General features: G+C 44.7%; 1 long non-coding RNA gene and 1 pseudogene across 31 annotated transcripts; both read right to left on the bottom strand.

Annotated features, from left to right (window-relative positions):
* Window positions 1-32,849: 32,849 nt before the first annotated feature.
* Window positions 32,850-40,167, bottom strand: LOC123158243 (immune-associated nucleotide-binding protein 9-like; annotated as a pseudogene).
* A 2,496-nt stretch (window positions 40,168-42,663) lies between these two features.
* Window positions 42,664-63,025, bottom strand: LOC123157876 (uncharacterized). Of its 31 annotated transcripts, none has more exons than XR_006479122.1 (13): window positions 62,700-63,025; window positions 60,001-60,266; window positions 59,682-59,893; window positions 59,277-59,543; window positions 57,903-58,334; window positions 55,536-57,778; window positions 53,398-54,163; window positions 50,395-50,655; window positions 47,291-47,441; window positions 47,009-47,203; window positions 43,535-43,575; window positions 43,097-43,142; window positions 42,664-43,015 (listed from the first exon to the last, which is right to left on the bottom strand). It is a non-coding gene; the product is annotated as an uncharacterized lncRNA (long non-coding RNA). The 31 variants fall into 31 exon arrangements; XR_006479125.1 differs by having other exon boundaries at window positions 43,105-43,142; XR_006479103.1 differs by lacking the exons at window positions 47,009-47,203; window positions 47,291-47,441 and having other exon boundaries at window positions 42,664-43,142; window positions 55,536-55,623; window positions 56,217-56,330; ... (1 more) ...; window positions 59,277-59,381; window positions 59,452-59,543.
* Window positions 63,026-72,089: the final 9,064 nt, after the last annotated feature.

The following is a 72,089-nucleotide window of genomic DNA, read 5'->3' as shown; positions in this document are numbered from 1 at the left end:
TACCGCCGAAACCGCTGGAGGCACTATCAGGGGATCTCAGGAGACTGCACGACCATGTGCTGTCGACTGAGAAAATCCTACTAGCCTCAAAGGATCCAGGATATCCGACATACGCGGCTCGTGTGCCTGAGGGGAAGTGCTACGTCGACACACGGCCCGTGGAGGTGTTCTTCCTGCGGTTTGACCATATCTTTGAGATGTTTCTAACAAGGCGACTTGATTTTACTATCGTCCACCTTTTTGCGCTACATATGAGCTCCGTCATGAAGAGTGAAGAAGTCTCGCAAATCTGTGTGGCGGATCCGTACTACATGCACGCGTCTTTCTTGAGTCTCGGCGACTTTGAGCGTGAAACTGCTAGGGAGTACCTCCAAAACTTCATGGTACAGAATAAGGACCGGGAAATTGTCCTCGTGCCTTATCATCCAAAGTAAGTCAGTTCCGGACAACCCTTTCGTACATTTCAATCATTCCTTCTCTCTCATATGGGGAATAATTTGAGGTGTCTTTTCCCTGCAGCAACGGGCGCGCCGTCCTTATCGTTCTTTACCCGCAAGTCTCCCACGCCGTGTATTTTGAACCTTCCAGAGACTACGAGAAAAAAGACTACACCCACATAATGAATATTCTAGATGATGCTCTCCAAGGCTTCAACTTTAGAGGTGGCCATGTGCAGATCAAGAAACAAAGGAACAAGAAGATGGGTTTCGCGCATAAAACTAACTTCTCCTGCATCCATGTCCCAAAACCAAGCAAGAAGGATGGATTCTACATCGTCCATCTCATGATTAAGTTCAACACGGATCACCAAAAGCTTCGCATTAACAGCAGAAATGATGATCATATCCACAAGTGGCTAGAATCTCATGAAGAAGTGGATTATAAACTTAGAGATGACTTCTTTTGCATCCAAAGCGACATTGCGGCGATCATCATGAAAGAAGTCGTCGATGAGAAGGGGATGTTCCACCACGGCCCTATATCGCGAGCTGACGTCCGAACTCGCATAGGCATGCAACGTCTAAACCTCACGCCGTTCAAGAAGCTAGGGTTCATCCTCGATGATATGGAAGGATGGAAATTCTAGTGATTTATGATGCCGATGATGATGATATGTGTCGGTTGAACTTGTATACTTTTTGTAGCGATGAAACTTTGTGATGTCCACGGTCCCTGCCGAACTTGCGTAACGCTACTTTGTTAGTTTGCGTACGATGACCTCCGTACCTCTAGTTAATGAATTTGTGTACTGTATGTTGCATCTAGTTGCTAACCCTTTCTTTTTCGGTGTTGCTCTAGTATATTTTGTTGCATATATATGATTGTACATCCTCTTCATGAACATGCATCTCTAACAGGTACCTAGTTTCTTGATGGCGAGATGGAATTGCTATGTCGTGTACAAAGGGAAGGTTCCGGGGGTGTAGAACGAGTGGCATGAGTGTCAGGCGCAAGTGAATGGGTTCACGGGCGCCAGCCAGCCATAAAGGCTTCAAAAGCAGACAAGAAGGAGAAGCTAGTTACTTGAGGTTCACGCTAGTGCGAGAGAGGACTCATAACCGCCACCTCATGTACTGCATAGTTTCGCTCTCACTCATAGTGATAGCACTTCTTGCGTATACCTTTGTTTAGATGGATGACGTTGTTGTAGTTGCAAGTATTCGAGACTTGCATGTATCGCTATTTTCGAGATGATGACAAGATATCACTTTGTGTTGGATGATGATTATGATGAGACTATTTGTATGTACATGCTATGATTACATTTGTGGTCTCGCAGGCATTTGTATGTGTATCATGATGACATTTCTATGTGCTAAAGATTCTTCTATAAAGCCTGTTCAAATACAAAACAAATATGCCAAAAAAAACTACTTTAATTAGCAGTAGCGAATGTATAAAAGTTAGCAGTAGCGCCGCGATAGCAGTAACGCGTCCAGGCAAAGTGCGCTAGAGCTACTAGCAGTAGCGAGCTTCCGCTAACAGCGCTGCTGCTACACTTGTGTAGCAGTAGCGCCGGTGAGCACACGCTACTGCTATGTGTTAGCTGTAGCGCCTTATTAGTAGCGCCTATCCCCGCGCTACTAATACATCTAAAACCCGCGCTGCTGCTAGCCTTTTCCCTAGTAGTGACAATTTCCTGCCCGGGGCCACCACGCGCCGCCTGGCACTGCAACCGACCGACGGGGAGCAGCTACGAGTTATAGTGGCCAATGGTGACCGTGTACACTGCCAGGGTATTGCTCGGCATGTCCCCATCATCATCAGCGACAAGCACTTCACCGTCACCTGCGTAGGCATTGACCTGGGTTGCTTCGACTTCATCCCGTCGTTGACTTTTTACGGACCCTGGGTCCCATCCTATGGGACTTCGACGCCATGACGATGATTTTCCGGCGCCTGAGTCACCGCGTCCGGTGGGAGGGCGTGAGTGGCGCCTCCCGGATGGTGCCTCAGCCCCAGCTGACGGCGGCCGTCGTCGACCCCGAGCATCCCTTGTTGGCTAGCCTGTTGCAGCAGCACAATGACCTCTTCGACGAGCCACAGGGCCTTCCGCCAGTACATCCCTACAACCACCACATCCACCTGCTGCCGGACATAGCTCCCGTTACCGTGCGGCCGTACCGCTATTCCCAGCTATAGAAGGACGAGCTGGAGCGGCAGTGTGCGATCATGCTCGCACAGGGCATCATCCGGATCTCAACATCACCGTTCTCCGCGCGGGTGCTCCTCGTGCGCAAGGCCGATGGTTCGTGGCGTTTATGCATCAACTACCATGCTCTCAATGCCAAGACGTCCAAGGACAAATTTCCTATCCCCGTCGTGGATGAACTCCTGGATGAGATACACGGGGCATGCTTCTTCAACAAGCTCGACCTCCGTTTGGGATATCACCAAGTGCGGATGCACCCGGACGATGTCGCGAAGAAGGCCTTTCGCACTCATCACGACCACTTTGAATTCCTGGTGATGCCCTTTGGCCTCTCCAAATGCCCCGGCGACATTTCAGGCCTTGATGAATGACGTCCTCCGCCCCTACTTGCGCCGATTTGTGCTCATTTTCTTTGATGACATTCCTATCTATAGCTCATCGTGGACAGAGCACCTGCAACATGTGGCCATAGTCTTCAATGAGCTTCGATTGCACCATCTGCTGTTGGAAATATGCCCTAGAGGCAATAATAAATTAGTTATTATTATATTTCCTTGTTCATGATAATCGTTTATTATCCATGCTATAATTGTATTGATAGGAAACTCAGATACATGTGTGGGTACATAGACAAGACCATGTCCCTAGTAAGCCTCTAGTTGACTAGCTCGTTGATCAATAGATGGTTACGGTTTCCTGACCATGGACATTGGATGCCATTGATAACGGGATCGCATCATTAGGAGAATGATGTGATGGACAAGACCCAATCCTAAGCCTAGCATAGAGATCGTGTAGTTCGTATGCTAAAGCTTTTCTAATGTTAAGTATCTTTTCCTTAGACCATGAGATTGTGCAACTCCCGGATACCGTAGGAATGCTTTGGGTGTACCAAACGTCACAACGTAACTGGGTGGCTATAAAAGTGCACTACAGGTATATCCGAAAGTGTCTGTTGGGTTGGCACGAATCGAGACTGGGATTTGTCACTCCGTGTAAACGGAGAGGTATCTCTGGGCCCACTCGGTAGGACATCATCATAATGTGCACAATGTGACCAAGGGGTTGATCACGGGATGATGTGTTACGAAACGAGTAAAGAGACTTGCCGGTAACGAGATTGAACAAGGTACCGGTATACCGACGATCGAATCTCGGGCAAGTACAATACCATTAGACAAAGGGAATTGTATACGGGATCGATTGAGTCCTTGACATCGTGGTTCATCCGATGAGATCATCGTGGAACATGTGGGAGCCAACATGGGTATCCAGATCCCGCTGTTGGTTATTGATCGGAGAACGTCTCGGTCATGTCTACATGTCTCCCGAACCCGTAGGGTCTACATACTTAAGGTTCGATGACGCTAGGGTTATAAAGGAAGTTTGTATGTGGTTACCGAATGTTGTTCGGAGTCCCGGATGAGATCCCGGACGTCACGAGGAGTTTCGGAATGGTCCGGAGGTAAAGATTTATATATGGGAAGTCCTGTTTTGGTCACCGGAAAAGTTTTGGGTTTTTCCGGTAACGTACCGGGACCACCGGGAGGGTCCCGGGGGTCCACCAAGTGGGGCCACCAACCCCGGAGGGCTGCATGGGCCATGTGTGGGAGGGAACCAGCCCCAGGTGGGCTGGTGCGCCCCGCACAAGGGGCCCAAGGCGCAGGGGAGAGTGGGAGGGGGCAAACCCTAGGGCAGATGGGCCCTAAGGCCCACCCCAGGCGCGCCTCCCCTCTCTCCCCCTCTGGCCGCCACCCAGATGGGATCTGGGGGCTGCCGCCACCCCTGGGGAGGGAACCCTAGAGGGGGCGCAGCCCCCTCCCCTCCCCCTATAAATACTTGAGGTCTGAGGGCTGCCCAACACATGAGAACTTCTCCTCTTGGCACAGCCCTACCGCTCTCCCTTTCTCCTCATATCTCGCGGTGCTTGGCGAAGCCCTGCTGGACTACCACGCTCCTCCATCACCACCACGCCATTGTGCTGCTGCTGGATGGAGTCTTCCTCAACCTCTCCCTCTCTCCTTGCTGGATCAAGGCGTGGGAGACGTCACCGGGCTGTACGTGTGTTGAACGCGGAGGTGCCGTCCGTTCGGCACTAGGATCTCCGGTGATTTGGATCACAACAAGTACGACTCCTTCAACCCCGTTCTCTTGAACGCTTCCGCTTAGCGATCTAAAAGGGTATGTAGATGCACTCTCCTTCCCCTCGTTGCTGGTTTCTCCATAGATAGATCTTGGTGACACGTAGGAAAATTTTGAATTTCTGCTACGTTCCCCAACAGTGGCATCATGAGCTAGGTCTATTGCGTAGATTCTTTGCACGAGTAGAACACAAAGTAGTTGTGGGCGTTGATTTTGTTCAATATGCTTACCGTTACTAGTCCAATCTTGTTTCGACGGTATTGTGGGATGAAGCGGCCCGGACCGACCTTACACGTACTCTTACGTGAGACAGGTTCCACCGATTGACATGCACTTGGTGCATAAGGTGGCTAGCGGGTGCCAGTCTCTCCCACTTTAGTCGGAACGGATTCGATGAAAAGGGTCCTTATGAAGGGTAAATAGCAATTGACATATCACGTTGTGGTTTTGCGTAGGTAAGAAACGTTCTTGCTAGAAACCCATAGCAGCCACGTAAAACATGCAAACAACAATTAGAGGACGTCTAACTTGTTTTTGCAGGGTATGCTATGTGATGTGATATGGCCAAGAAGAATGTGATGAATGATATGTGATGTATGAGATTGATCATGTTCTTGTAATAGGAATCACGACTTGCATGTCGATGAGTATGACAACCGGCAGGAGCCATAGGAGTTGTCTTAATTTATTGTATGACCTGCGTGTCATTGAACAACGCCATGTAATTACTTTACTTTATTGCTAACCGGTAGCCATAGTAGTAGAAGTAATAGTTGGCGAGACAACTTCATGAAGACACGATGATGGAGATCATGATGATGGAGATCATGGTGTCATGCCGGTGACGATGATGATCATGGAGCCCCGAAGATGGAGATCAAAAGGAGCAAAATGATATTGGCCATATCATGTCACTATTTGATTGCATGTGATGTTTATCATGTTTATGCATCTTGTTTACTTAGAACGACGGTAGTAAATAAGATGATCCCTTACAACAATTTCAAGAAGTGTTCTCCCCTAACTATGTACCGTTGCTAAAGTTCGTCGCTTCTAAGCACCACGTGATGATCGGGTGTGATGGATTCTTACGGTTCACATACAACGGGTGTAAGACAGATTTACACACGCGAAACACTTAGGGTTAACTTGACGAGCCTAGCATGTACAGACATGGCCTCGGAACACAGAGACCGAAAGGTCGAGCATGAGTCGTATAGTAGATACGATCAACATGAAGATGTTCACCGATGATGACTAGTCCGTCTCACGTGATGATCGGACACGGCCTAGTTGACTCGGATCATGTAATCACTTAGATGACTAGAGGGATGTCTATCTGAGTGGGAGTTCATAAGATGAACTTAATTATCCTGAACATAGTCAAAAGATCTTTGCAAATTATGTCGTAAGCTCGCGCTTTAGTTCCACTATTTAGATATGTTCCTAGAGAAAATATAGTTGAAAGTTGACAGTAGTGATTATGCAGACAGTAGAAAGCTTATGTCCTTAATGCACCGCTCAGTGTGCTGAACCCCAAACGTCGTTTGTGGATGTTGCGAACATCAGACATACACGTTTTGATAACTACATGATATTCAGTTAAACGGTTTAGAGTTGAGGCACCAAAGACGTTTTCGAAACATCGCGGAACATATGAGATGTTTCGAGGGCTGAAATTGAGATTTCAGGCTCGTGCCCACGTCAAGAGGTATGAGACCTTCGACGATTTTCTTAGCCTGCAAACTAAGGGAGAAAAGCTCAATCGTTGAGCTTGTGCTCAGATTGTCTGAGTGCAACAATCACTTGAATTGAGTGGGATTTGATCTTCCAGATGAGATAGTGATGTTTCTCCAAAGTCATTGCCACCAAGCTGCTAGAGCTTCGTGATGAGCTATAACATATCAGGGATAGATATGATGATCCTTGAGGTATTCGCGATGTTTGACACCGCGAAAGTAGAAATCAAGAAGGAGTATCAATTTTGATGGTTGGTGAAACCACTAGTTTCAAGAAGGGCAAGGGCAAGAAGGGATACTTCATGAAACGGCAAATCAGCTGCCGCTCTAGTGAAGAAACCCAAGGTTGAACCCAAACCCGAGACTAAGTGCTTCTGTAATAAGGGGAACAATCACTAGAGCGGAATTACCCTAGATACTTGATAGATGAGAAGGCTGGCAAGGTCGATAGAAGTATATTGGATATACATTATGTTAATGTGTACCTTACTAGTACTCCTAGTAGCACCAGGGTATTAGATACTGGTTCAGTTGCTAAGTGTTAGTAACTCGAAATATAAGCTACGGAATAAACGGAGACTAGCTAAAAGTGAGCTGACGATATGTGTTGGAATGGTTTCCAAGTTTGATGTGATCAAACATCGCACGCTCCCTCTACCATCAAGATTAGTATTAAACCTGAATAATTGTCATTTAGTGTTTGCGTTGAGCATAGACATGATTAGATTATGTCTATCGCAATACGGTTATTCATTTAAAGAGAATAATGGTTACTCTATTTATTTGAATAACACCTTCAATGGTCTTGCACCTAAAGGGATGGTTTATTGAATCTCGATCGTAGTGATACACATTTTCATGCCAAAAGGTATAAGATAGTAATGATAGTACCACTTACTTGTGGCACTGCCATGTAGCTAGGTCATATTGGTATAAAACGCATGAAGAAGCTCCATGTTGATGGATCTTTGGACTCACTCGTTTTTGAAAAGTTTGAGACATGCGAACCATGTCTATTGGTGTATACGCATGAAGAAACTCCATGCAGATGGATCGTTTGGACTCACTTGATTTTGAATCACTTGAGATATGCAAATTATACCACATGGGCAAGATGACTGAAAAGCCTCGGTTTCAGTAAGATGGAACAAGATAGCAACTTGTTGGAAGTAACACATTTTGATGTGTGCAGTCCAATGAGTGCTGAGGCATGCAGTGAATATTGTTATGTTCTTACTTCACAGATGATTCGAGTAGATGTTGAGTATATTTACTTGATGAAACAAAAGTCTGAATTATTGAATGGTTCAAGTAATTTCAGAGTGAAGTTGAAGATCATCGTGACAAGAGGATAAAATGTCTTTGATATGATCATAAAGATGAGTATCTGAGTTACGAGCTTTGGCACGCAATTAAGACATTGTGGAAATTGTTTCACAATTAATACCGCCTGGAACACCATAGTTTGATGGTGTGTCCGAACATCATAGTTGCACCCTATTGGATATGGTGCGTACCATGATGTTTCTTATCTAATTACCACTATCATTTATGGGTTAGGCATTAGAGACAACCAAATTCACTTTAAATAGGGCACCACGTAATTCCGTTGAGATGACACCGTATGAACTATGGTTTTGAGAAACCTAAGTTGTCATTTCTTAAAGGTTTGGGGCTGTGACGCTTATGTGAAAAAGTTTCAGGTTGATAAGCTCGAACCCAAAGCGGATAAAATGTATCTTCATAGGACACCCAAAACAGTTGGGTATACCTCCTAATTCAGATCCGAAAGCAATAGGGATTGTTTCTTGAATCGGGTCCTTTCTCGAGGAAAAGTTTGTCTCGAAAAGTTGAGTGGGAGGATGGTGGAGACTTGATATGGTTATTGAACCGTCACTACAACTAGTGTGTAGCAGGGCACAGGAAGTTGTTCCTGTGGCACCTACACCAATTGAAGTAGAAGCTTATGATAGTGATCATGAAACTTCAGATCAAGTCACTACCGTACCTCGTAGGGTGACAAGGATGCGTACTGCTTCAGAGTGGTACAGTAATCCTGTCTTGAAGGTCATGTTGCTAGACAACAATGAACCTACGAGCTATGGAGAAGCAATGGTGGGCCCAAATTCTGACAAATGGTTAGAAGCCATGAAATCCGAGATAGGATCCATGTATCAGAACAAAGCATGGACTTTGGTGGACTTGCCCAATGATCGGCAAGCCATTGAGATAAATGGATCTTTAAGAAGAAGACGGACATGGATGGTAATGTCACCATCTATGAAGCTCGACTTGTGGCGAAGAGTTTTTCACAAGTTCAAGGAGTTGACTACGATGAGATTTTCTCATCCGTAGCGATGCTTAAAATCCGTCGGAATCATGTTAGCATTAGCTGCATTTATGAAATCTGGCAGATGGATGTCAAAACGAGTTTCCTTACCAGTTTTCGTAAGGAAAGGTTGTATGTGATACAATTAGAAAGGTTTTGTCGATCCTAAGGATGCTAAAAGGTATGCTAGCTCCAGCGATCCTTCCATGGACTGGAGTAAGCATCTCGGAGTTGGAATGTGCACTTTGATAAGATGATCAAAGATTTTAGGTTTATACAAAGTTTATGAGAAACTTGTATTTCCAAAGAAGTGAGTGGGAGCACTATAGAATTTCTGATGAGTATATGTTGTTGACATATTGTTGATCAGAAATGATGTAGAATTTCTGGAAAGCATATAGGGTTATTTGAAAAGTGTCTTTCAATAGAAAACCTTGATTAAGCTACTTGAACATTGAGCGTCAAGATCTATGAGGATGGATCAAAAACCGCTCAATAGTACTTTCAAATGAGCACATACCTTGACATGATCTTGAAGGTGTTCAAGATGGACCAGTCAAAGAAGGAGTTCTTGCCTGAGTAGTAAGGTATGAAGTTAAGACTTAAAGCTCGACCACGGCAGAATAGAGAAAAAGGACGAAGGTTGTCCCCTATGCTTCAGACATAGGCTCTATAGTATGCTATGCTGTGTACCGTACCAGAAGTGTGCCTTGCCATGAGTCAGTCAAGGGGTACAAGAATGATCCAGGAATGGATCATTGGACAGCGGTCAAAAATTGTCCTTGGAGTAAATAAGGACATGTTTCTCGATTATGGAGGTGATAAAGAGTTCGGCATAAAGGGTTACGTCGATGCAAGCTTTAAACACCTATCCGAGTGACTCTGAGTAGCAAAACGGATACGTATAGTGGAGCGACCATTTGCAATAGCTCCAAGTGGAGCGTGGAAGCAGCATTTACAATATGACCTAGAGATTTGCGAAGTACATATGGATCTGAATGTTGCAGACCCGTTGACTAAAACCTCTCTTGCAAGCAAAACATGATCAAACCCCAGAACTCATTGAGTCTTAATCACATGATGATGTGAACTAGTTTAGTGACACTAGTAAACTCTTTGGATGTTGGTCACATGGCGATGTGACCTGTGAGTGTTAATCACATGGCGATGTGAACTAGATTATTGACTCTAGTGCAAGTGGGAGACTGTTGGAAATATGCCCTAGAGGCAATAATAAATTAGTTATTATTATATTTCCTTGTTCATGATAATCGTTTATTATCCATGCTATAATTGTATTGATAGGAAACTCAGATACATGTGTGGGTACATAGACAACACCATGTCCCTAGTAAGCCTCTAGTTGACTAGCTCGTTGATCAATAGATGGTTACGGTTTCCTGACCATGGACATTGGATGTCATTGATAACGGGATCGCATCATTAGGAGAATGATGTGATGGACAAGACCCAATCCTAAGCCTAGCATAGAGATCGTGTAGTTCGTATGCTAAAGCTTTTCTAATGTCAAGTATCTTTTCCTTAGACCATGAGATTGTGCAACTCCCGGATACCATAGGAATGCTTTGGGTGTACCAAACGTCACAACGTAACTGGGTGGCTATAAAGGTGCACTACAGGTATCTCCAAAAGTGTCTGTTGGGTTGGCACGAATCGAGACTGGGATTTGTCACTCCGTGTAAACGGAGAGGTATCTCTGGGCCCACTCGGTAGGACATCATCATAATGTGCACAATGTGACCAAGGGGTTGATCACGGGATGATGTGTTACGGAACGAGTAAAGAGACTTGCCGGTAACGAGATTGAACAAGGTATCGGTATACCGACGATCGAATCTCGGGCAAGTACAATACCGTTAGACAAAGGGAATTGTATACGGGATCGATTGAGTCCTTGACATCGTGGTTCATCCGATGAGATCATCGTGGAACATGTGGGAGCCAACATGGGTATCGAGATCCCACTGTTGGTTATTGACCGGAGAACGTCTCGGTCATGTCTACATGTCTCCTGAACCCGTAGGGTCTACACACTTAAGGTTCGATGACGCTAGGGTTATAAAGGAAGTTTGTATGTGGTTACCGAATGTTGTTCGGAGTCCCGGATGAGCTCCCGGACGTCACGAGGAGTTCCGGAATGGTCCGGAGGTAAAGATTTATATATGGGAAGTCCTGTTTTGGTCACCGGAAAAGTTTCGGGTTTTTCCGGTAACGTACCGGGACCACCGGGAGGGTCCCGGGGGTCCACCAAGTGGGGCCACCAACCCCGGAGGGCTGCATGGGCCATGTGTGGGAGGGAACCAGCCCCAGGTGGGCTGGTGCGCCCCCCCACAAGGGGCCCAAGGCGCAGGGGAGAGTGGGAGGGGGCAAACCCTAGGGCAGATGGGCCCTAAGGCCCACCCCAGGCGCGCCTCCCCTCTCTTCCCCTCTGGCCGCCACCTAGATGGGATCTGGGGGCTGCCGCCACCCCTGGGGAGGGAACCCTAGAGGGGGCGCAGCCCCCTCCCCTCCCCCTATAAATACTTGAGGTCTGAGGGCTGCCCAACACATGAGAACTTCTCCTCTTGGCGCAGCCCTACCACTCTCCCTTTCTCCTCATATCTCGCGGTGCTTGGCGAAGCCCTGCTGGACTACCACGCTCCTCCATCACCACCACGCCGTTGTGCTGCTGCTGGATGGAGTCTTCCTCAACCTCTCCCTCTCTCCTTGCTGGATCAAGGCGTGGGAGACGTCACCGGGCTGTACGTGTGTTGAACGCGAAGGTGCCGTCCGTTTGGCACTAGGATCTCCGGTGATTTGGATCACGACGAGTACGACTCCTTCAACCCTGTTCTCTTGAATGCTTCCGCTTAGCGATCTAAAAGGGTGTAAGGGCATATTTATTCCCCAGTGGTTTTGGTGATTGATGAAAATGCTTTTGCGGACTAATCATGTGCGTTAAGTTCTTTCAGAGAATCATCCATGGGCACAAGACGATTTCCTCCCCTCGGTGTTTTATTCAAGACGGTGTAACTCCTGCGTTTCGTTGTTGGTGGACTAGTTTCGTAGGAGTCACCGTACTATTAAGAGGGGATCCGCTTTGGTAAGACCAGGGTGGAATCAACACGTACACATCCCTATCACACCCGTCGTCTTCCCTTCGCATCTTTGGAGCTGCACTTCTCTTCCGTTACCTTCTTCGTCCTGTGCCAGCGGTAGTACCGCGATCTACAGCGGTAGTACCGCCGAAGCCCCCCAGCGGTAGTACCGCTCCACCGAGCGGTAGTACCGCTCTCAGCGGTAGTACCGCTCCGTTGAGCGGTAGTACCGCTCGAGGGTTCGGCCGTAGTACCGCCGTAGTACCGCGCCTACTACCGCCTCGATTCGAGACGATGTTTTCTCGTGTCGGGTTTTGCGGCACTACAAGCGGTAGTAGAAGCGGTAGTACCGCTCCGAGCGGTAGTACCGCTCCTACTCCCGCGGTAGTACCGCTCTGGGGCCAGTGGCCTGGCTTCCCCTTCCGCGCGGTAGTACTGCTGAGCAGGGAGCGGTAGTACCGCTCTCAGCGGTAGTACCGCCCTGCCCCAGCGGTAGTACCGCTCTGTGCGGGGCTGCTCAGTGGGGTAACGGTTGGATGTGTTCCCCCACTATATAAAGGGGTCTTCTTCCTCCTAGTTGACCTACCTCTTTCCCCCAAAGCTCCATTGTTGCTCAAAGCTCCATTTTCGCCCGATCTCTCTCCCTAGCCAATCAAACTTGTTGATTTGCTCGGGATTGGTTGAGAAGGCCCAGATCTACACTTCCACCAAGAGAAATTTGATTCCCCCCACTTATCCCTTGCGGATCTTGTTACTCTTGGGTGTTGAGCACCCTAGACGGTTGAGGTCACCTCGAAGCCATACTCCATTGTGGTGAAGCTTCGTGGTGTTGTTGTTGTTGTTGGGAGCCTCCGATTGTTGTGGAGATAGCCCCAACCTTGCTTGTAAAGGTTCGGTCGCCGCCTTCAAGGGCACCAATAGTGGAATCACGGCATCTCGCATTGTGTGAGGGCGTGAGGAGAATACGGTGGCCCTAGTGGCTTCTTGGGGAGCATTGTGCCTCCACACCGCTCTAACGGAGACGTACTTCCCTTTAAAAGGAAGGAACTCCGGTAACACATCCTCATCTCCACCGGCTCCACTCTTGGTTATTTCGTGCCTTTACTCTTGCAAGCTTACTTGTTGTTACATCCCTTGCTTGCTTGTGTACTAGTTGTTATTGCATCATATAGGTTGCTCACCTAGTTGCACATCTAGACAACCTATTTTGTTGCAAAGTTTAATTTGGTAAAGAAAAGGTTAAAAATTGTTAGTTGCCTATTCACCCCCCCCCTCTAGTCAACCATATCGATCCTTTCAATTGGTATCAGAGCCTCGTCTCTTTATTAAGGACTTTGTCGTCCGGAGAGTATGGTTGACACCAACGATGGTGCGGAGGAACACTCCGGTGTGAATCCCATCTCGTCTTCGGCCGAAGGGGGAACCTCGGTCTCTCGTGAGGAATTCAATGTGGCTTTAGACACATTGAAAACCTCCATGACGGCCGAGGTTAAAAGCATGTTTAATGATTTTCTAGAGGGACTTAAACTATCTACCGCGCCAATGAAAGTGGGTGATCCTACTAACAAGGTGACGGATGCTACCTCCGACAAGGGGGAAGCTAACAATGAAAAGAGTCCTTCTACTAGTGGTAGAAATGACACCGACATCTTTTCCCATGTGGAACCCCCAGTTTATGGAGGGCCAATCCCCTCCACTCATTTGAATCATGCCGGTCCACCTCCTAAATATGAGAAACATGAAGATTTTGATAATTGGGTCTATCGCTTTAAGCGTCATTTGAAACATGTGAACACTAACCTTTGGAGAATCATTGAAGAAGGTTTTTATCCTCATGACCCAAGCAACTTCACCCCTCGAGAAGCCGTGGACAATCAATTCAATGAGAGTGCTCTCTTCATCATCCAAGATGCGATCCTTCCCGAAGATCTCCCTCACCTTCGACCCCATGTCGTGGCTAAAGAAGCATGGAAATGTGTCGAGGGTCTCTATCGTGGAAGTGCTAGCATTCAACGCTCCAACTATGAAGTGGTGCAAGATGAAGCCGATGAGTTTGCAATGAAAGAAGATGAAGAACCTCGTGAGCTCTTTCGAAGAGTGACCAAACTCGCGGTGGCACTTCGAGATCATGGAAGCAAGGACACGGATGACAATTGGATCAAGCGGAAGTTCCTCAAGGCCATGATGCCCTACAACAAGGCCATGTCCTCCGTCATTCGTCAACGACCGGACTTCCACACCATGACCTCAAGTGAAGTGTTGGATGAGTTCGTTGCAATGAGCATCTTGGACAAGACCGCCGACAATGCGGTGCTCCGTTCTCAAAGAGCAAAGAAGCCTAACCTTGCTTTGAAGGCCAAGGTTACTATGGAAGAAGAGGAAGAAGTGGAAGATGAGGAAAGCAACCCCGAAGACACCAAGTTTGACTACCATGAGCACATGGCCCTTGCTTCAAGACAATTTTGGAGCAAGAAGAGCTCAAGACCCAACTTCAACAAGAACAACTCAAGTGGCGTCAAGGGCAAGCAACGAGTTAGAACTTGCTTCAACTGTGGCAATGTGAGCCATTTCGTTGCGGATTGTCCTTACGAGAAGCGGGAAGACAATGGTGGCAAGTTCATTCGGAAAGACAAAGCCAAGTCCTTCCCCAACAAGAACAACTTCGCCAAGAAGACTCCCACTCGTGGGTTGGTGGTTCAAGAAGAATACCAAGAGGATGACGATGATGATGAAAATGAAGAAGCAACGGCCATGGCGTCCATTGCCATTGCTACTCCCCGGGTGTCTCTCTTCGAATCACCCAACGAAAACATCACCGCTAGATGCCTCATGGCTAAAGCTTCAAACAAGGTAACCCCCAACATCACAACCACCATCATTACTAATCCCTCCTTGGAGGATTGCATTGATGGACATGTTGAGTCTAATGAGGAAGTGAATGAATTTGAGTCTTTTATGAGTAAGCTCAAGGGAAAGTCCAAGAAGCACTTTGTTGCTCTCTTGGAACAACTTGGTGAGGCCAATGACATGATCGAGGCTCACGAAGAAACCATCTCCAAGATGGAAGGTCATAGTCGTGACTATGCCGATGAGATATCGGATCTCTCTAATGCTCTTGAGGAAGAGCGTGTGCATCGTTTGACTCTTGAGGAGTCACACAATGATGACCATGCTAAGTTAAAGAAAGATCTTGATCATGCTCTTGTCATGTCTCGTGTGCTAACCTCCGAGAAGGCTAAACTTGGGGTTGATCATGCTAGACTCAAAGAGGAGTTTGAGATACTTGACAAGGCCCACAAGGTCTTGAAGGGTACTCATGCTAGCCTCAAAGAGTCTCATGCTCAACTCCAAGTTAAGCTAATCAAGGAAAAGGCCACCTTTCCTCATATGGTATTAATTGATAATGCATGTGCTACTAACCCTTGTTGTGAGCATGTGCATCTTGTGGAGGAAAATGCCAAGTTGAAGGATCAACTTGAGAAAGGCCTTGTGTCTTGCATTCAAGGTGAGAAAAACCTCAACGACCTTTTGAGCAATCAAAAGGAAGTTGTGGACAAAGAAGGAATTGGGTTTGCACCCAAGTCCAAGAGCAAGAAGAAGAACAACAACAAGACCAATCGTCCTCCTCCTCTCAAACAAACGTTCGTGAAAGAGGGAGAGGGTGCTTCTGAGAAGAAGAAGGAGAAAGTGAAGGAAGTTGATGTCCAAAAGGGCAAAAGCATTTCCTCAAACAAAGCCGGCGACTTTAACCCTTCATATGTGTTGTGCCGTGCTAGTGATGGACATGTTTATGCTAGATTTGTTGGTTCTTCTTATGAGTACATTGAATGGTCTATTTGGGTTCCCAAGACCCTTGTTACTAACATCAAAGGACCCATTACTAAATGGGTACCTAAAACCAAGCATTGATCTCGTGTAGGTGTTTGCTTCCGGTGGGGGATCATGGTTGCTCGATAGTGGAGCAACAAATCATATGACCGGGAGCAAGGACTTGGTGGTGGACGTGCAAGAGATTCCATCTATGCCCACCAATGTCGAGTGGGGTGATGCATCACATTCTAAGGTATTGGGCCTCGGCAAGGTTGTCATTTCTCATGATCTAACGATCGAGAAAGTCATGCTTGTTGAGTCCCTTGCATTCAATTTACTTTCCGTTCGTCAACTTGCACTCATGGGCTTTGCTACATTCTTTGATATTGATACCGTGGCCCTCTTGTGGAGCAAGACTCTTAAAGTAGCCTTTGTTGGGCATGTCGAGAACGGTCTCTATGTGGTTAACTTTTCGGAGCGACCCACTAAGACCGCGACATGCCTAATGGCTAAAGTTGACGTGGGATGGCTTTGGCATCGCCGTTTAGCCCACGTCAATATGAGATCTTTGCAAAGTCTTCTCAAGGGGGACCATGTTCGTGGACTAACAAATGTTAGTTTTGCCAAAGATCGTGCTTGCAGTGCTTGTATCGAAGGAAAGCTTCATGAAAAGGCTCACCCTCCTTCAACCATCATCTACTCGAAGAGACCCTTGGAGCTCCTTCACATGGATCTCTTCGGGCCTCCATCTTTTTATAGTCTTGGAGGAAGAAAGTATTGCTTGATGATTGTGGATGATTATTCAAGGTACACTTGGGTATACTTCTTCAAGAGGCAGAGTGAGACTCAACAAACCGTCATCGACTTTGCAAACGAAGCCCAACGCCAACATGATGCAAAGATCTTGACAATAAGAAGTGACAACGGCACCGAGTTCAAGAACTACACCTTGGATGAGTTTCTTAGTGATGAGGGGATCAAGCATCAATATGCGGCACCTTATACCCCTCAACAAAATGGTGTTGCAGAGAGGAAGAACCGGAGTTGATGGATGCGGCAAGGACCATGATGGCGGAGTTCAAGTCTCCGTACAACTTTTGGGCCGAAGCCATCAACACCGCATGTCATGCATCCAATCGGCTCTATCTCCGCAAAGGCTTGAACAAGACTCCTTATGAGATACTCACCGGCAACAAGCCCAACCTCAAGTACTTCCGGGTGTTCGGTTGTAAGTGTTTCATTCTCAAGAAAGGTGTTCGTTTGTCTAAATTTGAGGCTAGAGCTCATGAGGGCATATTTGTTGGTTATGCTACAAACTCTCATGCTTACCGTGTCCTCAACAAGTCCACCGGACTCATTGAGGAGACGTGTAACGTGGAGTTTGATGAAAATAACGGCTCCCAAGTGGAGCAAAGTGGTACTTGTGATGTAGGTGATGAAATTCCTCCCCAAGCCATAAGAAGAATGGGTATTGGTCAAATCCTACCCATTGAGGAACCCCTTGTGGCCGAAGGAGAAGGACAATGCTCTACTCAAGTAGAGCCATCACCTCATCAAGACCCACACGCTTCCGAAGAACAAAGTGAAGGCCCTCAACCTTGTGAACAAGACCAAGGGCAAGATCAACCTCAAGATGGTGGAGAACCTCTAAATGATGCCCAAGGTCAAGTTCTCCCCCTCGAGCAAGTTCGAGATCAAGAGCAAACTCAAGCTCAAGAACAAGCTCAAGATCAAGAACAAGCTCAAGACGGCGCTCAAGATGATCAAGTCAACCCTCCTCCCTCCACATCCGAGGAGGAATTAGAGCGTCGCGCCGCGAAGATTGCTTCCAAGCTCACCACTCAAGGCCATCTCATGGAAAATGTAGTTGGAAGCCTAAGAAAGGGGGTAAGCACTCGTAGACAATTAGCAAACTATTGTGAACATCACGCGTTTGTCTCTTGTGTTGAACCCCAAAAGGTCTATGAGGCGCTCGAAGACTTGGATTGGCTCAATGCCATGCATGAAGAACTCAACAACTTCGAGTACAACAAAGTATGGAGATTGGTGCCAAGGCCATCGGGAACCACAATGTCATTGGAACCAAGTGGATCTTTAAGAACAAGCAAGATGCTCATGGGAACATCATTCGCAACAAGGCAAGATTGGTAGCACAAGGCTACTCCCAAGTCGAGGGTATCGACTACGGTGAAACCTTTGCTCCCGTTGCTCGTCTTGAATCCATACGTTTGTTGATTGCCTATGCTTCTCATCACAACTTTAAGTTGCAACAAATGGATGTGAAAAGTGCTTTTCTTAATGGTCCTATTAATGAGTTGGTTTATGTCAAGCAACCCCCCGGGTTCGAGGACCCCTACTTCCCGGATCATGTGTATCAACTCGATAAGGCACTCTATGGCCTTAAACAAGCCCCACGTGCGTGGTATGACCACCTTACCGAGTTGCTACAAGATCGTGGATTTGAAGTAGGACTAATCGATCCCACTCTTTTTACTAAGAAGGTCAACGGGGAGTTGTTTGTATGCCAACTATATGTTGATGATATTATCTTTGGTTCTCCTAACAAAGCTTTCAATGAGGAATTTGCCGCTCTCATGACCTCCAAGTTTAAGATGTCTTCGATGGGAGAGTTGAAGTTCTTCCTTGGTTTTGACATCAAACAAAGAAGAGAAGGAACCTTCATCAACCAAGCCAAATACACTCAAGACATGCTTAAAAGATTCAAGCTAAGTGATGTCAAGCCGGCGTCTACACCAATGCCTACCAAGTGCCAACTTGACATCGATCCCAATGGTAAAGCGGTGGATCAAAAGGTATATCGCTCCATGATTGGCTCCTTGCTTTACCTTTGTGCATCTAGACCGGATATCATGTTGAGTGTGGGGATGTGTGCACGTTTTCAAGCCGCACCAAAGGAAAGTCACTTTGTGGCGGTCAAGCGAATCTTTCGATATTTGGCTCATACCCCAAACTTTGGCTTATGGTACCCAAGAGGAGCAAACTTCAAGCTTGAAGGTTTCACGGATTCCGATTGGGCGGGAGACAAAGTGGATAGGAAGTCCACTTCCGGAGGGTGCCAATTTCTTGGTTGCTCTTTGGTAAGTTGGTCTTCCAAGAAGCAAAGTTGTGTGTCTCTCTCGTCCACCGAAGCAGAGTATGTGGCGGCCGGTAGTTGTTGTGCTCAACTCCTATGGATGAGGCAAACTTTAAAGGAGTACGGTGTCATTTGTGACAAAGTGCCTCTTTGGTGTGATAATGAAAGTGCCATCAAGATTTCTCTCAACCCGGTGCAACACTTCAAGACGAAGCACATTGAGATTCGGTATCACTTCATCCGGGATCACATTAGGCGAGGGGAGATCGAGCTCAAGTATGTCAACACTCATGATAACCTTGCAGATATTTTCACGAAGCCCTTGGATGAAGCAAGATTTCGCGAGTTAAGGCATGAGCTAAATATCATTGATTTGAGCAATGTGACTTGAACCCGTGCACCCCCCACCACACTCAACTTGTTGTCTAGTTTAGATGTAGGCATGGACATAGGGGAGTGTTGTTCTCTCAATGAACTCTCCCTCCCCCCATTATGCATAAAACGATCAACTCTTTCACATTAGCCATTTTTGATGGTACTTGTGCTTCAAAGACGAGTTTTGGTCATGGGCCCAAGGATAATTCTTCGCGGTGCCATACCAATTGACTCAAACATAGGTGGCTCCGGCCACCGCCCTCTCTTGAGAGAGGCCAGAGCCCTCTTTTGTTTGGTTGCCTTGAAGGAGTGGGTTCCGGTTCGTTACTCGTGTTTTTGGTGTCTTGTTGATCTTTGTTTTTAGTATCTTTGCATTCCCGTCCTTTTCGTGCGTTTTTTTGGGGTCTAGAAGCAGTTTTCGGTTGCTGGCGGTACTACCGCCGCTGGCGAGCGGTACTACCGCTCCAAGCGGTACTACCGCCCGCCAGCGCGGTACTACCGCTGAGAGGCGCGGGCGGGGGGTTATATCGGGGGCAGAGGGAGTTTCTTCTCCCCCATACCCATTCGCACACCCCCTCGCCTGTTCTTCTCTCTCTGCAGCAACCGGCGCCGCGGGAGGGCTCCGGCGGATCTCCCTCTCCGGGCCGTCCCTCTCCATTCCCTTCGGTGGAAACGATCCCCACCTCGTCCTCTTGCCATGGATGCCGGTATTGCCCCCGTTCTCTTGTTCTTTTTGTCTAGGTTTCCAATCTAGCATCTTAGGGGCAGTAGCAGTTGCATCTTTAGATTTTTGGCCAAATCTAGGCTTGAGTAGGATGGAGAATGCTTCTAGGCAGTGTGGATTGATATTTGGTTGGAGTATTTTTGAATTTGGTAGGACGGTAGTGCCGGATCTGTCCACGGTAGTAGGAAACTACAGTTTCCCTGCCCCGAGCGGTACTACCGCCCTCTCCAGGGCGGTACTACCGCTTGGAGCGGTACTACCGCTCCCTGTGGAGTGGTGCTACCGCTCATGGCGGTACTACCGCTAGCATGTCGCGGTACTACCGCCCTCTACCACTCTCCACTCCACTTCTACCCTTCATTGATCTTTTTGCTCGTGTTTTGTGGCTTATGCTTGTGCTTTCTGGTTGTTTGCGTGTTCTTGTGTTTGGTTCCAGGTGATGAGGTCCCTGAGCATCAGGCTCGTCGTGTCAATCCCGGACGTGCCACGTCCAAGCGCTACCGTACCACCGAGCCTGCCGGAGGATCCTCAAGTGCTGCACCTCCACCTCCACCTCCACCTCAACTCCAGAAGAAGTCAGGGGTCAAGCCCAAGCCCGGCAAGACTGTGCCAGAGATGCCGCAAAAGGAGTTCTGGGCAAGGCGCCGCCGCAACCCGTATGAAGCTGCCCAAGAACCCACTTTGGTCAACCGTCCGTTCTGGTCCAAGTTCCAGTTTGCCATCTTCTTCGATGTTCTCAAAGCCAAGAAGAATTTCTTTGTCAACGTGCACTCCATCGACACTGACCATATGGAGCAAGATCCTGACTACTTTGGTGAAGCTCTTCAGATGTGCACTCAACTGAACATTCTTGGGGTCATGAAATTCAACAAGGACTTTGATGCTGATATTGTGGCCCAATTCTATGCCACGGTTCACCTTGGGACTGATGACGACAGGACTCTCACCTGGATGACCAATGGCAAGTTGCTTTCCGTCAAGTGGAAAGCGTTTATGCAGTTGATTGGGGTGCAAGATCTTGGACTTGAGTCTCCTGTTGGCTTTCGCCCTCACGCCCGCGCCCATTGCACCCACAAGCAAGCTCTCTGGCCCTACTGCACTCTGAAGGTCAACCAGGAGACAAAGAAGGAAACCTATGAGCTGCCTGCCTTTCTGGATATCCTTCACCGCATCTTCAGAGAGACTCTTTTCCCTCGCATTGGGAATCTGGACCAGGTTCACTCTTATCTTGTGGACATGCTCCTTTTCTGCCAGCATGAGAAGGAAAAACCCACCGGAGAGTCTTTGGATATTTCTCATGTGATGTGGTCTGAGCTGATGTCTGCTATCTCCGAGCGCAAGTGCCCGATCTATGGTCCCTTCATCATACTGCTCATTGAGAGAGCCTGGGATCACATATATCCTAATGTGCCACTAGAGTGTGGGGAGTTGATCTCCCATGATGTCAAGCGTCTGAGGAAGAAGGATAACTGGGCACTCAGGCCCCTAAGACTGGAGTCCCTTCGTCTGCTGCTGCCATGGAGACTGAGGAGGAGCCTGCAGCTGATGATGATGAGGATGATGACTACATGCCTTCTGAGGCAGAGCCCTCTTGGGCTAAGATGCTCAAGTCTAAGATGAAGAAGTTGTTCTGCATGGAGGCTCACGGTCAGTACATGACTCATGTGGCTGAGAAGAAGGCTCGTGGTCGTCACAAGGAGCTCATGCGCCAGTTGGGTGCTACTGTCCAGAGTGGATCTGAGGACCAGCTTACTGAGGAGGAGGAGTGGATTCAGCAGCACTGCCCGTGGACCGACTCTGAGGCCGAGCACTTCCAGACTGACGACGGTGGTGCCGATGATTCCGCTGGGCTCTGATGCGTGTGTCCCTCATTTGCTCTCACCTGGAGCGGTAGCAACACTCCCTCTCCTTTTTGGTGTCTCGATGCCAAAGGGGGAGAGAGTTTAGGGATTTGCGAGTGTGTCTTTCGTCTCTTATTCGTGTCTTGTCGTGTTTTCCGCGCATTTGCTTTGGTTGGTTTGTCTGTGAGACTTACGATCGAGTCATATGGTGTAAGACATATGCTACCTTCATTTCCAGTATCATTATCTATGTCTATCTAGATTATGAGTTGCGTACTTATCTTGTTATATCATCTATGTTGCTCTCATACACCATGCTTAGATTATTGGTCTCTAAAATGTAGGGGGAGCTTTGATCCTAGTATGTGTGCTGTGCAGTCCAAAGCACTTATCTAAATAGCACACATCTAGGGGGAGCCCATCTACATGTTAGGACCGTGGGGTTTGTATGCTTACTATATATATCGTGTTTATGCAAATCCCGTATTGTCATCAATCCACCAAAAAGGGGGAGATTGTAAGGGCATATTTATTCCCCAGTAGTTTTGGTGATTGATGACAATGCTTTTGCGGACTAATCGTGTGCGTTAAGTTCTTTCAGAGAATCATCCATGGGCACGAGACGATTTCCTCCCCTCGGTGTTTTATTCAAGATGGTGTAACTCCTGCGTTTCGTTGTTGGTGGACTAGTTTCGTAGGAGTCACCGTACTATTAAGAGGGGATCCGCTTTGGTAAGACCAGGGTGGAATCAACACGTACACATCCCTATCACACCCGTCGTCTTCCCTTCGCATCTTTGGAGCTACACTTCTCTTCCGTTTCCTTCTTCGTCCTGTGCCAACGGTAGTACCGCGATCTACAGCGGTAGTACCGCCGAAGCCCCCCCAGCGGTAGTACCGCTCCACCGAGCGGTAGTACCGCTCTCAGCGGTAGTACCACTCCGTTGAGCGGTAGTACCGCTCGAGGGTTCGACCGTAGTACCGCCGTAGTACCGCGCCTACTACCGCCTCGATTCGAGACGATGTTTTCTCGTGTCGGGTTTTGCGGCACTACAAGCGATAGTAGAAGCGGTAGTACCGCTCCGAGCGGTAGTACCGCTCCTACTCCCGCGGTAGTACCGCTCTGGGGCCAGTGGCCTGGGTTTCCCTTCCGCGCGGTAGTACTGCTGAGCAGGGAGCGGTAGTGCCGCTCTCAGCGGTAGTACCGCCCTGCCCCAGCGGTAGTACCGCTCTGTGCGGGGCTGCCCAGTGGGGTAACGGTTGGATGTGTCCCCCCACTATATAAAGGGGTCTTCTTCCTCCTAGTTGACCTACATCTTTTCCCCAAAGCTCCATTGTTGCCCAAAGCTCCATTTTCGCCCGATCTCTCTCCGTAGCCAATCAAACTTGTTGATTTGCTCGGGATTGGTTGAGAAGGCCCAGATCTACACTTCCACCAAGAGAAATTTGATTCCCCCTCTTATCCCTTGCAGATCTTGTTACTCTTGGGTGTTGAGCACCCTAGAGGGTTGAGGTCACCTCGAAGCCATACTCCATTGTGGTGAAGCTTCGTGGTGGTGTTGTTGTTGTTGGGAGCCTCCGATTGTTGTGGAGATAGCCCCAACCTTGCTTGTAAAGGTTCGGTCGCCGCCTTCAAGGGCACCAATAGTGGAATCACGGCATCTCGCATTGTGTGAGGGCGTGAGGAGAATACGGTGGCCCTAGTGGCTTCTTGGGGAGCATTGTGCCTCCACACCGCTCTAACGGAGACGTACTTCCCTTTAAAAGGAAGGAACTCCGGTAACACATCCTCGTCTCCACCGGCTCCACTCTTGGTTATTTCGTGCCTTTACTCTTGCAAGCTTACTTGTTGTTACATCCCTTGCTTGCTTGTGTAGTAGTTGTTATTGCATCATATAGGTTGCTCACCTAGTTGCACATCTAGACAACCTATTTTGTTGCAAAGTTTAATTTGGTAAAGAAAAGGTTAAAAATTGTTAGTTGCCTATTCACCCCCCCCCCTCTAGTCAACCATATCGATCCTTTCAAAGGGCATGTAGATGCACTCTCCTTCCCCTCGTTGCTGGTTTCTCCATAGATAGATCTTGGTGACACGTAGGAAAATTTTGAATTTCTGCTACATTCTCCAACATCTGCACCTCAAGCGCTCGAAGTGCTCGTTTGGCACGACATCCGTCACCTATCTCGGCCACGTCATCTCGGTGGAGGGTGTCGCTATGGATGACACAAGGTCGCGACTGTCGCGGCTTGGCCAATGGATAATAGTTGACGGCTTTGATGACTCGACGATGAATATTAAGGAAAGGAGAGAGAGGGGAAGAGGGCGCAGCCCTCAGCCTGATCATCCAATTCGCTTCGACGATCCAGGCATGGTTCAATAGTCGAAGCAACCTCATCACTTTCGTGTACCCATTGGACGGCAGCCCTTTCGGGGGTTCCTTAGGGACCGATTCACTATGCGTAGATTGACTGAATGCAGAAAGCCTTCCACTCGCAGATGATCGTGTTTTTCACAGGATTTCTCGTTACTCATGTCAGCATTCTCACTTTTTATATCTCTAGGTCTTGTCGTCAAAAACCTCCTCCGATTGATAGAACGTCCTGCTACTGACACTTGAAAAAGTTGCTTTCAAGGTCTCATCACTTCGGTGAATCACTTGAGCCCTGAGACATTTTCGGTGCCATGGAGCTAGACCAGTGAGATATTACGCTTTCTTTGAAGGATGGCTGCTTCCAAGCCCACCTCCTGGTTATCATCGCTCGATCACTTCCTTTTCCACTAAGTGATTGCTTAGGGACCTTAACGTACGATCTGTTGGGGAACATAGTAATTTCAAAAAAATTCCTATGCACACACAAGATCATGGTGATGCATAGCAACGAGAGGGGAAGTGTATCTTCATACCCTTGAAGATCGCTAAGCGGAAGCGTTTATCAACGCGGTTGATGTAGTCATACGTCTTCACGATCCGACCGATCCAAGTACCGAACGCACGGCACCTCCGAGTTCTGCACACGTTCAGCTTGATGACGTTCTCGCCTTCTCGATCCAGCAAGATGGGCGAAGTAGTAGATGAGTTCCGGCAGCACGACGGCGTGGTGACGGTGTTGGTGAAGAACAATCTCCGCAGGGCTTCGCCTAAGCACTACGGAAACTATGACGGAGGATAAACTAGAGGGGACGGGGTTGCCGGCACACGGCTTGGTGTTTCTTGATGTGTCTTTGGTGCTAGCCCTGCCCCTCTATTTATATGTTGAGCCTTGGGGTCGAAACTTGGAGTAAAAGCCTCTACAAAGTCGGTTTCACCCGAAAGGCAAGAGTCCTTCTCGGACTCCAGGGCCAGACGCCAGGGTTCCCAGAGTCTGGGTCCAGACGCTGGGAACCCTGGCGTCTGGCCCCTGGACTCCGCAAAACTTCCTTTTGCGCTTTCCAAAAACCTTGTGGGCTTTCCCCTTTGGCCCAAATAACGTGTTCTCGTACCCAAACATTTCGGGAAACATCCGGAACCCCTTTCGGTGAATTCCGAAACCCTTCCGGAGATCAAACACTATTATCCCATATATCAAACTTTATCTCCGGACCATTCCGGAGTTCATCGTCATGTCCATGATCTCATCCGGGACTCCGAACAACATTCGGTTACCAACATGCATAACTCATATAATACTATATCATCAAGGAAACGTTAAGCGTGCGGACCCTACGGGTTCGAGAACTATGTAGACATGACCGAGACACGTTTCCGGTCAATAACCAATAGCGGGACCTCGATGCCCATATTGGCTCCCACATATTCTACGAAGATCTTTATCGGTCAAACCGCATAACAACATACGTTGTTCCCTTTGTCATCGGTATGTTACTTGCCCGAGATTCGATCGTCGGTATCCAATACCTAGTTCAATCTCGTTACCGGCAAGTCTCTTTACTCGTTCTGTAATACATCATCTCGTAACTAACTCATTAGTTACAATGCTTGCAAGGCTTATAGTGATGTGCATTACCGAGTGGGCCCAGAGATACCTCTCCGACAATCGGAGTGACAAATCCTAATCTCGAAATACGCCAAACCAACAAGTACCTTCGGAGACACCTGTAGAGCACCTTTATAATCACCCAGTTACGTTGGGACGTTTGGTAGCACACAAAGTGTTCCTCCGGTAAACGGGAGTTGCATAATCTCATAGTCATAGGAACATGTATAAGTCATGAAGAAAGCAATAGCAACATAATAAACGATCGTGTGCTAAGCTAACGGAATGGGTCATGTCAATCAGATCATTCTTCTAATGATGTGATCCCGTTAATCAAATGACAACACATGTCTATGGTTAGGAAACATAACCATCTTTGATCAACAAGCTAGTCGAGTAGAGGCATATTAGTGACACTCTGTTTGTCTATGTATTCACACATGTATTATGTTTCCGGTTAATACAATTCTAGCATGAATAATAAACATTTATCATGATATAAGGAAATAAATAATAACTTTATTATTGCCTCTAGGGCATATTTCCTTCACGATCTGGGTTGTTTCCCTCTCGACTTTGGATTTTAGCACCCAATCAGTCTGTCTGTGCTAAGGATGACGGCCTGTATTCGGAGTTTCCCTGAGGTAGGTAAAGCGAAATTGGGAACAAGAAAAGACTGAGTCCTCGAAGTCCTCAGATTCGGCAACCTGCAGGTGCGCTATTACATAGCAGCAAGGGCTGGGTAACCGTACGTGGCAACTGGCAAGGCATCAGATCAGATTAGTGAAGAGAAAATCCATTGCTGATTATGTGCATCCATTGGAAAGGCGTTGGCAAGGCAAAGGTAAAAGGCTAGCATTGAAATTGAGCCTTGGAGCTATCACGTGAAGGCAAAGAGAGGTCCTTGATTAGATTTTGCTATTAGTACACAGGGTGTACCGCATCAGGTTTTGCTCCTGCACTTGTGCATGCGTGGACAACTCAGATAAATTTTTCACAAAGAGTCAGTCGTGTGAAGAACCATGGCGCCAACGGATACCAGGTTTCAGGTGGAGAAGTTCAACGGTATTTCAAACCTTAGGTAATGGCGAGTGGTCTGATGGAAGCGTGAAACTCATCATCGGTCGGTGATGATCAGTGGTACTCTGCGGTGTGGGTTGAGTGGTGTGGCTTCGCGGCCCTTGAGACTCGACCGGGACAACAGAGGCTCAACGCAGTAATAGCGGCGAGGCGTGCAGTATGCATGGGGCATGCAGACGAGCCTGAGTTATGGTGATCATACATGTGGTGAGACAACTGCAAATTTGACTTGGGATGACTATAAGCAAAGGTAAATTTTTTTCAAGTTTTAGACATGCAGTCAAGAAAGGAGCGGTGATGTTGAGTTTAGGTAAGTCTTATGTGTGACACTCAATATGTGAGTAGTTCGCTTTCACACAGGTTAGTGATCAGTGTGTGATGGCGTTGGATGGATACTCTTGAAGTTGAGAGCACAAACTAGAGTAACAAGGAAAACTTAATTTTGCTCGAGTGTTGAATGTGTTCAAGAAAAGAAGGGGCTAGAAGTTGCAGGTGGAGTCACATGGAGTCTTTGGAGTAGCAACGGTACTCATGGGATAAGTTCAAGTCCAATGTACATGGAAGTTTGACGCATTAACGAATTCAAGGTGGTGGAGAATATTCGCCAATATGGAGTTTGTTGGAGTTGTGGCGAGTATTGGGTATAAGGTAGGTTACAGTTGGACTTATAGTTGTATTGTGTTTAGATAGGATATGGAGTCATGTCCAAGTAGGACACTTGTATCCTAGGCCTCTCATATATAGTGGGGGTAGACACACGTGTAACATATGCCAACATAATAGAATAGGAACGGAGGGAACGCCGGCGGCATGTGCCGGCGTCCAGAGGCGACCGGGTGCGGTATTGTAACGGTATCATGGGAGGAGCGTCCATAGTCAGGCCCCGGGGATGTAGGCATATTGGTGAACCTCGTTAACAAATCTGGGTGCCGTGCTCATGTGATTGTTTGGTCCTCGGATGATCAACTATGCATCTCGGATTTAATTCTAACACTAACAAATATGAGATGTGGGCTTGGACGTGAAAAAGGAGTGGAAAAATCTGTTTATGGTATTTTGTCCAGCTATCGATCAAAGACATGCTATTTGATCCAATAAAAGAAAGGTGTGTTATTATAGGATCAAAGTCTCAGGAAAGGTGTGGCATTTTCTCAAATTGCCCAAATGTATATACATGTCATTGAGCAGAACATTGTTCATACCGCTATAACTAACACCGTTATATAGGTTTTTGATCCTGTTTCCTTATAAACTGGATCAGCCAAAGCTTAAGAGGTGACTCTTAGCTTTGGCAGCTTTTTGAGCAATATATTCAGCTAGGAAGGAACCCCCCCCCCCCGACCGTTCAAAAAAAAACTAACACCAACATAGCCTGCTATTTGAAACTTTGATTTTGGGTGTTGCTTACCCATCAAAAAGTACGAGCCACAAGGAGAACATGATTTAAGTTCACACGGTCACATCCCTTAGCCATACAACAATAGAGAACAACAAATTTTGAGATAGAACCTGAGCTTTCCTTCTATCGCCAAAAATCCAAGCATGCACCTCCAAACAAGTTTTTTCAGACCTTATCTACTACCACTATAAAAAGAAGAGAGAGGCAGATCCAAATAATCACATCCATCCATCATTAACATCTAATGGCTCTTAATCCTCCGGTGTTTAACGCTACCAACCACGCATTACGCCACTATAATCCATCGATCGCTAATCTGCCCATCGTTAAACAAAAACCGCTGCCCTCACACGACCGCACGACCTCTCTCGCCCCCTCCTCTTCCTCCCCCGCCGTTACTCCCGCAGCCTCGCGCCGCCTTAGCCGCAGGAGCCGCCCCGCCGCGCCCGTTGCCCCGGGAGCCGCCCCGCCGCGCCCGTTGCCCCGGGAGCCGCCCCGTCGGGGGAGACCCGCCGCAGGTCGCCGCCCTTCGCCGCGGGAGAGCCGGAGCCGCCGCCTGTCGCGCGCCGGGGGAGCCCGTCGCAGGTCGCCGCCCTTCGCCGCGGGAGAGCCGGAGCCGCCGCCCTTCTCTGCGGGAGTCGCCGACAAGTCGCATCCCGTCTCACGCCGGGGAAGAGCCGCCCCAGGTCGCCGCCCTTCGCCATGGGAGAGCCGGAGCCGCGGAGCTGCCGCCCGTCGCGCGCCTGCCTCTCCTCCTCTGCTACCGCAGGTACGCCGACGCCTCCCTCCCCCATCAAGCGCGTGGCTGCCGACCTGATTGACGAGGCTGAGCGGATGAAATTTCTCACTCCAATCCCAGTCCGCGCTGCCGCCTGACCCTCCGCCGCCGCTCCTCTTCTTGGCCCTCGCCCCACGCACATCGTCATCGCCCAGATCGCGCCCACCCTCCAACCCAAACGCCCCATCTTCCCCGCCGTTGTCGGACGCCGCGTCATCCCGCCGTGACCGCCCGTCGCTGAACCCTTAGGCATACAACCCGACGGAGCCGCACATGCCGTTGACGAGTATGCGGAATCCGCCGCCCAAGCTCTGTTTACCAAGACATCGTCGCGGGCTCGCTGTTCCTCTGCAAATCGACGTCCGCCCCTCCCCCGTGACTCTCTCCCCGCCGGCTGTGACATCCCGGACACTGCTTATCCGCTCTTTACCCTGGCGTCCGGCTGCCTACTACGTCAGGTTCCCGTTTCAGTGACGGTGGTCAGTGCAATTCTGCACCGTGCTTTGCTTTGCCCCGTCGGCAGATGCAGTGCGTGTGTGTGCACTGGCCTCGAGTCTAGCTTGGAGGCGGCGAGGTGTCTAGGCAGCGCTGCTTGCTCTGTTTCTACTGGCGCTGCTTGTTGTACCTGCTTCTTGTAAGTTCTTGCTCTAGATGATGCCTGTACGTTTTGGATGTCAGCAAAAAGTTTGCAATGCAAGTGGCAGGTGACAACTTATATAGTTCGGAATTTTGTTATATCCACTTAACCACTTGGTGTAAATCTGATAGGTACTTATAAACTGCTTTTGATGTGTTTTCCTCGTGAACAAATGTAAATGATATTAGAACTGAAATTTTATAAGGCTGTGTACTTAAAAGTTTAGACTGATTCGATGCATCTTTAAAGACTGAATTACAGGATGTGTGCTATGGTTCACACATAATACCTTGCTATTTAGATATTCTGCCTATCAGTGAAATTTGATTAATCCGTTGATGTATATGGGTTTGTGTAAACTGAAATTGTGTGCGTAGCCTGATTTATGGAGCAATGGATAACAAGGTGTGAACTATATATTTTATTTGAGTCAAGGATTGTTGAGTACCATAACTAATCCATTGTTTTTTCCATCTTGCAGCTCTTTGTGAGCTGGGCTATGTGGCGGCATCTATGATGAGTATCGCTACTAAGGGATGCTTGTTCACGTGAGGCAAAATTCGTCGTCTTCGATTTAACTAAAATCATGCTATAGCTTGATATGTACACCTCAATGAATGGTAGTTCTCCATTTATAAGTAGAGTCAAACATCACTATGAAAGCAAGCTGCCCAATTTATATGCGTTGATTTGCCTGATGCCATGTCATGATTTTCATTACCAATATGCATATTTGTCAACCATCGTGTTTATCTCATAGGTGATCTCTTGCCGCATGGCCCTCAGGTGGCCCGGTTTGGCTCAGATTTGGGTTGTAGTGCTGCTGGTGTTTGTTGTTTTTTCGTCCGTGTGGCCATCTACTCCCTCCGTTCTCTTATGGCTACGACTGTGAAGCTACTGTAATTCACAAGGTTTTCTACCAGCTTTTTTTCACTACTTTCTACTGAGTGTACTGTATTTTTTGCTTTTTTTCTTTTCTTACTGTATCGAGTGATATGGTTGGAGAAGTAAAGTGTGTTTATCCTTACATTAAACAAATAGGTGCCATTCAAGTGTTAATACAAGTATCATACTCACCTGTCGAGAATCGAGATCAACAACTGAACTGAAAATCTTTATTTGTTATGTTGTCAGGTGGACGAGGGCTTCAATGTCTTGGCCTGATGTCCACGGACCTAGCTGGATGGTCACCACCACAATTTGTGTCATTCATCAGCGTGCCAAACAGAACTGCTCACCACAGAATCGGATGCACCACAAGTATGAACACGCCACCATCTGCTCACTCCTCCCTCGCCGTAGGTCGGCAGATGATGAGGAACTTCCATCCCATGGTGAGTTTCATTTGCCTTTAGGCGATTTGCCTCAGTAAGTTTGGGCTTTCTACAGTACACTACATTCTACTGACAGTGGATTAGGATTATCCTCGATCCATGACTTTCAATCATTCCTCTGCCATATCGCGCTAGGCTTTAGATTATGGTAATGCAAATCCCTCTCCCTCCACCTCCTCAGTTCGGAATCATTGTTCCTGTAATAGTGAAGATGAAAAACAATTCTAACTGTCCTTTCTGGAAATTGTTTGATGGTGTCCATTGTAGGCTAAGTTTTATTGTTTTCCAAGTTTGAATCAAACATGCTGGTGCCAGTTCTGCCCTTAAAACTTGCACACTCCCCTTAAAACTTGCACACTCCTATATTTCACACACATGAGTTTCTTTAAAAATGCACTCGTGGTGTAATGGTGGAGGTTCTGAGTGTGTGATGCCTTCTTTGTCTCCTCTTTGCTAGGTTCAGGGCTAGGTATTGTGGCATTTGAGATATATCGCATTAAGCCCTCCAACTCTCTAGCAAAATTATGTTTACATTATTCGTAGGTACTACAAAAAATTTGGTATAAACGATGGATGCCTCGGTGGTGATACTGAATCAAGAGATATAGCTTCTAATGAGAAAGGTGTGGTAACTCTTTAATTGAAATGCCTAATTTGACCCCCCCCCCCCTCTTTACTAGGATCAGGGCTAGGTACTGCGGCATCTGAGATATCGCATTAAGCCCTCCAACTCCCTAGCAATATTATGTTTACATTATTCATAGGTACTAAAAAAATTCGGTATAAATGGTGGGTGCCTCGGTGGTGATACTGAATCAAGAGATACATTTTCAAATGAGAAAGGTGTGGTAACTCTTTAACTGAAATGTTCATGTTACCCAGTATGGTTTGGAAATGAGTCGAAAGAGTGCATTTTTTCAGTATAGGATTGTATGGAACTGAATCATTCTCTTTTGAATAATGCATTTTTATGACGAATTGTCCAATGTTGTTAATGGGCAATAGAAGCATTTTCAAGATTTCAAGAAATAACACTTTGGAATTGCAAAAAAACAATGGTGCTCTGCTATTTTTATTCAAACGAGCTATTCTATAATAGTGCAAGCTCTAGATTGCTGCTTATAATTCAAAATACTCTTTGTTGTCTTGATAAAGTAGTTGTTCACTTGCAGGATGTGGGGTGTGGGGTTACGGTTGGAAGGGATAAACCTTGCTGGTTATCACCAAGCATTTGAAGAAAATGGTGCCAATGGAGAGTGTCTTGAAAGCATCTTCATGTTTACAACCGAACAGACTTATCAGGTTTTGTTATATGAAACAGAGAGATTGTACCACACGTTGTACAATGTTGATCCACATTACATGTTGGCCCTTACTATGTTTTACGACATATCAAATTCACCACATACACCAATTTGCCCAACAGTTTCCTCCAATGACAACGAGGAAGATAGGAGGGAAGGAAGGGAGGCGCTAGGGTCGCCACTCATGTCACTCGAGCAAGCGACATGGGGCCTTTTCTTTCTCGAGAACAAACTTCCATGACTGACACGTCTGCCTTATCTTCTTTGAGCACGAACCTCCACAAATAGCCTCACAAATCTGGTTGTAATATTTATATAGACGTGCGTTGCATGTGCATGCTCATGCTTACTAGTATTACATAAGCAGCAAGTATTCAACAGGAACAAACCATACTTTTCTCCTAAACAAAATAAACAGCATTACGCCGACCACAAGACTGTCACAAGCGATAGAGACCCAATACCTTAAACAGAATAACATAGGCTACAACCAAAAAACAAAGTCGTCAACACGCATGACGTTACTGCTCACTGTTCTCAATCTAGCTTGATCATCTTAGGCTTCTGCTGCCACCATCCTCTTTGCACCTCCACGCAGCATGAAATAATGCTCACTGTGAATTGCTCCTTGGTGGTGTCGACCTGGTCGGTAAATGCATCGACCACCTTGCGCCAGAGACGACGAATTTTATTCCAAACCTATCCGTGCAGCAGTACTAAATAGTCAGTCCTGTCACAAAACCTCCACACAAAATGTACTATGATCAAGTTTTCAATGCATCTTGTTTCTTAATTGTACCAGTGCATTCAATGTTTGAAAAAATAAATTAGAATTGATTCAACCTCCAGATGTTTTAGAAAATGGATTCTTAGCTAGACTTAAACATGCAGTCATCGGCATAACACAAAAGCATCGCTCTTATCTGTAGGTTTGGGGCATGGTTCCAGTTAAAATTCAGAATTTTCTGTTAATAAAAGTACAAAATAGCTAACATACTGATAAGTCAAGATCCCAGAATGGAACACAAGCATAACGGACAACCGAGTTCTTTGATTAGAAATCTCTTACCAATTTGGCCGCATAAGCCAAGTGCTCACACGTCCGGACATACAAAGGTTTCAAGACCTCATGCTTAGCTTCAGGATTTGTTATCTTCAAATACCCCTTACTGTTACTTTTTCCTTCTTTCACTTCTGGGTCTTCCTACAACGAGGACGAATCATGCGAATGGAAGAACTTACATTTCATTTCAAAAATAAGAAGGAAAACATTATAAACAGACTGCCATAATGCAAGTGTGCATTTCCTCTAAAAGTCATAACAGAGTCTACCTGATGATCAGCACCCTTTTCTTTCACTTCTGATTCTTCCTACAATGAGGACGAACCATGCAAATGGAAGAATTTATATTTCATTTAGAAAAATGAGAAGTAAAAGGTTATAAACAGACTACCTTAATGACAGGGTGCATTTGCTCTGAAAATGGATGTCCCTGATGATCAGTCATAACAGAGTCCACCTTATGACCAGCTCCCTCTTCTATCTCTTCTAGGTCTACCTACAACGACAACGAACCATGAAAATGGAAGAAACTTATATTTCATTTCAAAAGTAAGAAAGAAAAAGGTTATGAACAGACTACCTTAATGACAGACTGAATTTGCTCTGAAAGTGGATGTTCCTGATGATGAGTCATAATAGAGTCCACCTTATCAAGCAATACCTTGCGTTGTTCTGCTTGAATCCATGAATGATTGGTCCTATTGTCAAAGAGGATCACCCTATCTTGGCACAACCTCATCATCTCCTACGAAGATTAAATGGCTTGCAACGTTTCATTTTGAGTCAATAAAATTCACCCTTTGTCCCAACTTTTTTTTGACAAAGAGTGCACTAAATGCGTTTGGATGCGAAGAATCGTGCAAATACGAGACGGTATATATGAAGCTGAAACAGACCTTCATGTACTCCGGAGCATCACTCATCATCTCCTTGAATTCATTCTGCCCTACCTCGTCTCCGTGAGTGAAAACCAAGACCATGCGCTCACCAAACATCCTCTTTATGGACTCAACCGCCGTCGCATCTTCTTCAGAGAAGCGAGACGTGGCCGAGAAGACAACGAGGGCTGCTTGTATCCCGTCTTGCCATGCTCATGCACTCCATGGCCACTTTCCCGACATCAACCGTGACGCTGGCGGTGTTGAGAAGCCCTAATTAACCAATACGAAAAAAATGTACATTTACATTAATTGCACCCAGGAGAGACGGAATCTTGATCAGAAATCAGATCTGTTGCTAGTAGGAGTAGATTGTAAACATCATCTCTGTTAGACTGTATTTACATGTGTATATTGTAACGTTGTATACCACCTCATTATATATATATGTGATAGGCCACCCCTAGAGGGTTGTGCCGGTTCCCCCCAAAGCCTATTGTCTTACATGATATCACGCTAGGTTACGTCCGCTTCCGCCTAAAAACCCTAAACCGCCGCCGCCGCCGCCGCGCCCGCCGTCGCCGTCGCCCGACTGCTATGACGCCCGCCGCTGCGTCCGGCTCCACCGCCACCGGTTTTCTGCCGGCCTCCCTCGCGGCACTTCTCTCGAGGCCGCTGGATGCCGCCTCCCTTCAGGCGCCGATCGGGACACGGAGCGTCGGCTCCCTCTTCGCGCTCCCGCCGGCTGCTACTTCGCCCGGGCAGGCGCTTGTGGCCCACACCACTGCCGCCCCGTCAACCGCGGCTGTCGCGCCCTCGGCCACTGCGCCGCTGGTGGCAGAGGACGTCGCGCTGGCAGGCTTCGCGGCATCAACCGCGGCCATCGCGCCTTCTGTCACCGCGCCGGCTGCCCCTCTGACTGTCTCCACGGTGGTCTCACCTCAGCCAGTCTCCTCGATGGGATCGCAGCCGCCGCCGCCGTTTCACTTCGGCCATCTCATCACCATCAAGTTGTCGTCGGACAATTACATCTTCTGGCGCGCGCAGGTTCTTCCGCTTCTTGGGAGTCACTATCTGCTTGGTTATGTCGACGACTCTCTCCCTTGCCCTCCTGCGCTGGTTGACAGCGTGCACGGTCCGGTCTATAATCCGGCTCACCGTGTCTGGACAGGGCAGGATCAGGCGAACCTCTCCTCCATCCAGGGGTCGCTCTCTCCGGCCGTTGCTGGGCTTGTTGTCTTCGCCAAGACGTCCCACGAGGCGTGGACTATTCTTGAGCGCTCGTTTGCGGCACAGTCGCAGGCTCGTGTATCTGGGCTCCGTCGCCAACTTGGGGAGTGTCAGAAGCTTGACTCCACCGCCACTGAGTTCTACAACAAAGTCAAGAGTCTCGCCGACACGCTGGCCTCCATTGGACATCCCCTCACCGACTCCGAGTTCAACTCGTTTATTGTCAATGGTCTTGATGAGGAGTATGACGCCCTAGTCGAGATCATCAATGAGAGGGGCAACTCCACGCCCATGCCAGCACACGAGGTCTTTTTACGCCTCCTGCTTACTGAGCAACGAGTCGAGACGCGCCGATCCAGGGGCAACGGCGCCCTCTCGGCAAACGCCGCCACCAAGGGTGGTCGCTCCTCTGCTTCATCCAGGGCTCCTTGGGGGCAGTCACCACCACCCGCCTCGGCCCCTCCTCCTACTGAGACGCTACCAGGGGCTGGCGGTCCACGTGTGTGCCAGCTTTGTGGTCGCGATGGGCACTGGGCCTCGAAGTGTCACAAGCGCTTTCAGCGGGGTTTTCTTGGTCTCGGCAATGACGGGAAGGATACACGCAACTTTGCTCGTCAGGTCGCCATGGCTGATCGTCCGCTGCCGCAGAAGCCACAGGGACACACTCAGTCCTACTCCATTGATCCCCACTGGTACATGGACTCTGGGGCGACAGAGCACCTGACCAGTGAGATGGGGAAGCTTCACACTCGTGAACCCTACCATGGCTCCGACAAGATCCACACCGCCAATGGAGCAGGTATGCACATCTCTCATATTGGTCAAGCATCACTTCTCACTAGACATGCCAATAGGAGTCTTCAACTTCGCAATGTTCTTCGAGTTCCATCTGTGACACGTAATCTTCTTTCAGTTCCTAAACTCACTCGTGATAATAATGTGCTTTGTGAATTTCATCCTTTTGATCTTTTTATTAAGGATCGGGGCACGAGGGACATTCTTCTTAGTGGGCGGCTCTGCCAAGGTCTCTATCGTCTGGAGCATCCTGGCGTCGCTCGCGTCTTTAGTGGAGTTCGGGTATCTCCATCACAGTGGCATGCTCGTCTTGGTCACCCGGCCACACCTATTGTCCGGCATGTTTTGCGTCGTCATGAGCTTCCTAGTGTGTCTAGTAATAAAGATGTAGCAGTGTGTGATGCTTGTCAGCAGGGGAAGAGTCATCAACTTCCTTTTTCGGAGTCCAGTCGTGAGGTGAAACATCCTTTAGAACTTGTGTTTTCAGATGTATGGGGTCCTGCTCAGACTTCTGTTAGTGGTCATAATTACTATATCAGTTTTGTTGATGCTTACAGCCGCTTTACCTGGCTTTATCTTATCAAACGTAAATCTGATGTGTTTGACATTTTTGTTCAGTTCCAAAAACATGTTGAACGCCTTCTCAAGCACAAAATTGTTCATGTTCAGTCGGACTGGGGTGGCGAGTATCGCAACCTCAACTCCTTCTTTCAGTCGCTTGGGATCACTCACCGTTTAGCATGTCTACATACACATCAGCAGAATGGTTCAGTAGAACGTAAGCATCGTCACATTGTTGAAGCTGGTCTGACTCTTTTGGCCCATGCATCTGTTCCGTTTCGTTTTTGGAGTGATGCTTTCACCACTGCATGTTTTCTCATCAATCGTACTCCCACTCGTGTTTTGAATATGAAGACTCCCATTGAAGTTCTCCTTAATGAACAACCGGACTACACCTTTCTCAAGGTGTTTGGGTGTGCTTGCTGGCCCCATCTCCGTCCATATAACAAGCGTAAGCTCGAGTTTCGTTTCAAGAAGTGTGTTTTTTTTGGTTATAGCTCTCTTCATAAAGGATACAAATGTCTTCATTTGCCCACTAATCGTGTCTACATCTCTCGGGATGTTGTGTTTGATGAGCATGTTTTTCCCTTTGCCAAACTCCCTGTGTCCACTATCGAGCCACCTATCATGCATTCATCCTCTGTTGCTTCTGACCAATTTGATGATGTTGCATATTCTCCTCTATTGTTGCCTAACCATGGTGCAGGCACTGGTCGTGGGGCTCGTTTGGAGATTCTGGAAGTGCCATCTTCCTCTTCGTCGCTATCGCCTTCATCCTCGGCACCTTCTGTTGTGCATGAGGAGCACATGGCGCCCCTGCATGGCCTCGGTTTCCGTGCTCATGCATGGCCGATCGACGTCCTGGCCCGGTCGCCTCTGGCTTCTGGGCTGCCTTCGCCATCGTCGCGCCCTGCAACCCCGCCGACTGGGCCGGCCTCCTCGGTCCCCGTCTCGCCCAGGGCGTCGGGGCAGTCATCACCAGGCCTGGCCTCGCCCGCCCCTGCCTCGCCCAGGGTGTCTGGGCCCTTCTCACCAGGGCCGGCCTCGCCTGCTCTCGCCTCGCCAAGGCCGTCTGGGCCGGTGTCACCGGAGCTGGCCTCGCCCACTCTCGGTTCGCCCATGGCCTCTGAGCCCCTGTCGTCGGGCCAGTCTTCGCCATGCAGCCCGAAGTCGTCTGTCCCGAGCTCGCCTGAGGTGATTCCTGCATCTCCGGCGACCGTCACGTCTCCGTCACCTTCGCCTCCGCCGGCTCCTGCTGCTGCTCTACGTCCACATACGCGCAGTCGGAGTGGCATTTTTCAGCCTAAGCAACGTCACGATGGCACAGTTGCTTGGTTAGCGGCGTGCATGTCTGCTGCTCTCGCAGATCCATCCTCTGAGCCACGCACGTATCAAGCTGCTATGCGCATTCCTCATTCGAGAGAGGCCATGGAGCAGGAGTATCAAACGCTTCTTCGCAATCAGACATGGACTCTTGTTCCTCCACAATCACGGGTAAATGTCATTGATTCCAAATGGGTTTTCAAAGTGAAGAGGCATTCTGATGGGTCCATTGAGCGCTATAAGGCTCGTCTGGTTACTCGTGGTTTTCGACAGCGTTTTGGACTTGACTATGAAGACACCTTCAGTCCAGTGGTCAAGCCTACTACCATCAGACTTCTTCTCTCTTTGGTTGTTACTCGAGGTTGGTTTCTTCGTCAGCTTGATGTTCAAAATGCTTTTCTTCATGGTGTCTTGGTGGAGGAGGTTTACATGCGCCAGCCTCCGGGTTTCTCTGATCCGGATCGCCCTGATCATCTCTGTCGTCTGTCCAAGGCAATTTATGGTCTGAAGCAGGCTCCTCGTGCTTGGCATGCTCGTCTTGCAATGGCTCTTCGTGCTCATGGTTTTGCATCATCAACTGCTGACTCCTCATTGTTTCTTCTTCAAAGGCCTGAGGTTACTATGTACTTGTTGGTCTATGTAGATGATATCATTTTGGTCAGCTCCTCTCAGTCGGCTGCTACTGCGCTTGTTCGCTCACTTGGTGCTGATTTTGCGGTCAAGGACCTTGGGAAGCTTCATTACTTTCTTGGTGTGGAGGTTACTTCTCGTGCTGCTGGCCTTGTTATGACGCAGAAGAAGTACTCTCTGGATTTGTTGCAGCGAGCTGGGATGCTTAAGTGCAAATCGACGACTACACCCATGTCTACCACTGATAAGCTCAATGCTGTTGATGGTGTGCTTCTTTCTTCTTCTGATGCGACAGAGTATAGGAGTATTGTTGGTGGGCTCCAGTACTTGACGATCACGCGACCAGACATTTCCTATGCTGTTAACCGAGTCTGCCAGTATCTGCAGTCACCCCGTGACACTCATTGGCCTGCTGTTAAGCGGATTTTGCGCTATATTCGTTTCACGGTGGCTCATGGTTTGCATATTCGGCCGTCTGACTCTGGTTGTCTTTCAGCATATTCTGATGCAGACTGGGCTGGCAATCCGGATGACAGGCGATCCACGGGGGGTTATGCTGTCTTCTTTGGCTCTAACCTGATTGCCTGGAGTGCTTGAAAACAGGCTACTGTCTCGCGTAGCAGTACTGAGGCTGAGTATAAGGCTGTGGCCAATGCCACATCAGAGATCATCTGGGTACAGTCCTTGCTTCAGGAGTTAAGTATACCCCAATCACAGCCTCCTGTTCTTTGGTGTGATAACATCGGTGCTACATACCTTTCTGCAAATCCGGTATTCCATGCCCGAACGAAACACATTGAAGTTGACTATCACTTTGTGCGTGAACGTGTCTCTCAGAAGCAACTACAGATCAAGTTTATTTCTTCCAAGGATCAACTTGCTGACATCTTCACCAAGCCATTGCCTTTGCCACAGTTTGAGACTTGCAGACGCAATCTTACCCTTCTAGATTCATTAGAAAGTGGTTAAGATTGAGGGAGGGTGTTAGACTGTATTTACATGTGTATATTGTAACGTTGTATGCCACCTCATTATATATATATATATATATATGATAGGCCATCTCTAAAGGGTTGTGCCGGTTCCCCCCAAAGCCTATTGTCTTACAATCTCTGATTCTCTGTACATGTCACGAGCATGCTTAGTCGATTACCTGGTGTGTCTATTACTTTGACGATGCGGCCATCGTTGAGCGTGGTGCTTTCCATTTGGCAAGAGAGCGTGACGCTTAGCGCTTGGAAGCGAACGCCTCCTGCCCAAGGAAGCTGTTGCCGGTGGCGCTCTTGCCGTTGCCGATCTTCCCGACGAGGAGGAGCGTGACGCCGGTGGGACGAAGGGGCGCCTCGGCGTTGTCGTCGCCTCCTTCCCCAGCCATCACGGAGGAACTCCTTTCCGCTGGGAAACTGCGTGATTACTCAGTCAGTGATCAAAGCAGGACGTAAGAGACGGATCAAGAAAGGAAATATCTCGTCGTTTTACCAGTACATGGTGGCACAAGCAAGAGTTGTGAAGCTGAGCGGCCGGCTGAGAGTGAATCCTAGTAGGAGCCAAGCAGCAGTAGTGTCGCCCAGTACTTATCGTTCAGATTTAATTCTCCTGTTTTTTAATGAAGAAGAAGAAGAAAAAAAGAGGAGGTGAACGTGGCGTGCCTCGATCGCGTTCCCGATGAGTTCGTAATAACTCCCTAGACGGCCGCTTCGTATCCCCGCTCTGCACGGCGTGAATGACGAGAAGACAAATTTACACATACACAAAATTGATCCTCTGTTATTTGAATGATTTTGGGAAAATGAATCAGTGATATGGGAATAATTAGTGAAAGTATACCAAACTAGAGTTGTGTTTTCAAATTTTTCTTATGCTGGTCATCGCCACCTTTTTCTAGCCATAGTAGGTTTTTTCTACTACGCAATGAGTTTTGGATGGATTTTCCTCGCATTTCCGAAAACTAAGGCCTCATTCAGTTTGGACGATTTTCGTAGGAAAAGCATAGGAACAAGGATTCCAGAGAAATTTTTTCTATATATGCATTTGGTTTGTAGGAAACGCGTACAGGAATTCCGTAGGAATACTACTATTTTCTTGTGTTTTTGAAGGAAACTACACATTCACTCAAAGCTTATTTTGCGCACAGGAACGAGGCAAGTCAATTCCTTAGAATGGCAAGTGTCATCCTATCAAATTCCTATACTACTCCTAATTCCTACGTTTTGATTTCCTCCAAACCGAATGAGCCCTAAATGGGATGGGAAAGAGCACGACAAAACCCATGCCCCGGATGCCCCTATAACTTTGTTAGAGTCACAAGCAACTGACACCATGGTATATAAACCCGTACCACACGGCATGACGGCTTCCATTACGTTGGAATTTGAGTACTCCCGGTTTCTTCATGGACAAAGTTACTCGCATAAATGTGCGTGGCAGTATCTTTTAGTGGTATGTTATACTCCATTCAGAATTTTTATGTGTGGAGTACTTCTTTTTGCGAGAAAAATGGTCTATTATACTTTGTTATTAAACTTTTATAAAGTGAGGTTACATACATTTAGAATCCGCTCAGAATTTTTTTCTTATTATGTCTTAATTTTATTTAAAAAATATAAGTAAATGCTACTTCCTCCGTCCGGGTGTATAAGTCATTCGCGTAGTTCTAGGTCATCGATTTGAGGAATTAAATATGTGTTATATGTCATGAAAAGTATATCACTAGATTTCCACGCGGATGTAGTTTCTAAATATATATTTTTTGTCACATATAATACATATTTAGATAGTTAAATTATCGACCTAGAACTACGCGAATGACTTATACACCGGGACGGAGGTAGTAGATGATGCCCTACATGTTGCTGAGGGAGCCGTATTAATTAACACAAATGCATAAATAGCTGCTTAAAATAACTAAAATTAATAAAAACAAATGTAAGCGTGTATTCGCAATACATTTTAAAAACAATAAAATCTATGAATTATGTGACAAAATGATGTACAAAAAGAGAAAATAATAATTGAACTTAACACAACGCCATCTTTTAACAAAAATGTACCATGAAGTACATTTTTTTGGTCCAAGCTTCCAACACATATAGTGTCCATGACCGCACCAAAACTAACGGAAAAATAACAATTTGTGACTGACATGCATAACTTTTTATTCCTCTCCAGAAAAAAGAAATGCATGACTTGATGTTGTGGCTTGGTTTGTATCGATAAATTAATGCAAAAAGTAACTCATGAGTACATGCATGATCTGTTGAAGTCACAAAATTTTGATCGGACGGTTATAAATAATTAAGGCGACATGAAAGCACACATGTGAAGATAATTTTATAGTGAGGCCTAGATATTTAGATATAGATGATCAATATGATCCCAAAGAAATGAATATTAATGTAAATTTTATTATTTAAAGCCCAAAACTAACAGTATTTACTTTACTTTCTAAAATTATATTGGATCATTTAATTTCATAAAAGACATTTAGTAGTATAAATCTAGAATTTTCTCTAAAGCTTAAATATTTGTCAAACTGCTACTTTACAAAATCTTGAAATTTGACGGATATTAATTGTATTTTTTCCTAAATTTATTGTATATTTTTATAATTATAACTATAATTATGTTCTTATTGTACAAAAGAACTATTGCACAGAAAATGACTCCTTTATGTTTTTTAATAATTAATAAATATAATGTTTCATGTAAAATAAATCACCTATGCTTGTAATTGTTTGGGATTTTAAAACCACGATATATTTATAATTATTCTATATTCCATAGAAATCAGAGTCTTAGATTACTAATTAAATGAATGTATCGTACATGCATACCATAATATGTTGACCATCATCGCATCTCAAACATCCCATTGAGTCAACCGTCCCTTTGTTTGATTTTTTAAATCGACACAAAAGTGAAATCTAAATCATGAGCCAGCCTCATTGGTGGATGATATTAGTTCGATATGCAGATTGTGTATGTGATATTGACATGCTTCAAAGTGATGCATTTGGCCATGGGGAGAGAAGATCAAGTACATGTATATATTCTACTACGTCATCATCTTCATCGATCTCTACCTCCTCTTTGTCATCTCGATCTCCAGCATTATCACCATCATCAGGATGCAGAGATATGCTTGGACTTCTATGCTTGGTTCTTTTATGTAAAAGAGTATTCTTGTGATCTTAAGCCTGGACTTTATATTATGAATCTTTCCCCTAAGATGGCCAAAGGAATTTTCAAAACGATTAGACTAATCAATAACTCCTTGATGGACCTCCATTGTAATTTCCTCTTACTTTATCACCTTTGTTGAGTGTGGATTTTTGGCTCCCAGCATGGAACCTGAAATTTAAAAAACTTGAAAAATCACATTCCGAAGTTCAAAAAAATCTGAAAAAATACACACTTGCTTAGATATGTATACAAAATGTGTGTCAGATTTCCATGATGAAATATGTTCTGATGTGTGCCACACAAGAAAAGATTTATCTACTTTTGTAGTGAAATAATACATATGTTAGGAATACATGTTTTTTTGTCTATAGCTCGCACAAAAATGCATTTCATCATGAAAATATACAAGCAAATTGTTCAAAAAAAAAGAAAATATACAAGCAAGTGGCGCACAACCATATGTATGTGTGTATTTATTTTCATAATTGTTTAATTTAGATTTTTATTCCTTTTCAAAATCTGGACTCCATCGAGCCCAGGAGCCAAAAGCAATCGCCTACCTTTTGTTGCGTTTTGAAGTTGTAGAGACAACTGGAGGGGCCTGAAACAAGAGAAAATGTGTTACCAAACAGTAGAGCACCATCATACAACTTGAATCCATTCCACAAGTCCTAGATCAATGAGATATTCAAAAGGTGGGTGAACTTAGTAGCTTGTGTATATAGAATCATTAAAAGCAGTTACAATGTAAATATAAGTATGATGGCATGGAAACAAATGCATAAAACACAGAAGTACTAGTGTTATGGTCGATACTATGTGAAGTAGTACTAGTGTAAAACACACAAGACTAGAGGTATTGTGCTAATTCAGGAGGTGCTTAAGATACATTGTATTGGGAGTGCCTTGACAGGGCACTCCCTCTTTTAGGATGGAGGTACGAGGATATATTGCCATATGTCGTGGCGAGAATATATAGCTATGGTTTTTTTATCATTAATGATCTCCACTGGTACGTAGAATGTGTATTTGGGTAGCACGTTGTTTGTTGAAAGAGAATCGAATTCAATGTCATTCTCTAACATAGTGGTCAACAGAATGTGTAAGTGAGTAGGGACTATGAATTCGCAAGGGCATGAAAAAGCTCAGAATAATTAAAAAGATTTTAAACACAAAACGGTTACAAACTCGACGCCAACTCACCGAGAATGAGATGAGCTGCATTAAAAATATTTGTTTTCCATTTATATGTTTTTGAGAACTTTCCATGTATATCTCGGCAAGTACAAAAGAGAACATTCCATTTATCTAGGTAAATATTTAAAAGTTGACATCAGCCTTTTGACTTTTGCCTGCAAACATCAAAATTTGTCATGCGGAAATAGATAAATTTGCCATGATCAATGTTGTGTAAGATTTGCCATGTTTTTGAAGTGAAAAATTTCCAGGCAGTGTAAAAAATGGTCATAAAAATTGCCATACTGCAGTGAGTAATTGTCATGCATTTGGGATCCGAAGTAGCTGAGGTAGCCAAATTTATGACGCTAAAAGATCCGACGTCAGATGTATATTGGGGTTCTCATAGAAGAAGATGTGTATTGGGTTTCTCTACCTTCTTTTAAGAATTGGGGTTCTTTATCTAGTACTTTGTTTTAAAAAAAAGCCACCATCAAAAGGAGTTTTGTTTTTTTTCAGTTTTGCTAAAGCACATCTAGATGTGTCATAAGTATTGCGCATCTAGATTCGTATGGGTATTTCTTTTTGCATTTTTTTTTCCTTTTCATACTTTTTTTGAGGGAAATTTTTCTTTCCATACTTGATTGTGTCACTTAGATGTGCAATATAAGTATGTCACATCTAGATGTGACCTAGACAAAAAAAAATTGACTGCCACCGCAAGGAGTTTTTGTTTAGGGATGCCACCAGAAGGAGTTGAAAACGGAGAGGTTGCTACCAAAATCAAACAAAACCGAGCGCGTGGGTGGGAGTGGTAGCAGCAGTCGGCCATATTCTCTCCTTGTTGGAACAGAAACCAGGAAAGTGGAAGAGGCCTGTTGGCCCATCACGGACCGAGTCGGCAACGGAGCCCACGAACCGCAAGCCGTGCACAACCACAAGCACGGCGGCGGCGGCGGCGTTCGCCGGCAAGGAGTTTCAGTTCAAGCAGTGCACCAACCAGAGCATGAAGGACTCCACAGGGGAGCAGGAGTGTTCGCTAAAGATCTGCTCCACCAAAAGGAAGGTGCCGGCTGACGGGCACGACGAGGAAGATATTGCCCTTGCCGTCCCAGTGACTACAGTGCAGGCTATCGAAGTTGCAGGAGCAGACTCCGAGGTGGACAGTTCCGATGATGATGATGAACCCGTCTCGGAAGCCGAGTTTGCAGCCTTTTATGAGGAGGAGAAGGCAAAGCACGACAAGTTCGTGGTCGAAAGGGTTTTGCCTAGGCTCGAGAATGCCAAGGCTATCCAGAGGCTTCTGCAAGAGCAATTTGAATCTGTTCTCAAATCCAAATGATATCATCGAGGATTTACTAGGCCTGGCCGGTTCACCAATGCTGTGCTTGCTTTGTATGGTCGGTCTATTTATCTATCTATGTAATTAATCTGGGGTTCATCTATGTTATGGATTCATCTGTGTCTTTGTGATGCTGTTATCTTGTTATCAAGTTGTGCTGTCACCATCTTATTAGCTTTAATAAGCTAGGCAATGATGATCAAATGAATGTGCGTTAATCTACTACTCCCTCCGTCCCAATATAAGAGTGTTTTTTTAGGCTAATGTAGTGTAAAAAACGCTCTTATATTATGTGATGGAGGGAGTATGTTTATCTTGCACAAGAGGTTTCTTCTTTTCTTTGCTGATTGGGGAATCTTCTGCAAGTGTTACGTTTGGATCCTGGTTGGACCATCTGATTGTGCATGCTAGTTATTTATTTTTCGTATCAAAAGTTTTCACCTTGTGTGGTTTTGAAGGTCATGTACATGACATGTTACTGTGGAATTCATGTTGATGTGCATAGTAGATCACCTATGGCTCATGGAAATAATATCAGCCCTTTGTTTCTTAGCTTTGATAGTAGTACATGCTAGGCTGTGCCAATGTGAAAACATTATTGAATACTCCCTCTGTAAAGAAATATAAGAGCGTTTAGACCACTACTTTAGTGAGCTAAACAGACTTATATTTCTTTACGGAGGGAGTAGTATGTGGAATTGCGACTACTATGTGGAATTGCGACTCTGTTCTGCATTGGTACAGTCTTATTTTGTATTATTATGGCACAAGAGTGACCTTTTTTAGCTGATTAGGGTGTTGAGTGCAATATGTGATGCCTTTTTGCAAGGGCCGTGCTGCAACTTGCCCTCAGACCTCAGTGAGTTTGCTGAAATATTACTCCTTAACTAGCCATGTTCATGTGATGCCAATTTGATCCCTGACACTAGCGTCTGGTGAGGACTACTTTCACCTTAACTAGCCAGTATGCAGGTTTCATTTTTGCTGATGAACTGTCTTGTATATATGTTGTGATGCTATGCCATGGTTTAGTGATGCGTCTTTTCTTTCTCTGGATCTGGAGAAGTATGGTGTATGTTGGAAGGGGTTCAGAATCCTTTTCAGTTATGCTTGTGCGTGTGATTGGTTCCTTTTATGTTATACATAGCCCGATTCAAACTCCTTTTTTGTCAGAGTTTTGCTTTAGTTCAAAACACGGTGAGCTTGAGGCTATGGACACCTACAAAAGTAAATGCAGTGGCTGTATCAGAAGGTAAGCTTGGGATATGTTACTGCAACATATCCCAAATGCCAAACGGGGACACGCTACAAAAATGAGACATTTCGATTCAGATTATGGTGCAACTGAAGCAACCAAAGCTTGGGTTATGAGTGTGATGTTAATCAATAAAAAACCATTAATGCCGATTCCTTTGTCGTTGCTTCCAGTTACCAGATCTTGGCCATTGGCAATTTGGAAGTAACTGCTAAATATGATCAACAATTTTCTGTCTCTTTCGCTGCAGGTTCAGCTTACCATGGTAGAGTGGCTGATACTGATACTATGCAGGAAACATGCGACGAAGTGCGTATATTCCTTCCCTTTCCTTTCAATTGCATGCTGCTAAAACTCACCAGAGTCACTGCTGTTGAATAGATTGTTAATGATCCAGTGGAACTAAAATACCTAGTGCCATGAACCCCAACTTGCTGATTTGCTGTACAGGCTTCTCTGCAAATATAAGTGCTGTTTTAATCACCATATGGTCTTGCCGTACTGGTAAGAATATAATGTGAATGTTAAGCTCCCACCACATACTAGAGGCAAAGCTTGACTGTGTAGAGATTAGGTAGCGTTGCCACTGCTGGTGTACGAAGAATGAAAACATGCTCTTCCATTGTAAAGAGCTGACATTGTTCTATCATGCTTCTGGTCACACTTGCCGATGGACCAGACAGTAGATTTGTTCCTGAGATGAGATGAGGTTAATTTGTTGTCATACTCGTTGCCCAGTATTCTTTGTTCAGCAATTAAAGCAACAATTGTGCATCTGATCAGTGTCATATTAAAGTTGCTATACTTCATTTTGGACCTTAGACGGCAATGCTTATACACACTCCTAATGATGAGGCTGGGAGGTGCCTCAAATTTTTAGAGGCTTTCCTATGGTGCGATACCGTCATGCTCTAGGAATGTAACACACATCATTCTTTTCCAGGAAGGTGTGATACAGCCAGCAGTTTCATTGCATGTTTATTTTTTATTGGTTCTTCCACTTACCAATCTGCAATTTGCGTGTACTGTCCTATTTGGTTTCCTAATACCACAGTGGTACCATTCCAGGAGAAGAAGCTGGTTGCTGAGATTAAAATAACTGTGAAGACCGGAAATGGGTATATGTTAGGACTTTGTGGTAGAACCCTAATCCCTAACATTTTCCTTCTTGATATCTTACAATGCATGTTCTGTTTTGCTGTTGGCGACAACCAAAATTCTATCTCGGCCATTAGTCAGGCAACAGATCATCACTTTACGATGTACATGAGCTCAGATATGTGGAGTAGCTACTCAGTTTGCCCGAAGTCTTGCCACTCATACTGGAAAACTGAAGCGAGGCGCTGGGTTCGACACCCAGCAATAATTGTCATTATGAGTCAGAAAAAAAACGGCAGCCTTGATGGTTGGCTGTTCTTAAACTATCAGCATTTTCCGAATCTGTAATTAATTTTGCCTGTGAACTTATTTTCAACTCTGTACTGTGTGATGGTTTCTGCAATATGTTGTTTTTTATTTCAGAAAATGAAAACAACGAAGCAGATGAAGGTCATGAGAGAACCCTAGAAGCAGTCAACTCAATTAGGTTCGGACACACTTTTTTTTTATAATAATGCTAAGTGGAGATGCTTAGTTATATCACATCATGTGTGCGTGCGCTTGTGCGTTTATTGGTTTGTTATTACTCGCTTGACCCATTATATAGACAATCTGCAATGATACAATCACTATTTTGTAGGGATGAATCATCATATTTGTCGGATTCTCATGATCTGCACTGTATTGAGCATTCTTAGATATCAGCCACTCAAATTGTTAGCGCTTTCACTCAATATTCATGTGCTCTGAGTTCCTTTTGTAATTTTGTACTGATGTTACCCTCATTGTGCTTTTTCAGATATTCCTACAGGCTTTAGACCATTGGTAGACTAGTGCCATGCTGCATCCACTTCCAGGATGAAGATAACATGGATCACATTTTGCGGAAATGTGTTTTTTTCCGGCAAATCTGGTTCAGATGCTTATCAAGCATGCAATTCAGTGGTAATTCCATCTCCGCAAGATGATCTGCAACGCTGGTGGCTATCTGCTCGATTCCGCTGTCTTGGCTCATTTCGCTGGAACCCTTGGAAGCAACACGGTGCTAAGGTGTTGCAATGTTCAGCAGCAACTTTCAACGCCTTATCTGGCAGCATCTTGGATGAATTCAAATTATGCACGATTGCCTAGTCAAGAGAAAGAATGGGTGGTTCACAGGACTTACGTTATTGCCATTGGCATCTTGGTTGTTTGTGTTTTGGAGGAAGGATACTCGCAAACTTATTGTAATCTATTTTTGTTGCCTTCTACTGCATGATACACGTTATTGCCACTGGCATACTCTCCATAAACTATTCCAGTGCTGGTGCGTTATCTTCTGAAATAGTCCAGTTAAGAATGCTACCAGAAAGGATGCTGGATTTCTGCCAGTTTGATGCTAGATATGTGGCTATTTTTACCTCTTTTTTTACAACAGCCTATTCTTACATATGTTTTTAAAAAGAAAGAAATGTTAGGAGGGCATGCATACACCATCCGGATATTTGAAATCTGAAGATAATGAGCCAATCTTGGGTTCTCTTTGAAGCAAGAGACCGGTGAGGGCAAGCGCACAAGACCTGGAGGTCATCGACTACATGTTGCACAACAGGTCTTGTGTTGCATTAGAGCAAGACATCACCCAAAGCACTCAGTCATGGCTCTTTATGGGAGCTAATAAACTTAGGCTGTAATAATTAGGCGGACAGCAGCTCTGAGCACCAAATGGTAACAATGAACAGCATAGCAGGACATCATTATTGCAGCATGAAACAAAATTCGGAACATTAGGCATCATAGAGCAGAAACAACTTGGCAGTGCCATTCCTAAACCGAGGAATTTACTTTCAACTAACGACACTACAAGTCACAGGTAACAAGACTTAACGCATCAAATGGCATACTAGCGTCAGTTAACTTTGGCTCCATTGGAGCTAGAAGCGGAACATTCGGTTTGAACACCGTAAACCAAGGAAATTTACATCATGATAGGCATTCAGGAGGCATAAGTGAAGTATCTACTAACTGCTGGTGCATAGTTTAGGAATATGATGGGTTCATATAGCACACATCTGGCCGTGTTTGCAATCGATGGTTTATTGAGCACACTGATGATATTTATCGTATGTTTCTGTTATGTGTTAGTGGCAAACCTGTTTTCAGTGTACTTCTCCCGTACTTTTCTGAATGTAGATGCTAGAAGAGTTTCCTAGTTTGCTGTTGAAATCGTTTATCCTATTTCTAGCAGAACATATATATGCAGTGCGCTGCTCTCAAATAAAGTTCTACATCGCAAAATAACATACAAAATCTACCAAATCAGAAAATATCTTCTTCAAAACAGAACATGTGACGAAATTAAACAAAACTATGGGTTTACTTGCAGCATAGAAACTAAGCTAGACAGGCATATATGTACAAGAGCTTTGTGCGGAGTTCACCTGAAGATAACATTTACAACATGTAGCTAATGTAGCATTGGGCACACATTATGCATCAGAAGATACAACGACTATCAGATAAAAAATACCAAACGAAACATTTTGATAAGAAATTAGCTGAAGACTTACCTAATCCATGAGCACAGGTAGATTCTGTATCCAGTCTAGTATGGTAATTGGGGCCTTCTCCAAAAGATCACCGTGTCGAGCCCTGGCTCTCTTCAAGTCCTTCATGGTCTGTTTGGTCTTGTGCTGAACGTCCAGGAGGAAAAGGATCTCCGATCTCGTGTCACCAAGTGCATTGAGGGCATTATTGAGCTGCCAGTTGCGAATGTTGGCTTTCTCATTCCTTGTATGGAGGGACTTTGGGTAGATGAAAATTGTCTTCTCCTGCAAAGGTAGACAGAGTGAATACCCAGTTAACATACACCACCAAATACATCAAAACACAAGGCCTGTGGTATGCACGAATGAAATGCTGTTGTTGATGTATTGCATGTCATGGTTCATTTGAAATCTACGGATTTCATCTCTGGATTTCAGATAGGCCTGAGATATGGGCCTATGGGGTACATAGAGATGTGCTCATTTTCTCAGGTGCATTGTGGGGTACGGCCCTCTGCCTCCCTGTACACTGAAACACATTCATAAAGCAGCCAGGGCAAGCAAGAGCCAGCATCAAAATAAGACAACAATCCCAGTAATATCACCATGCAGCATATCAATCTCAACTACCAACCCCGAATCTGTCACGAGGAGATGCATGTGCTGTGACGAAGGGAGATGAGGGGAGCAGAGGAGCAGGTGACCAGGAGCTCTCGCGGGGACTGCCCTCTCACTTGGCTTCTCAGTAGAGTTGTCGATCTCCATGTCGGTGAGGATACGGTACTCCTCCGCCGTAAGATCGTCGAAGCCCGGCGGGAGGTTGAGCACCTCAGGCGGGTTCGCCGCCGTGACCATCTTCCGGTGCCTGCGGCGCCCGATCTTGACGTCCGCCATGTGGGGCGAGGGTGGGGGAGGCGGTCGGGCAAGGAGGGGAGGGGACGCGGTAGGCAAGGAGCGCGGGATCGACGGCCCTAGGGTTTGTGGCGTGTGGCGTGAGGCGTGGCGACGACGGGAGGGGAGGGGAGAGGGGAGGGGGGGGAGAAAGAGAGATCCAACTGGCGTGACGCACATTTGCAGAATAACCCCTGATGAAGTTTAGCTGAAGTGAGCGAATTCGGCAAAGCGCATCCTCAAACCCAGTAAATGTTCTGCCTCTCTTTTCCTATAGCACGCAAAATTAGAATTTCCGTGACATTGATGAAGAACTACGTACCAGATCATGATCTTTGTCCACTTCTTTTTTGTGTGTAAAGTGTAACTAACAGAGAGTGTGGTTCGGGTAATAAGTGCAGTGGGAGTTTTTTAACACTGTACTAGTGTCAAAAAACGTCTTACATTATTGGACGGAGAAAGTAATAAGATAATAAATTGCAGTCAAGCATGGACACCAATGTACACGCTACATTACAGCTATCATCGTGTAGTAATAGCATCTACAACCACAAGTATCAAATTTCGGTCCCCAAAAACCCATGGAGGCAGTGACCGGACAACACGCAAAACTGCTCCTCCTCAACCGGATGCATCTAAACCGAATAAGCTAAACACATGTTAAAGTTGACATGCTCTACTAACTACGAACGAAACGATGACCGGAGAAGTAAAATCCATTGCCGGCCTTGCCCTTGCCTTGTCCTTCCCATCGTCCTTGCGGTGGTAGCGATTGAGGACGCAGAACGGATCAAGGCAGATCCGCTCACTGTCGAAGTTGTCCGATCCTTTCTCGTGCGTCTGATGTGCAGTCGAAGTGAACAATCGATCTAATTGATCAGGGTACGAGGAGCCAGCCTTCAGCAAAAGTTTAATCAGCCTAAAGCAAACACGCGCGTCGTGGAGACGCGACATTGTGTACAATGGGCCAATCATCGCGATTGCGCGCAAGTGCACCCAACAATGTGATATCAGGGGCGAGTAGTTAATGATCGCCTACAATGACACTGACTCGAATGAACTTTGAGTCAAGAAGTTGAGGGAGCTAGGGTTTGGAGTTCGTATGACATCAAGCGACGATTGAAAGGGAAGGGGGCCTCGGTGAGATACCAATCATGATCTTGCTGAACACAAACAGGCTTCCAGGTTGGTCTCTTTGATGATGGTGTTACTACATACTCCCTCCGTACCATAATATAAGAACGTTTTTGATACTATTTGACACTAGTGTAGTGTCAAAAATGTTCTTATATTATGGGACAAAGGGAGTATTTATTTATAATGTTATTTCTTTCCGTAGTACTTCTAAATTTTAGCTCGCGACATGGGGAGGCAATTGACAGGTGATGGGGATCTAAATTTGTTTGAATGTTATTTCTTCCAAGTCTACCTTTAAATTTTAGAATGAATTAATAATCTGAACTTAGCGTTGTTCATCCAAACTCGGGACCTCATGTTCCAAACTGATGTCTTGAAAAACTCTACCAGTAATTGATCTATTGTTTGACATTGTGAAATAGAGAACGTGGTACACCGTACCTATGGACGATCTTAAGCATGCTTATTAGACTAGGTAGTTTATCAAATTTTGGCACGTGTACCTTGTAGCACGTATTGTTTGAGCATAACTCATGAATCCACTCACGAAACATATTTTTATTCTAACTATCTATGAAAAGATATGTTTCTTTCTCTTATTTGAGAGAGCTTTTGTGTTAAAAATATCCTTATAATTATTGTAGTATTCTCTTATTTATAGTGAAATAAGTTGAGAAGACGTTGCTAATAAAAGATTGCTCAAGGAAATAGTGTGAAAATATCCTTATAATTATTACGACGCCCCTCCAATCCATATTACTTGCCGTTCAAACGGATGTATCTAGCTCTGAAATATGTCTAAATACGTCTGTTTGAGCGAAAAGGAGAGTATAATTTAGATAGAAGAGAGTAGTTAAGTTGCACAGAAATTCTAAAATAGAAGATTGAAAAGAAAACCAGAATCAGAAGGACAAACACACCTTTTATTTCAGATGGACGGACTTGTAAAAATTAAATTCTTAAGAAAAACATCAGATCTCAAAGAAACCTTTGACTTACATGTTGTATCCTGCCAAATCCATGCAAAGAGGTCGGAGGGTCTGCTCTGGAGCGTACAGATCCGTAGAAAGCCCCGTAACAGTCATGTTACAGAACTTGCATGAATCAGACGCAGCAAAAGGCCACCGACGACGGCTGTGGTGTATACTTCCGGATCCCCAAGGACCGGGCCTTCTCTTTCGAAGACCATGGACATGGATCCATCCTCCGGCGTGGCTACGAGGTTGTTGTTGGGGATGGAGGATGCGGCTGTTCTTGAGGTTGAAGGAGACCATCTCGCCCCCGTTAAAATAACCCACCCACGCGGCTCTCACCGGACCCAAGAGTCATTATTACATGACTAAACTATAAGCGATGGTTAGCACTAACCAAATATAGCCTTGCAAGGCTGGCTCCCACGGCATCTAATGCTTTCCGGACCTGGCACATGTGAGTGAGTGGATCTGGTGGCCTTTGAGTGAGTGGATCTGGCACACGCAATTTACCTAAGTGCCAAAGAAAAATGAAAGGAACATTTCATCAGATTCTTTAGTATAAGGAACATCCTTGTCAAAGAGCCATGAGTTCTAACACGGCAGCTAAGTGTCAAAATGTTCTGATGTGCCCTAAGCTCAATGGTATGTGCACAAATACATCACTGCACTATTCACCACCATGCAAAATAATAGACAAGTTGTAGTTGAGCTCCGCGTAGTGTGCCCCCCTTATCTGGACCTTCCAATTATCCATCCAAGTTCGTGCATGGGAACTTCTGTTTTTCCCCCTCCTAAACAAGAAAACAACTGAACCTGTAACTTTGCAAATCAACATTACACAAGTACTTCTGTGAAGAAATTGTGTATGGATATTTTGGCACAGCAGAAATATCTAAAATGATAAGGCAAAGCTAACCCTAATAAATTTTCTATCATACACCAAGGCGTTTTTAAGGCATCGTAATTGTGCTATGATCAACGGTCAAACTCTCTAGTCTTTCTATGTTTCTGAATTACATGACTAAACTACTCGTAGTAAGCAACAACAACCCAACTCTTTCTATGTTTTTGAAACCATAACACCAATCCTGCTCTCAAGGAATAAATTCAAATAATGCATTTGGTCACCTTCCTATAACTACCATACACATCCGAATTTAATCAGACTATCAAGATAAAGTGACCCAAAACAAAATGTTAATCTATCCAACAGTAAGAGGTAGCCACCAGAAACAAGATGCGCAAAAAGAGGTCAGGCAAAAAAATGCCCATAGGATTTTCTTGTCTGCGAAATAGACACAGTTTCACTTAATCAAGTGGACATGCCAGAATAGTACAATGTAAGGTGCAAACTTATGATAAATACACAAACCCAAAGATTCAGAACACAGTAGCCATCAGTTAGTTGTCCACAAATGCTACAAAAAAAATGAAGTGAAAACTTCTAGGGTGAATGTAATTTGCAGAATGAGACAAATGTTATACCATCATCGTCCCTAATTGAAGAGGAACATCGTACAGAAGCAAGCACAAAGAACAAAGGACATGGAGACTGGGAGGAGGTAAAGCAAGTGCACAAAGAACTATAACCAGACAACATATTTAAATGACAGATGGAGCTTTTGTTATGACAGCGCACATTGGCAAATCACTATGGAGTCTCCACAAACAACATATTTAAATGCATCAAGGAATATCCACAGGTCAACATCTCTGATTGTAACTTAAATCTAAGTAGTCAAACATCTATCAATAATGATTATGAGCTTCACTTGCAATATTCAGTTTGCACACTTGTAACTACAACAAAGCAGCCAATACCTAGTGCAAAGTAATAAATGCATCATGAGTCAAGCAACATAAAAAATCTAGCTCTGCACAGGAAAATGTCTGAGCTATAAGACCACCAATTGACCAAGGGGCGGTGCCCGTGAACTTGCATGTGTTAAGTTGAAATTTTAGCAGTGACCAAGGGGCGGTGACCGTGAACTTGCATGTGGAAAGTTGAACTTTTAGCAGCTCCGGATTACCAATCTCTTCTAGAATGCTTATGTACTGATGTCGTCACCATCTTTCAAAGTAGTGTAGCAAACTTTTCAAAAGAATATGGGGAACTCTTTAATCTATCAACTGACTGAATACTACTAAATTTTTCTCAATTACCTCGACAATCTTGAAGGTGAGCATGACGCAGTCTGGACTGAGATGGCGTGACTACAGGGTGTCAATCCTCCATGGATAGGGTGGTTGCCTGGACGGAGAAGTGGTGGTCATCCACGTTCAGTAGGTTGTTCCTTGCTGGCCTTGAATTTGTGCATGACTTTCTCCCACTATCTAAGAAATATTAGAGCAGAACAGCATTCTTGCTTTCAAAATACATGCCCCATTAGATGAGAAGAAAAATTCAGGGCCAAATTTTATGTTTAAATTAATTTCTGATCATGATGTATTTTACTAAAGTATAATCATGAGGTCATGGGTTCAAGTCCTGGAAACAGCCTCTTACAGAAATGTAGGGAAAGGCTGCGTACTATAGACCCAAAGTGGTCGGACCCTTCCCTGGACCCTGCGCAAGCGGGAGCTACATGCACCAGGTTGCCCTATAATCATCTATGCATCATATATAAATATTGACTACTGCCACATATATCGTTCACTGCCATGGAAAACAACCACTACATAGCTTTAGTATATTAGATATTAATAACAACAACACTGTGTAAGCAAACTCCAGCTCCATCAGATAGAATACAGAGGTCATGCAAAATATCAACTCAAGTAATAAGTTTTTAACAATTTGGGACATCAATGAAAACAAAAGAATGAAAATTGTATGTAACTCACCGAGAAAAAACCAGACAAAGCAAACACCAAAAAGGGTAACTTGAGAATCAATTTTATACCTCCCTTCCTGCTTCAAATGCTTCTTGACATCTCAAATGCACACACACTCCATATCTGCAAACAACACTACCAATAATTAAGCCATCAGGATAGAACATAAGTTCTGCTTCTAAATCACATGTTACACTGAATCATTGGGTAATAATGAGATAGAAAGAAAAGGATCCCAATAAACAAAAATGTAGTATTTGCTTCTAAGAGAACAAGAGGAGTAAACTAAGCAATAACTATATCTATAATGCTCCCAGATACTCACAACTTCCTACTGAAGTGACAAAAGTATGACATACAACCAACTGTTGAAGTCCACTTTCTTGAGCAGAAAAATTCATAAAGTAATAAATGATGTTTAATAGAAACCACAGATGGCCACAAAATCTCATGTACTCATCACCCTCTTTACACCGACCACAAAAGCACTATTAAAGGTTGTTCAATCAACCATAAAACCATTTTTGCTTCAAACTGACAATAAAATCTAGTACTGTTTGGTAAGACAGAAGGTCTTTTCAAAGTCTCAATATTCATAATACAATATAAGTTATCTGCTGCAAGCATAATGTAGAAGTCCACTTTTTTGCTTGGCCTAGTTATTAAAATAAAAGGAAGATTATAACGTTTAAAGAGAAATACCTAAAAACTGAGTTACTGGGAAAAAAATAACTCCAGCAATCTTATATACAAATAAGAGGAAAGCAGTGCCAAGGTAAGACAGGGGATGTATTTATTAACAACCACAATATGAAAAAACTATATGAAGTACAGGAAAGAAAAAAGAAGTTGAATAACTTGGCTCCTATAGTGAAGTGGCTAGTCCTATATACTGATACTACAATATAATAATAACATTAAAGGGAGCCAGAACGCTCCATGTATGTTTTCTTTTTATTAGCATATTGCATGCTATCAGAAGGTTTCAGTCTTAGGACACGAAGATCATTCAACTAAAAGAACAAACAACTTTGCAAAGCACGCCTGACTGTAAAAGGCCAGTATGAAAAAGAGTTGTGCATGCCATTGAAACTTCTAGCAGAACCGATCTGAAGCTTTTCCCATTGCATGCCAATATGTCATCAAACACGCCAAACCTCCACATTAGCTAGGGTCAAACCAATACCCATCACTAAAACTAATATTTAGCAAGAATTCCACCAAAATTGGTTTAATTCTTACTCCAAAAGAAAAGCAAGATAGACAAAAAAATCCATATAGGAAGGGTGCAATGGGAAAATGTCTGAGCTATAATAAGACCACCAATTGACCAAGAGTCGGTGCCCGTGACCTTGCATGTGGGAAGTTGAAGAACTTTTAGCAGCTTCAGATTACCAATCTCTTCTAGAATGCTTATGTACTGATGTCGTCACCATCTTTCAAAGTAGTTGCCGCTCCGCCCGCCTGCTCTCCAGCCCTCCACTATGGCCGATGATGAGGAGAAGGTGGGGGACAGGGGCGAACTTGTACGGTCAGCATGAGAATTTCGGCCGATGAAACTCCGTGCGACCCTAGCAGCAAACAAAAGACATCACCAGTTCACCACATGAGCAAAAAGGGGATAAACCAATTCATGAACCTTTGGAATGAATTGCAGCCGATCCAGCTCACTCAGGCTCAAGACGATTCACTAACCTGGAGATGGGCAAACGACGGTCAGTTTTCCTCCAGCTCGGCGTACGCTGCCACTCTTACTGCCAACATTAAGCCACCGTATGCGAAGCTGGCCTGGAGCTCGGATGCACCTCCCAAATGTCAGTTCTTCGTCTGGCTGGCTGCTCAAGATCGATGTCTAACGGCGGATAACCTTGCTAAGCGAGGGTGGCCCCATAATCCACAGTGTCTGCTATGTCTACAAGAGCCTGAAACTGCTGCCCACCTGCTTACTTCTTGCTCTTTTGCGAAGGAAGCTTGGCACCTGACACTCTGCAAGCTGAACATGAGCCCGGCTATGGCGGCAGCGCATGACGATTCCCTAGTTAGCTGGTGGCAGCGAACAAATTCTTCCATGGGAAAGGAAAGAGCGAAATCTTGGAGATCAATTTTGGCCCTGGTTTGGTGGAACCTCTGGAAAGAAAGAAATGATAGAACATTCAGAAATATTTCGTGTCACCCCACAAAACTGAGTCAGAAGATTCAGATCGAAGCAAAGGACTGGGTAGATGCTGGGCGTAAGTGTGCAATGGCTCTTGTAGAGCGCCCCCTAGAACCAGACTTACAGACTCTGATGTATCTCTAACCCCAATCCTCCTTCTCTAATCTTGTATTTGTAAATGTTTATTTCTTCTATACGCAATGAAAAGCAGTGGCCCTGCCTTTTCGTCAAAAAAAAAGAGAGAGAGAGAAGGGGATAAAGCAACAACAGAAAAAGAGTCATGCTGACTGGTTACACGACATGTGCTGTTGTTTTCAGATGTTCATTAGACACAGTTTAGTGCCAATGTGCATATTCAAGGACCTTGCAAATAAAATATGCATATTCAATGGTAGAGCTTCATTAGAAGAGATCCTGGAGAATTTTAATGTCAATCTGCATATTCATGGATACACACAGATTTAAGAGAACCATAGTCCATCTGAAATGATTATACACCAGGCACCAATGCTTTTCCTAGGGTTTCCAAATACTCCCTCCGTTCCTAAATATAAGTCTTTTTAGAGATTTCAAATGGACTACCACATACGGATGTATATAGACATATTTTAGAGTGTAGATTCACTCATTTTGCTCCGTATGTAGTCACTGGTTGAAATCTCTAGAAAGACCTATATTTAGGAACGGAGGGAGTAGTTTTTTAGGAAAATAGCTATTTCCTAATAAGGATGTATATATGGATTAAACCAAACCTGATTCAATCAAATTACCCTTTAGCCCCCATTTTAGCATATTGGCTAAACACACAGGCATATTAGCAGTTGGCATGACCAAGTGACAACAGGATGGCAAAGAAAAAAAATCAGAAAGTAAAATCAAAGTAGGAGCGTCGATTTCATATCATATCAAATTACCCTTTAGCCCCCATGGAAGTCCTCTGCACCGAGAGCAGTCCGAGCGGCATTGTCTCTCCGGCATTTTGCCCTGGAAGCACAATTATACCACTCCTTCCCGAGATGCTGGAAGGAGATTGTCAATGAATACCACACACACACACAAGTACACACAGAGAGGGAGTAGGGACATAACCTGTGGGCTAACATCGCCGTCGAGGACCAGTCCCAAACACTTGTGACAGCCATTGCAACTTTTATGTTATCTCTGCATCTTCATCTAGGACACTGTAAATTAACTGTTATTTTGCTAGCACTGGTTCTTCTATGAGAAAAGCGAAAGAAAACAAGAGCAGTAAGTTATTCAGCTCGTACTTATGCATTCCCAATCTACCATAATCAACAACATAAAAAGTAGAATCTAACCTTGCACTGTTAGGAGAACCCATAGGGCGCTTCTTTTCTCCAATATAATATCATACAATGCATTTTTCCCAGGCATCATATATTCAGAAAAGAAGAGAAAATATCAGAATCAAATGGAGTACAAACAGAGTACAAAAAAAGTTAGTTCCTGATCTAGTGTCACCTTCTTGGGTGTTTCATGTCCATTGGTTGCACCAGCAATTCCTGAAAATCTGAATAAAAATTAAGAAACCAAACTCAGAGGCAGAGAAAAGGAAGAAAAAATATGGAGCAAGTAGAAAGATTAGGAATGGGGGAAAAGAGGTGGAAAGAACCCCACCTGGTCATCCATGGAGGGAGATGAATCTGTGTGGAAGTGGAGGCTCAACCTGCACCAGCGTCATGGCCTGTGCCTTCAGCCTCCACCATTCCCCACCATGCGGCAGCTGCCTGGAGCTAGGTGTTGTACGTACAGGGATCCGGTGGCCGAGGTGGGGCGGGAGAGGATGAGGGAGGTGGAGGAGGAAGTGAGGCGGATGGTCTTTGAGATGCATGGATGAAGCCTGCCTCCCTCTTCTGCCGTCGGCCCACGGTCTCTTTGCTCGCCTGCGCCGTCAAGGGAGAGAGGGTTGAGAGATCGAGAGACAGTCGTATGACTTCGGATGCTATTGGAAACAAACAGACTATTGTTTACACGTGTCCACTTCCTATTTGTCCAATCTGTAAATGCTCCGTCCAAAGCCCCTGATGCACCACAGCCCAGAATTCCCAGGGAGCTTAGAAACTTACAGGATTCAGAGAGTCAGAAGGAGCATGGGAAGTGCAAATAACTGGTTCAATTTCAAGCAACTTGTGGTTCGCCAAGCAAGGTTAAATTTCACAACCAACTAGTTCCGCATGAAGAACCCGTGGAAGAAATTAACTACATAAGGAAGACACTGGTAGCAGATTCCACTTTGAAATCAGTAATTGCAAAATTGCAAATCCCTAGGCTCTATTGCATGAACTACATTTTTTTCTGTAAGCTACTTTGAAGAAAACTTTTCTTTCCTTCATCGTATCATGAGCTAAGTTCAGAAAATATTACAGATGTTGCCAAATCTAATACTGTACATTGTTGAAGCTAGGATATAAGGGATGCAAAAGGCAACCGTTATAAATAAAAGCTTAGTCTCTACCAGTTACGTGGTTAACTGTTTCCTCTAAAATTACATGATAAACTGGAATGTAGACCCCAGGGACTTCACCATGGTATGTTTCTAGTGTAGCAAATTAGATGGTTGTACCTACCCAAGCCAATGCTAGCACCAGTGATGCCTTTTGAAACAAATACGAGCCTTTATGAAATACACATGTTTGAAAATGCCGTGAATATTGCAGAGAGAATTTAAAGCAGTTTACTGAGCAACATGCTTCACTTAGATGATTCACAAATAATGTTTGCACTCCAGAAATAGCCAAACAGGAAATAGGACACACATCAGTGTTCACGAAGCACAGTTTTAAAATGGCCTGTTAAATTAATCCCATGCAGGTTAACCCTGGTATATCACTAGTCTCAATGAGGGCAATACACAGGTCAATATCTTGCCCGTTATAAACACACAAAAAGGCCAAAATGTTGTGTGAAAACCACATGTAGAAGTTCTCACAAATTTTACAAGGAAAAGTATTAGTAGGGAAGGGCGTGCTGTGAATATGTGCAAACTTTGAACTCCAAACTCAATATAATTTGCAAGACAGAAAAGACAAAATAGCTGTTCAGAGTGTCAAAATTTAGTTTCTAGTTTTGACTATTTAGATCATCATTGACAAAATATTTTACCCTTTTTGTGCCTCAGAAAAGACATTGGTTTTAAAATTCGAAATTGGCATTAGTTTACAATAGACCCTTTAGAATTATTGAGGACTTGTGCGAGTGCTTTAATGCTTTTGACCCTGTAAGTCGACCCCCTTAATAGCCATTTTCGCGAAAGCATGCGCACGACATTACAATCACATCCAAATATAAAGTCTTGTTGCTGCTATGAAAAGACTGTCTGCCCATCTTACAAGATGAACATTTATGAACACTATTGCTTTTTTGCTTATGCCAACGATCATCGATGGTTCCAACTTCCAAGATAGCATAGTATGACATACTCAAAACTTCATGTTTGGTCTCAACTCGGACATGGGAAGGTTAGTCCTTCTCATTCAAGTAGATATGAAACATTTACTCATATGCACATTAAATTTACTTGCACCGAAAGCACAAATATTAGTAATTCAATGATCACCTGTTAATTGGCAGTAAACGGTAATAAGAAAGCTTAGTCTTGACCTCGAAGCATCAAACTGTGCTCCATTGGCCACACACCTTAAATTGTAGTCATGAACAGCTGACTTGTGGCCAAAATTAAATAGAACCTTTTAGGCATGAATGGCAGACTTCAAATGGTGCTATGGGTGCCTATATCAAATTGTTGGCGAAACTCATCCCAGGCTTTGTCTTTAAGTCATAAACAGCTACCTGGGCGGCTTTTTTTTCTCCAATCAAATTGTTGCTGATAACAAATGAACATGTCAAGAACTGTGCCTCACTAGAATGCCCTAGTTTAGTTCAAATTTGGCGACATGAGGCATCAAAATTATTAGAGCATGTTTGTCTAATTAAGGAAAACTCTGCCTTTACATACTAAAGGGGACTTTTGGAGTCAATCTGATAGCAGTCAGAAGTGACCTACAAAACATTTGGTGGCAAAGCTTTCCATAAAAGCTTAAACCTATTGGGCTGCTAAGATATTAGATATCACGATCCATCATCATGCAAAACATAGAACAAAAAAAGTCATAAACCTAGCAGGATTGTAAAAATATAAAGATGAATGTTGCAGGTGTACACAACCGAAACAGCATTTTATACCCAGTACACACCCTATCCTACACCACTACCGCTTACTACAAGACTACTGCCTCTGCTACTGATGATAGCCTAAACTGCAGAATCGCACCTAAACTGTCGATGTGGGACTAAAAGTAGTACAGCGGCCATCTTACCCTAGCGGCCATGGCCAGTGCGGCAGTGCCGTGCCTCCCCCCGCTCCGCCGCGTGTCACGCCACCACGGAGCCACCGATGCGCTAATGAGATGCCTTCATCCCCCTCCTCGTCGTCGTGTCCGGTCGCCGGCGGTGCTCGCTGGCGATCTCCTGTAGACTGTACTGTACCACTCCAGGAATGGCCTGCGAGGGATTGTTAGATTGTGGTGGAGTATAAAGGACTCGCCGCTTTGAAAGGAGGGAGGAAAGGCGGCGGCGGCGGCGGCGGCGGCTGGAGAGGGTTCCGGTGGGCCGTGCGGTGGCGTTGATCTGGAGCGGATACGCGCACGGCGAGTGGAGAACAGTAGCGCAGGAGAGGTATTGTTCCGCGAGTGGGCTGAAAGCCGCGGCGTAGGCTGCAGGTCCAGGCCCAACGAAACACGGCCCAGGCTGCTTAACGTCGTTCGTTTTTTTATAGAAAAAAGTTGTGCTACGTTCTTGCCTTGCAAGCGAGCAACTACACGCACCCATGTCTCTCTTCTTTTTGTACCTATGAACATTATGATTCAGTAATAAAGCTTTGTGAGATTTAAAAAAAAAACTACACGCACCCATGTCTCTTTTTTATTGCAAATTTTTGTAGGTAGCTTACCGTCACCCATGTCTGTCTCTACTTTTATGAAAAACTGAGTTGGTGATGATGGTGTGCCTGCCATCGTGTAATATAGATCGTTCGATCTATATCTGACGGATAGAAAGCAAACTATGTCAATTTTGCAAAAAGATACCCGCACCTTTCTCCACATTTGCAAATAAGGCATTCCCTCGTTCATCCTTATCTCCTATAACTACATTGTTGAGCAATTAAAAAAGGAAGCCTCTCGAACAATCTGGCTTGGTGGACGCTACCGGCGTCGTCCAACCCCATGCCTCCGCTCAGTCCGACCACCAATCACCACCACGCCTCACTCCTCCTCACCTTATCTCTCCTCTTTCTCGGGATATCATTAGTTTTTACACATGAGATTACTCCCGCAAGGGTCAATCACAACAGGTGTTTTATAAAAAAATGCATCTTAATGTTTCGTGCAATGCACGGGCATCTTGCTTGTCATGTCAAAATAAAACTCACATACATGTAAAAATTATACCAATAGCATTTAAAAAAATACAATAGCAGGAGTTACTCCACGATCGACGATGAGAGATGAAAAGGCTGACCGACAAAGTACCCCTCACCTTCCCTCTGCTCTCGCCACCACTCCCTCTGCTATTGCCACACCTCATGATCCCTCTCATGGCAAGCACCGGGCGGTGCGACACAAGACCTGTTTAAAAAATATTTATGTCACTCTTTTAAAATGACCAGTTTCACTATTTTGTGAAATCTAAAATTGAAAAAGGTGAAAGCACTTTTTAAAAACTTTAAATTATTTGTGTCACTGTTTCTTAATTCACTCTTTTAGAAGTGAAATATATTTACAATTAGTTTTTTATGTGTGCAATCAATTTTTGAAATAATTGAAAATTGGTTTTTGAATGAGTTGAAATCAAAATTTAAAATTATTCAAATCAGTTATTTTAAAGAGATGATTTTTTTGAAACAACTGAAATATTAATTTTTTTTTCAATTTAGTGAAATTAGTTTTTCAATTAACTGGATTTTTTTAGAGAGTTAAAATTTGTTTATTTGAAAATCTTGAAATCAGTTTTTTGAAATACTGAAATTAGTTGTTTCAAAATTGAAATTAATTTATTAAATTACCGAGATCAGTTTCGTGAAATGATGAACGTGTTTTTTTTTTGAAAAAACTATGTTTTTTAAATGAGTGAAATCAGTTTTTAAAATTATTAAAACTAGTTTCTTGGAAGTAATGATTAAAAAAATTCAAATATTTTTATAAATATTAAAAAAGATAGTTAATGTGAGAGAGGTTGATCCATTAAAAAAATTGAGCTAGCATGTCCTATATATATATAGGGTAACGCTATTCTAAGTGTGAGTGTAAAATAGTTTATTCTACACCCCTAGAAATTCTATATACAAAATTTAGTAAAATGCTGTATAAAATATAGTAATTCAAAAAATATTTTGTCTAGATACTTCCTTTGTTTCCGAATTACTTGTCTTGAATTTGTTTAGATAAGGATGTATCTAGACACATTTTTAGTGTTAGATACATCCATATCTAAAAAAATCTAAGACAAGAAATTTGGGACAGAGGTAATATATCATATCTTTGATGGTCACACAGCTTTGAGTTGGCACCATTCTATTGATGAGGGAACCACCCTTACATACCCCCGCAGCCAGGAACTTCTTTGTGCGGTAACCTCACACAACAATGCTGTGGTCATTCGAAAGTGTGGACAGATCTGCATGGAATGATCTTCCGGTGATACAATTTTCAGGTTTTTCTTCAGAATTGACCACGCGTGGACAAACGAAGCGTTACTGCACAACTCACCTTCAAACCGTGCGATCATTAATCTTACATGCACAACATGTGTCGAGATCATGCCAGGATGATATTGTAGTGACATGTTCGATAGATGGCATCTCGAGCGGTAGTAAAGCCCTTTTTTGTGAGGAAGTGGTAAAACCCTTTTTATGTGTAAAACCGAGTAGGGGTAGTAGGGAGGATCAATGAAAACTGAAGCTGACTTGCGATGAAAAGGTGTGTGAGACGGCGTGACAAAGGGGAGCAAAATGAGAATAATAATTTCTTTTTAAGTAGGAGAAGGAGAAGATAAGAGATTAAGTTATGCTGGATTTTAGGCTTGGGAGTACTAGGAGCACCATCATGTTAGTACCACTACCACAATACGCTTCCCCATTACTTCCCCGTACACGAGGAGTGGATTAGGGGTTTGTTGACGATTCTATGTAAACGTCGCCTTATGGAGCATGTATCCGCAATTAGTCTTGATGTAACCTTCCTTGTCTCGTGTACTCATAGTGTGAAAACCCATGAGAACATGTGTATTGGGAGAAGGGCGGCCTTAACCTCACCATGCTCAATTTGAGTGACATTTTCCCATTGATAATGAGGTGCGCTAAAAAATTCCATTGCCAATGCTCTAATGTGTACTAAAGCATGTCATCTAGGTAAAAGTATGGCACACCATATATGACGAGGAAAGAGAGTATTATTCTATATTACTATGGGGCATGTTTGGTTGACATCCACACTTTGTCACACTTTTATGCCACAAGTGTGGCATGACACAGTTTTTATGGTGGCCAAATTGGTCGCCACACTTGTGGCAAAAGTTGGCTAGCAACTGAGTCTATGACAAGTAAGGTATGTAACAAAAGTGTGGCATGCCACAAGTGTGGCCGCAACCAAACATTTGCCTAAATTTGTCACACTTTGTGGCACAAAAGTGTGGCAAAGTGTGAATGGCAACCAAACATGCCCATTGTATTACATCTTAATGTAGATATAGTTTTTAGCATCCAAATCAAGAAAACTAATGCTTTGTCTCTCACGAAGCATATTAAACGAGACTAATTTTAGATACAACTCTAAAATATAATCCATTGAAGAAGTTGTATCTAAAAATATATTTAATATATATGATATAGCTGAAGATACATTGTATTGGGAGTGCCTTGACAGGGTACTCTCTCTTTGAGGATGGAGGGACAAGGCCCTATTGCCATATGTAGTCACGACTATTGGTGAGAATATATAGGTATGAAAATATTTTTAGCATAGCTGATCTCCACTTGTATGTAGAATTTGTATTTGGGTAGCACACCATTTGTTGAAAGAATCTATTTTGATGCCATTCTCTAATATAATGGTCGACCGTTTGTGTAGGTGAGTGGGGATGACGAATTCGTAAGGGGCATGAAAAATCCTGAAACAATTAAAATGATCTTAAACAGAGAACGGTTACAAACTCAACACCCACTCATCGGGAATGAGATGAGTTGCAATAAAAATGTCTGTTTTCCATTTATATGTTTTTGTGAACTTTCCATTTATGTACTGGCAAATAAGAAAGAGAACATTCCATTTATCTAAGGGAAGTTTTTTTAGAAACTTTTTTGAGAAGTTTTTAAAACTTTTTTTAATCTAAGTTTTTTTAACTGCCACCGGAAGGAGTTGAAAACGGAGAGGTTGGCCGGCCTTGCTATCCAAATCAAACAAAACTGAGCTCCGCAGTCGGGCCATATCCTCTCCTTTGTTGGAACAGAAACGGGGAAGTGGAAGAGGTCTGTGGGCCCATGGTGCAATGTGTGTGGGGGGGGGAGGGGGAGAACTAGGTTGAGATGGACCAGGCGCCATGCCGAGTCGGCAATTGAGCCCGCGAAGCATGCTAGGGCTCCCCTCCTCTCCAGCTTTATAACGACGAGACGACACCGCCCTCCTCCCCAATTCCGCCTTCATGCAACACAAGCACCCACAAATATCTAGCGACTCTGCCTAACCCGATGCGGAAATTCCTCGTCGCAGCCAAGCATGGAGGGCACCACCGTTGAGCAGGAGTGTTTCTTGAAACTCTGCTCCACCAAAAAGAAGGTGTCGAGCGACTGGCACGAGGTGGAAGATAGTTCTGGCCGACTCAACCATTGATGAGACCAAAGAGCAGGCCATCAAAGTTGAAGAAGCAGACTCTAAACCCTAGCGTTGTTAGCAAACAACTAAAAACCTATACTGTGGGCATATATTCGGTTTTCTATTTGTTGGGCATTCAAAATATAATTAAATTGATTCCACTTGTCATAGCCATAATTTAGTGTATGGCATGAATTCATAACATGACCATGTTGTTAACTTGGTCACAGTTGTAATTTTCTTAGTGTAAACTACAAGATCGGATATGAACTTAGTGCTACTGTTGTTTGAAGTAGGCAAGTTAAGAAGTTGTTGATATATGTATGAGGCCAAAAAACATAGGTTCACCCCATAATATGTTAGGAATGCCTACACCATGATGGGATTTAACCAAATCTAGATAGTCTGAATGTCTTTGAGTTTTTGTGAATTATATTTTGTAATATTGAATTTATAGGGTGACTCCTTTAGTATTGACACTCGAACTCTTAGTTCTTAACTTGCAAGTTTGATAGGAAGTCTTAACCTCTAGACTCTGGAATAAACTGGTTAATTATAGCTTTTTATGGTTCCATATGTTTGTTCATGTCATTTCCACGCATGTTAATATGTGATGTTACAAAACGGGTGTAATTAACCACTTACTTGTCATAGAGTATACCCGGAAAGTCATTTCGGAATGCAATAAGTAAACATAAATGCAATTGGAAAAAAATTAAGAGTCATTTTTGCATTAATAAATAGTTTTGAAAAAAATATGCAAAGCGTAAGCCGATTATCGTATATCGCATACTCGATCGGCTTTTGTTTACCTTTTCTTAAATGAAATAACTATATAATATTAGATAAGCTTTATGTGGCCACACTCGGGTTATAGACTACACTGTCACAAAGCCGTCAACCACTTCCATGATGGGCACGTGGCAAGAAACTTTGTCGAGATGGCTATCTATGCCGAGATTTTTTTTGTGGTATATGCCAAGCATTTCCTATAAGCCGATCTTTGTTTTTGTTCCGCCCGACCGAGGTCACTTTTTTGCCGTGTTTTTTCTTTTGATACTCGGTTTACACACTTATATGCCGAGTACCCGTAAATTTACGCTTGGATTACATCCATATACACAACAACTTATATTTGTCGCCGTCCCTTTTCCATCATTTTTTTGGAAATGTGTGAAAAATCCGTTTGAATGCCATCTAGAAAAAAAGTAGTGATGACCAAAATACTAGATAATACTTTTCAAAACTCAACTCGTGTTATAGTAATTTCACCCATCATTTCCTAAATCACTGAATAATTCATTCCAAAACCAGCATATCATCAGGCAAGAAACCAAAAGCTATAGACAAAACTTCTTTTCAACGACCACTGGACGGTCACTACTGAGGGTCACTTGACTGAAGTGGCAAATCTGTACCTTGCGTAACTTTCTATACTATAGTGGTATATTTTTGTATTACTATTCCCTCCTTTCCAGTTTATAGGGTTCATCTTAATTTTTTCGTTTTTCCGATTTAAAGGACTCATCTCCATCTCCTATTGAGATTCTGAGGCGCATTAAATATTTGCATGCAGTAATTAAAAAGGAATTCATCAATGCATGTAATGTTTCTACTCATTTAGTGACCAAGCATACATGCACTGCAATTAATCCAAATTAATGCATCAGTTACGCAAAGTACAGAGTGAGTACTAATAATAATTATATGGGAGCAAAGTTTCAGTGGTTACCCCCACTATATGGAGTAGTAGATGGATGACAATTTCATCTCCACGGATCGTGCTAGCTACGGCTACGTCCATGAAAATTTGTCTTTCTCGTCGTTCCCGCCTTCAGGTCTGACATGGAGGGAAAACGAAGAAGCGGCAGGCCACGCAGTTAGGCTGGTTGTAATGAAGAGTATCATATACTATGCATAGTATCATAAGTTAGTATCTTAGGTTGCCTTATTAATTCCATGTATGACACAAAGTAGTACAATATTTAATATGATACGGTATCATGATATGATACCACACCCTCTCTTTCATTATTTAGTTGTGTGCCACGTCATCCAAAAAGTCTAGTTGGCATGCACGATACCGCTTATGATATTCCCATTACGACCAGCCTTACTATCTCATCGGAAACGCGATCAAGGCACGCCCGCTCGCCTCCTCCTCTTTTTTCTTCATTACTCTGTGTCAGGACCCCGACTCAATGTCACATCGATCTAGCCTGTAACACCTCATATCACTTTGCGGCCTCACGTACGGTATCCCCACGGGTGTCGCCTTACCTTTGCCCGGGACCGTTTGCGCCTTTTGGCACACGTATATGATAGTGTCGCTAGCATCCATATGAAAAGGAGCCTGGGCTGACATGGCTAGTCGTAAATCCAAAGTGGCACAGACTTACAGGGACAGGCATCCATGACCCAACATCGAATGTGTCGGTCATCAGCGAGTAAGTTCCGGGCTGTAGCACTGGGCTAGCAGGACTCCGGTAAACCGGACTGTAGCGGGCTAACAGGACTCCGGTACTCAACGCGTGACATTTCCTCGAAGGGACAGACACAGGAACGAAGAAGGACACATGCCGGCCAGCCTAAGTGTTCCGGAGCAGTAGCAAGCTACCATGGCTCAGTGGAGACACTAGAAGACATTTTCCGGTAAGAGAGGCTACTAAAGATAAACAACTAGATAGTCAGATCCCACACATACCAAGCATTTCAATCATACACACAATATGCTCGATATGTGCAAATACAACAAGGCATCACAACATGACTCTACGACACAAGTACTTTATTTAAAGGCTCAGAGAGCCATACATAGCATACACACAAGTACGGGTCACACGACCCACATTCAAGTCATACAAGCATACAAGCCAACAACGGAAGTGTTTTGTCTGGGTACAGACAACTAGTAAAATAAAAGAGGCTTGGGTAAGCCTAGCTATACTACATGATCCTTCACTTGCTCAGGATCACCACCTGGGCCTTAGTCTACTCATCAATGTCAACGTCTACGGAGAACCCGTCAGAAGGGGTTGTGGCATCTTCTGAAAAATGTAAATTAAAGCAACATGAGTACAAAGGTACTCAGCAAGTCTTACATCAGATCCTACATACATGCATATTATCAAGAAGGGTTGGTGGGGTTATTGCAGCAAGCCAGCTTTGACTCTTGGCTAAGCTATCCTACGAGACTCCAACTTGAAATGGTTTTGCGCACTCGAGTCCACTACTCACCACTTCAATACACTACCGAGGATCCACCTCCGTCTTCCTACGGAAGAGCCATCCTCGGCACTCACGCTTATCTTGAGGCTTTTAGTAGTTTCCATTTACTTGTCTATGAACTGTATAGGCAACCAAGTAGTCCTTTACCGCGGACGCGGCTATTCGAATAGATGATGTTAACCCTGCAGGGGTGTACTTCTTCATACATGTTTCCACCACTTAGCGTCTGCACACGACATGTGCTCGGCAGACTTCCAGCGAAAGCCGACGTGGGTGTAGACCACGACCTACCTAGACACTCAAGTCTCTAGTCCAAGTTTATCGCCTATTTGGGTTCCATCCATGAGGAGATCCAGCCGGAGTTTCGCTCACAGCCCCAAACGATGTGAACAGGGTTCCCGAGATACCAAACGGGCATCCGGTACACCCGGCCATGTACCTACCGCATCACAGCCCACCCCTACGGTCAGCGCTGTCCACGGCCTCCAGTAGGCTACAAACACCAGAAACTACTTGCAACTCCTAGACAGAAGACTAGGGTGAATAAGAAGCCGAGCGGGGTCATATTTCAGGGCCCAATGTATGGTAGTAGCTGATTCTTAAATCACACATACAGATCTCAGTGCTTAAGGACGGCCTCAATGAAACAACCCACCACGTACTCCTACATGGCCTCTCATCGATACCTTTACCAAATCGTGTTCAACACCTTACTCTCATACTGACACGATCATTTCACTCTAGCCCATCACCAGATGAACCAGACCTGACACGACTCTAAGCATAGCAGGCATAGCAAGGTAGGAACAACACAATCATATGGCTCAATCAACTCCTACACATGCTAGTGGGTTTCATCTAGTTACTGTGGCAATGACAGGTCATGCAGAGGAAATGGGTTCAACTACCGCAGCACACAGCAGTTTGAATCGCGTTGTCTTAATGCAGTAAAAGAGAGCAGAAGCGAGAACATGGGATTTTATCAATATGATCAAATGGTTGGTTGCTTGCCTGATGGGTCGGTGCACTGATTTTGTTCTTCGTTGGGGTAATCACGGTACTCCTCGGGGGCAGAACCTGCCGCAGAGAGCGTCGATACACAAACATTACCAAATAGTATGCAACAATATGATGCATGCATGAGACATGGCAAAATGAGTGTATTGGGCTAATGCAACTAAGAACAGATGGGTTTGAGCTAATTTGAACCAAAGGTTCAAAGTTCAAACTCATAAGTTGCCATTTCAAGTGCTTTATCTTGTTCTGTGATAAATAGCAGGTTAGCTTGTTTAAACATGCATGAAACCAGTACAGATGGAAAGATTGGATTTTCTGATCATTTTTCATATATAATTTGTTTCATTTGGGGCTACAGATTAATTTCTATGATTTTTTGAAGTTTGTAGCATTTTCTGGAATTTATAAATCATTCTGGATTTATTTTAATTCCAGAAAAGGATTACTGCGTCAGCATGATGTCATGCTGACCTCAGCAAGTCAACAGAGACGTCCAGGTCAAACCTGACTGTGGGTCCAGGGTGTCAGTGTAATTAGTTTAGCTAATAATTAATTAAAACTAAACCAGTTTAGTTAACAGGGCTGGGCCCCACCTGT

This window comes from Triticum aestivum, chromosome 7B (assembly GCF_018294505.1).
Source record: "Triticum aestivum cultivar Chinese Spring chromosome 7B, IWGSC CS RefSeq v2.1, whole genome shotgun sequence".
NCBI classification, from domain to species: Eukaryota; Viridiplantae; Streptophyta; class Magnoliopsida; order Poales; family Poaceae; genus Triticum; species Triticum aestivum.
This window is presented reverse-complemented; position numbering and strand designations above follow the sequence as displayed.